Here is a 52,238-nt window from a genome sequence, read left to right as displayed (position 1 = left end):
AGGAAATAGGTGCAGATGTGTTCCTGTAAAACAATGGACCTTCAGATGAACTCAGCTGCAGCTCAGTTAAAATTATTTGAATTACATTCAAGAGTAAAACTTAACTGATCAATATGGACAATTTGTGCATGTTTTAGTCATACTAGGAACTGGTCCATCTCCATTTAAAAGCAGTAATAGCAGCTGCTGTTGGTATTGCAGCGGTATAAGGATAGATGAGCTTCACTGAAGAAGAGACATCAATGGGAATAGAGACAGAGGTTAGCTTTGTTTTGGAGTGAATTAATGCCAACTTTAATACAAACTTCATTGAGTATACCACCATGTGTGAGTTGATTTGAGAAAAAATATTTGAGATGCATCCACACGTCTCTACGAGAAAGTTTGTTCACTCGTCTAAACTGCTTTGCAGAATTACTTCCACTTTTTTTCTGGTTTAAATTTTGATAGCGAAGGATCAAGGCTGCTGTGACTGGACATGCACGAGAAAACCGACTACATAATGAACGTGCACTGATTAAAGAAGGTGTTAAAGGTTCAGTTTGTAAAATATGACAATCTAATTGTGGTCATGCAGTGGTTCTCAATCTTTTTCAGTCCCTTTGGAGGATGAAAAATCTCCAGGCCCACCTTAACCCCAACAACATTATTACAATGGTGCAATTATAACTTTAAATGAAAGAAACATCAATGTTGTAACAATACTTTTTGCTTTTTCCTTGAATGATTTTTTGTTCAAATTAAAAATAATTTGGATTTTTGAATGAATTGAATGAATGAATGAATGAATTGCTATTTATTGTCATTTGACAGCACAGAGTACATACAGCACAGAGTACATCAAACAAGATTGCGATCAATGATTAGGGACATTGGGCTGCCGCAACTGGTGCGCTGCCACAGAACCCTTTTCTTCAAAATTTGCAGTAAAGAACACAGAATAATGCAAAGCACAAATATAAGACATCATACAGATCTCACACGGTACACGTGGACACATGCTGGTACTTTTCATTCCCTTTCATTTGCTTGAACAATACAAATAAACTCAACAAGACTGCTCCCTGAGACAATATTTTTCCAAATAAAAATAGGAGATGTGACATTATGTTACAACTATGACAATAAAGTTGCTTTTTTTTTTTTTTTAGAACAAACAAATTTTGATTACAAAGATGAACATTTTAATAATATCAGTGGCTGCAGTGAGCCTGTTTACATTGCACATCTCAGAACATTAAAGTGCAAACTGTACAAACTGTGGAAAAACAGAAACATCAGACATTTGTCTTTTCCAGTCAAATCCTTGTCCATTCTTCAATCCTAATCTCTTTGTCTAGTCTAGTGACAGATCACCATGGCTGTAGATTTGTTTGTTGTACATCCCTAAAATGAGTCCAGCGTGCTCCAGAGCTAGAACATTATTTCTACCTGCTACATGTTCTAACCTGAAGAAAAAAATAAACACCCAGGAATGATCCCATGCCCCCCTGGCAAGCCTTCGTGCCTCCCCTACGGGGCCCGCCCCACAGTTTGGGAAACGCTGTGGTAATGGAACATAATATTCATACTTATGTTTTCATGAGTCCATAAGCACCTGAAAATCATAATTAATTGTATTTCTGTTACCCCAGAAAAAGTTGTTTATATTTACAGATGAGGCAGTTTACTTCTATGAAGTCGCTTTTTCTCTTCTGTTTTATGAAGGGTAAAAGGTTAAAGTCTAACTTGCTTGATTAACCCCATAAGTAAATTCACTTTCTGCATTTTACCCATCCTAATACACACAGTACCTAGCATTAGCATTAGTGTTAGCATTAGCACATAGCACACATTAACATCAGTGACATGTCATTGAAGATGCTTAGGGACCAACTCCAGAGCTTCATCAGCACCAAGGTCAAGGGCAATGATTGGAGAATTTGAACCAATGTGTACCGGTTTTTAATGCTGGTGACATCTAGTGTTGAGGTGCATTAATGTCACTTTCCATATCTGTGTGTGGACCGAAGTCATATTATCCTCCTAACTAAAAAGCCCACAAAGGACATAACAAAGGTAAAAGTAGTAGAAGCACACTTCCTGGTCATATAAAAAAGTCAGTAAATGTCAGATCCTTCCATTTGATAATTACTGCAGTGGTTAATATGTTTTAGCTGCAACAAGTTCTTGAACCCTCACTGATGCAGTGAGTAGCCTCTCATTTGTCAAACAGTCATCAGTTACAGATTGGATTGTGTTTTAAAGGAAAAAGGTCATGTAGTCTGATGAGTCCAGATCAACTGACCCTGTGCCAGAGTGATGTGCACATCAAGGTTAGGAGACAAATGAATGAAGTGTTTACCCATCATGCCTAGTGCCTACAGTACAAGCCTGTGTCTCAAATGCTTCAGTTCACGTTATGTGTCCAAAAAATTGTCAGCTGACTACTTGAATGGATGACCAGATTTGGACATCAGTGGATTTTTTTCTTCCCTGATGTCACAGACATATTCCAAGATGACAATGATGACAATTAATCAAGATAAAATTGTGAAGTGGTTCAGGGAGCATGAGACATTTATGACATTACATCACCCAGGCCTTAAACACATTTAGAATCTTTGGAATCTCCTGGAGAAGACTTTACACAGTATTCTGACATCATCAATACAAGATCTTTGCCAAAAATCAATGCAACTTTGGGCATAAATAAAGGTTTTTGACATTTATTGTGACATTGCATAATCTTTGAGTGGCATAAATGATACTATGGTAAATGTCTCCCCGAGTCAATCCTGAGCGTGGGCCAGCAAAATACTACATGTGTGGCCCAGCAATGTATGAAAGAAAAGGCACAATAGAATTAACAAAACTATAACAGAGTGGCTGATACTGCACTTGTTTAATCTTTTTTTTTTTTTTACTAATATGTGAACACAATCAAAACCTAAGCATCTTAAAATGTCTCCAGCATCCTTTCAAAGGTCTTTAGATCCCTTCACATGGAAACAAATTTTTACCATGAAAATTCTTGTCTTATGTAAGATGACTGACACTTTTCAATTATTATATCATACATATAACATAAAATGACCAACTGCATAACTCTTTGCTTGATAAGAGCCTGCTGTTCATTCTTTCCTTCAGCCCATTTACAGCTCAGTGCTGCTCTGTCTACTTCCTGATAAGACCGTGTTATATTACTGGAACTCATAAAAGCACTGCCCTCAAGTGGCGTATCTTGTGAACATTCTAAGTGTGGCTTTTACATTTCAGCTAACAAAAAATTGTTTTTCTATTTACCGAAGGTGAAATAGAAAAATGCACAAACCTCACTCAGATATTCTTCTATAATATCAAAATTTGAGTGTTTATGTTTATCAAGGCCAGGGTTTGACTGAGCAACAAGAAGCTGAAATAAGGTTCATGTTTTATAGTCTTCAGAGAGAGACATTTGTGTATAATCATGGTTCTCAAATTTAAAAAAAAAAGTGCAAGCAAAGAAAGTACTACCATTTACCACTAGATGTCTCTATAAGACAACACAAAATGTTAAGAAGTACTCCATACTCCTATGCATAAGGTATTAATTTCCACATGCAGCCTTTATGTTTTTTAAATGGCATATTTTTCTTTTGCATTTGTTTAACAATATATATGAGAACAAAAAATGCTATCAAACCTCAACATTGCCAAAGATTAACACTGAATGAACTGCAGGTGTGGCTGTAAAGCACATCATGTCGTCCTAACTGTTAATTAAGCATGCCCTGTCATATGCTAAAATAAAAGAGAAAATAAAGAATCTTTAGTGTGGCTAGACAGCAGCCATCTTATTTACAGTTTCAAGATTTGGTAACCAAAAAATAAGACTAAAAATCAACAAATAAAACTACATTTTAAAATAACCTAAACAAACAGATGTTATAGTTTTTTATGGTATTTTACTCTTCATGTCAAGTGCACTTATGCAGATTCAGATGTTGTATAAGCTTTAAGATAGGCTGCATGAGCATGGCTTTATATGCCATGTTATATGATATAGGCCAGACCATAATGTTATCTGACAGGTTGGAGCTTGTAAACGTAAAACACTATGAGGTTTGACAACAGCTCAGCCATGGCTTTATTTAAACCAGCTCAGCTACTACTGCCTTATCATATTTACATCTAAAGCATGTGTGTGGGGGGGGGAACCCTAACACATTAATTATAGGGTACTCTGCTGTATTTAAGAACCTTATGGAGAAATTAAGTGCTGTAATTAAATGGCTTTGCATAACAGAGGACTCACTGGGGACTGTGGTGAAGGACCTCATGGACGGTTCAGATCATCGTCTTCTTCTTCAGCTGGAATTCTCACCTCACTGAGCTGCGGGATTTGATGTTTCAGAAGATCCTGCTTCAGAATGTGCAACATCTTAGCCCTGTGAGGCAACCTTGTTGCGATATAGGGCTATACAAATAAAATTGAATTGAACTGAATTGAATTGAACTGAATTGAATTGAATTGAATTGAATTGAATTGAATTGAATTGAATTGAATTGAATAGTCCAGTGGTTCCCATACTTTTTCAGCTCATGATCCAGAGAAATGTTATATTTCCTCTGGACTCGAATTCAATAAATGATGGCTTGAGTTACATCTTTTACATGTACAGTGTTTTTTTTGTCTGTGTGTAGTTTATGTTGTTTTTCACTTTTTTATGTTGTTTTGTCGCATTTTTTCTGTTTTTGTTGTATTTTCTGTTATTTTTGTCTAATAATGTCATTTACCTCCAAGCCCTCCACTAAACATTTCTCAAAATTTAAATTCAAATATCATTCACTTTATTACTTTATTCATAGTTTTAACAGCTCTGTGACCCAGTTTGGCTCCTTATTTTGGTCAATACTAGATAAATTGAAGATTAAACCAAATATAGTATATTGTATAGATTACTGACTCATTGCTTGTTTTAACTTTGTGTCTTATTTTTCTTTTCTTGAGCTGAAGGATACATGAGTGTCCCCTTGGGATTAATAAAGTTACCCTGAATCATCTCCCAAAACAACTATAATGTGCCCTAAGTTGTGCAGTGTGAAATGTATTAATTTAAGTTCAACAAGCTGAAGTGGTTCATGCATTTAGAGAAACGTGCAATGCTGCACTGTTCTAAAGGAGAAATAAAATTTTCCACCAAAAAATTTATACGCCATCCAGCTGTACCTCCTCAACATTTGCGTCACTCTTCACCACCAACTATGTCTCTGCAAATTGCCTTTTGCAGCTTTATCTATCATTATTACGCTGACATCCATGTCCAAGGTTATAGTGCTCTGTCACAGCTGAGGCTGCAGAGAAAGCAGAAGCAAGGAGAGAACTGAGGTGAATGATAAACCTTTACAATAATAAACGTATTTAGATGATAAAGGATTGTGCCTGAGCCATAGCATGGTTGCATCAACATGAATGCCATGGCTCAGTTAATAGTAGATCAAAGAAATGCAGTTTTTCACTTAATGAGGTAGAGTAGCAAAGAGCATATAGTGGTATATTGAAAGACAGATTTTTTCCCAAGCTAGTTGCTAAATAGATGCTTTAAAATTAATAATATGCACAGATTGCGTTACACGTTGGTCGTAATTAGTAAGAAGGAATGTACACTGTTGCCCATAAAGTTGGAGTAATTTTTTTTTTTTTTTTACCTCTTTTCGTGATATTATCATGATATTGTGATTTATTCTTGATAGATAAAGTGTAACTGGGACTCAGTATGTATGCATTGCCCCTGGTTAAAGGTATGAAACAGATACCAATATGCTTCAGAGATGAATGGAGTCATATGTAATGTCATTATGATGCACAGAAGCAACTAATGCAATAAACCATTATTCAGATCTGTATTTGTTTTCCCTAGAAATACTGTTTTTGTCATGCATAAGGAGTTAATTTCAGGGCTCATTAATTCCTGATGGTGGTAAACATATTAAAACAAAGCATATACTATAACACACAGCACTGAAAACATTACTGTAGAATCATCACAGCCACCATAACAAGCAAACATATAAAATGATCAGGTCTTATAATATTAGAATACATTTTTTAAATATAGTTATTGGACCCTGATATTTGGACAGACACTGAAGAAGGGGTTAAAGCTCCAGGAGACCAAATCAAGAGAAAAAAAATTAAACCTGCTTTTCTGAGCTTCTATCTTGAGGCATGGAGTAGAGCAGTAGTCACGAGCAGGTCGCAACTGACAGAATCTGATCAGTGATTTGTAATTACAGCTGTCAGTCGGGTATTTAATTCCCCTACCACTCTAAACATGCCTCTGAGTACATTTTCTACAGACAAGTAAGAGGTAGAGACAGAAGCCTCTCAGACCTCTTGAATTGTAAAATGTTTAAAGGTAATTATGGATTTTTTACTGAGTGACATTCAAAAACTATTTCTAATTGTAAATGTATGACAACAAATTTAGGAAGAATGTATAAATGAATAAATGTAATAGGTTTGCAGCTGTTTATTTTGTCATTGTGACCCATTAGAAAGCAGAATAAGAAGGAAAAAACACCAGACCATTACAGTGACAAAGCTGTTACTTCTTCATCGTTCTACTGAAAGGTATAAGGCAGTGAGTTAGTGGAATTATCAGGCCGATACTGTTATAAATGGCTGCTCGAAATCTCTAAATGGGGACAATCAATATTCACTTGAATGAGAATCAATCACTGGAATGAGGCCAGTGCTCTGTGTGGATTAAAGCTTGGTCACATTGTAATTTCAGCCCTGATTTTAAACCCCATGAGTAGACTTCAGCCACAAAAGCTCTAGGCAGGTCAAGTTTTTTGTTGTCTTTTTCAGGTGTGTGTGAATGTGTGTGGCCCAGTTTCCTCCTATGTTCACCTGATACCCTAGTGCAGAGCTGGTTAGAGTCTGTTGATGTTTAAAACACAAACACACCTCAGAGACGAGCACATTTCAGAGCAGCAGGACCACAAACAAACACTGCTGATTGCTGGGAGAAATTGATCTCTTGTAGGAGTTCATTCCCCATCTGTAGTCTATAAAACTATGGGAAAATGCTAGAGCCGTCTTTGGCAAACAGAGCACTGATTAAGTTTTGTGTAGTCAACACAGACACAGTTGTTTCTTATGAGCTTTTCACATTATGATTCAAGAGGCCCCAGCTCAGGGGCCCATGGATGGGCCCAGTAAAACATACCTGCACGGCGGGACGGAAAATACTCGTGGACAGTGTTTGTCTCATGACTGGTGCAAAATACTTCACATTGTACTTTGCCCACATTTTAGTAAAAAAAAAAAAAAAAAAACAGTTAAAAGTCAGAACACAAAGCTAAATACATCCATCACTTATTAGTTTTGAGCGTAATTCATGTCACTCTTTAATCATTTAATCAACACCCCATTGAAGGAGGATTTACAATCAATACTAATAACACTAATACTAGTGCTAATACTTCATGTATTAGTAATGCCTTAAAACAATAGGTTGAAGAAAATATCAATGCAGGAACAGACTATCGAGAAATTTCATCATTGTGCCGACAATCATTGTTATTTTTTTATTAAAATCCACAGCATACTTGGACAAGATTTTATTTGGATTTTCAGTTTGTGTATAAAGCATTATGATTGAAAAAAAAGAAGATTTTATGCTGTGGAGAGATGGAGTAGTTGGTATATGGAGAAGGTAATATGAGTTACCAAATTATTAGTGTTTGTTCCTGTAGGCAGTGGTGCTGCTTGCCATTAGGCAAGGCAGGCAGCTGCTTGGGGCCCCTAAGCCAGCAGGGGCCCCCAAAGGACCAACAGACTTGACACAAACAGTCTAAAGAATAAGTTCACAACACAGCGGCAGTGAGAAGTTGCAGTAACAACTAGCTGTCTCAAATTCTCTGAAGGGGCCCCCTGAGTCCAAATTGCCCCTCCCCCACCTGTGTGTGTGTGTGTGTGTGTGTGTGTGTGTATATATACAGGGTGTCCCATAAGTCTCCATACATAGGAGACATAATACGTATGGTTCTAACATGTATTTCTTTATATTTCTTCTTTATAGTTCTTCAGCAGTGGAGGACACGCATTGAAATGTGTTCCCGACAAAATGGCAGTCATATAGAGCATATTATATAAATAAAAATGGTTTATGTCAAGAAACGTTTATTTTTCCTATGTATGGAGACTTATGGGACACCCTGTATATATATATATATATATATATATATATATATATATATATATATATATATATATATATATATATATATATATATATATATATATATATATATATATATAAATTTTATTTATTTGTTTATTTAATTATTTTTACTTGGGGCCCCAGGGGACCTTTTCTGTGCCACTGCCTGTAGGATTCTGTTGGGTTTCTGTAAATTGCCTTCAGAGTCTGGTTCCAAATGGCCCTACATGTAAAGTATCATGAAATAACTTTTGTTATGATTTAGCACTTTGTAAATAAAATTTGATTTGATTTGATTTACATGTGTCCTGATCTGTTGACCTAAACTGAGATTTCAATGTTCACTGATAATGCAAAAAAAAAAAAAAATGCAAAGTTACATTGAAAATAGCAAGGAAACTTCTCCATGCATGAAGAGCTGCAGAAACAAATGATGAACTTATGTACAACAGCGCAATGAACCAATATATAAATATAATATAATTCATACCATTTTATTTTTGGGGGTATTTTTTCTTTTCCCGTTGCAGATATTGTGTCATGACTGTTGTGTAGAGTCAGTATACTGGTATTATCTGTAATTCATTATTCTATAATTCCTGCATCGTCCTACAACAGTTGGCAACCTGATTAGAAAAACATATTAACATTGTAAACCATTTTGATCACACGCCTGTCAAAAGGTCATGGTAACCATCTTCAGGAAATGCATCATGAGTTAGTACAATGTAAGAAAAGGAAATTCCTGGCAAGCAGATTTTTGCCCATAGAAAAAACACAGACTGAATATTTAAATGTATTTATTGTTCAGTTAAAGCAGAATTTCCCAAACTGTGGGGCAGGCCCCCCAGGGGAGGCATGAAGGCTTACCAGGGAGGGCATGGGATCATTCCTGGGTGTTTTTCTTTCTTCAGGTTATAACATGTTGCAGGTAGAACTAATGTTTTAGTGTTGGAGCACCCTGGACTTATTTTAGGGACGTACAACAAACAAATATACCGCCATGGTGATCTGTGTCCAGCTTAGACAAAGAGTTTAGGTTTGGAGATGGACAACGATTTTACTAGAAAAGAAAAATGTTTAGCGTTTCTGTTTTTGCATAGTTTGCACTTTAATGTCCTGAGATGTGCGATGTAAACCAGCTCATTGCAGCCACTGATATTGTCTCTTTAGTGGTCTCTTTTCAAAAGTTCTTTTATAGCATAATTCTTCATCCTTCCCTTGTAAGCCACTTAGGAAAAAAGCATTTACCAAATCAATAAAATATCTTTGTTACCAAAATTTGTTTGCTGTTCTAAAAAAAGTAACTTTATTGTCATAGTTGTAAGATAATTGCACATTTCCTATTTTTATTTGGAAAAATGTGGTCTCAGGGAGCAGTCTTGTTGAATTTATCTGTGTTGTTCAAACAAAAATCTAAGTTATTTTTTAATTGGAACAAAAAAATTTTCAAGGAAAGCAAAAAGTATTGTTTCAATATTGATGTTTCTTTCAATAAAAGTTATATTTGCTTCACTGTTACAATATTGCTGGGGTTGAGGGGGAGATTTTTTTCGTCCTCCAAAGGTGGGCCCCTCAGAAAAAGACTGAGGACCACTGACTTAATGAACTGTAGAAAAAGAGTTCAATTGCAGGCCAGCAAAAATCATGTGCACCAGTTCAAGAGTTGTAACCACAACACCATCTCTGGGCAGAGTTCCATATTCAGTAACAGAAGAGCATTGTAACCACAAGTCAAGACAAAGACTGAGGGGTTTTCACCAACAGAGCTGCTGATGTCATAGGGTAGTAGACACGGGTGAAAGGAGTGCTTTAGGGTGATCATCTGGAACTGGCACAAGGGCCCTGAGGTAATGATTAGAGGTGAGGCTTCCCTGATCCCCAATGCCTCCTACCTCTGATTACATAGGGTTGCACTAGTATGAGAACTGAATCTTGAGGAAAAAAAAGTTCAGTAACTTCTTCTGTTTCTTCTTCAAGCTTCTTTGACATCTGCCGAGCTAGTTTCTTTTTCAGTTATGTTTATGTGGGGGAAGGTGATTAGTGAGGAAACAACTCATTATGGCTGTGGTTTTCAAAGTACAGGGTGCAGGAGTGGGTGCACAGGTTAAACATAGAGTGAAACGTCAGGAGAACACTGAAGACATTTTGCCGAGTACAGTGCAGGTATACTCATTTACTCCATTGCTTTGGAGTTACTGCACAATCTTACTGTTATGATAATCATGTCCTCCTGTGCATTCCAGGCTAGATGGGGAAAACATCCTTGAATCTGATTACATTTAGAATAAATTCTCTCCTGCTGACACTTACATCAAGATATCAGAGCAGCAATGAAATAAGAACTAACCATAAAAGGATGCTGTCTAGATAAGCAATATTAGACACATATTCTGTAAAAGAGCCAAACAAAATCTTACACTTAATAACTAAACATTTTTCTGTTTGGTAGGTAAAACATTGTAAGTCATATGTATGCTAGTATGTAATAGCCACAAGGTGGCACATTAGCACAGCTCCGCAGAAAATTGTGCATTGGGTGATGTGAGGGTCAAACTGTAATAGCTGCTGAGCTGGAATCCATATTTCAGTTCCTTTCTTTATTTCATGAATTACCCCATACTCAGGCAGCAAAGATCTATCTTTCAAGTGTTGTTGGCCAGCAACTAAGCATTTTGTTTTCCTAATTTTAAATTGTTTTGAAAGATAAAGCTGAAGATATACATAGATTTAGAGAACTCTCCTTACATGTATAGAATTTTGATTGTTCATAATGATATTTTCATTAGTATATCACATAATATTAAGAGTTGCTGTGTTACAATAATTTATCTTTTTTTTTCAACCTTCAAATAAGCTCTCATTTGCCTCAAGAGAGGGAATGGATCACCATCACAGTGTCCACCATGTTTCTAAAGTAGATCAGAATGGACTTCCCTTTATCTTTTTTGTCCTTTTTTATGAATTGTGGTATCCAGTGTTAAGACTCATCACTGCTATGTTTGCGTGTGGACCAAAGTTAACACTACATCTCTTTATCTGAACAGAAAAAAACAGACAAAACCAAAATTGACTCTTACAAAGAAGTTTAGTGTTTTTTTGCAGCCATTGTGGGACAGGATCAGGGTGAAGGCACAGCGCTGGAATCTGTAATCACTGCATGTCACTACATATCACACTCTAAACCTTAAATTTGGGACAGCAATGAAAGAGATACAATGAAACAGCATTTTTGGAAACTGCCAATGAAAGATGTCTGATATCATAAATGCATGACAGGTGTCCTGGGCATTTGTCCAAGGAGTCATGGGTTCAAGGAATCTCTGGCCAAGTTACAGTTTTTGCTTCATAGCTTAATCCACGCATGATTATCTAGTGATATATGAAACATTGATATCTATATATTTTTTTCTTATTTTCAAATGGAAAAACCAACACAGATGTAAAATGTCTTGTTATGGTGTTTTTCCACCATTTCCCTCCAAACAGCTTCAAAGTGGCTTGGCAGTGACGCAGCAAGTCTGTGAAATCTGCTGGGAAGATGAACACCATTTGACACACAGTTCAAAGCTGTGATTATGAATGAGGATAGCGCTGTCAAACATATCAGTCCAAAACATCCTATAGGTGTTCATAACTTGAGACCTGGTGACTGTGAAGGTCATAGCATGTGATTCACAACATTTTCACACTCATCAAACCATTCAGTGACCCTTTATGGCCCATGAATGGAGCTATTGATGCTTTGGAAGACATCCCTCCCATCAGATGTTTGCTTAAAGTTGTTACCTGTCTGTGTTTTTCCACTGTATTTCTTACTATTTCATGAATGTATAATAATAATAATAATAATAATAATAATAATAATAATAATAATAATAATAATAATAATAATAAAGAATATGCAAGAATATGCCAAAGAAAAGAGTGTAATTAATACAGATTTGTCTCTATTGGAAACCACTGTTGGTTTTTATTGGTGACCTGGGCACAAACTCAATGAATCATGAGTTCAGGAAGTGTCTAGTCAAATCAGATATTTGTTTTGCTCCATATTCAACCATAGTAAGAATATCTGATGATACTATTGTGAAAAATTATTATTATTATTATTATTTTTTACACCTCTTCTGCTTTTTCTCTATCATGCTGCACATTCTGTAGTTATGGCTATCCCAAACCAAACAGGAAGGGGAAACAAATAACAGTAATCACAGAGAAAACAACAGCAAATATTGTGTGCTAAGGCTAAATGCGAATGCTAATGCTAGTTGTTGTGTGCCTTAGGGTAAAATGCAGGCTTTATTATTTCCCTATAATAGAGTTCACCTCTAACCTTTAAAAATATGTTCTGCCTGTAACAGTGAAACATGCATCTAGTATATTAAGGTCGGTACATTTATACAGCTCAATCAGGTAAAGATGCAGTAAAGCCCCTAAAATATATGTCTTTTATCGCTAAAAATAACATGCCGAGATAGCAGCTGATGCTAGTGCTAATGGGAACGGTGTCAAAGGTCAGGAAAAAATAGTGTCAATAAATATTGAGCTAATTAGAGGAAGCGGTCAGAGGAAAATGTTGTTGTGCCAAAACCATAAAGAATAGAGCTAGTTAAAAGGAAATGTATTCCCCTTTTAATGTTACTCTTAAGCAGTTCGTCCTGTAGATATAGTGTTTATCTGTAAGAAAACATTTTAATAGTGAAGTCTAATGTAGGAAGATGCTAACGCTAATGCAGTAAAGACAAGAGAGGACAGAAGAGACAACAGCAAGGCCACAAATGTCTGCCTGCTGCTTAAAGTATCTACTAAAAGGTAAGATTATAATTTAATCCTTATTTTAAATTAGTTTAGGGTTATTTTAAAAACCTGTTGAATTTCGACATGTATAAGTAATGCCTCAATTAGTAGTTAGCTCACACCCATTAATTCTTAGAAAATATGAAGTCAGCAAAATGATCCAGTTGCAGAATGTAGATGTATTATGCAAACTGCATTGTAGATAAGGCCAAAGTAAAAATAAATAAATAAATAAAAAAAATAAAATAAACAATGCTAACACCCTTAAAAATACCCTCTTTTTAAAATGTACTAATTGTAGTATTAAATTACACAATCCCACTGTACTACTTCTAACCTCAAAAAATGTTAATTTGCTTCTCATTAAACAGCAGAGATGTTATTTTTAGCTATGTTACAGAATGTCATTATATCAAAAAGCCATTATGAAATGTTCTGTACTTCACTCAGCACTTTAAATTCCTGAAAAAAAATTAGACTACATACATAAACTCAGTCTTTCCTACTCTGATTCTAGTAATACATGATCCTAGTGCCTCCTTACTGTCATAGTAACTCATGTCAAAGAAAAATATTTTTACTGTCTAATCATTATTACAAAATTTAGCAATTCTTTGTTGAACGATAGTGGCATAAACACACTGTGGGGTCCCCCATTCCTTGACTCTGAGTCAAGTACCATCAAGTACCATTAAATACAGTCTGTACATGGCAACTTCATTATCATCAAGTCATTACTGGAATCAGTAGTCTTGCCTTAAGCCACGTTTCTCATGTTTTAATTATTTTGAGGTAATTTGATTAAACATGAAATGATTTGGGTATAGCACTGTCTATGTAGAAAATTACAAAAGCTTAAATTGTAAATTACGTTCTAAGATATGTTCATGTTTCATGTTAAATAGCCACAAAGCAAATGGCATGTGGAACAGGGGGACTGTGAGGCCATCTTGTCTTGACAATCTGGGTTGTGAAGGCTGTAATCTCTTACTGAAGCATGTAAACAATACACGGAACAATAGCCCATGTGTAAAATAATTGTAAATCACACAGCCTCCCCTTTTCAGAGTCAATTAAGAAATGAGCAGCATAAGCAGCATTGCACTTGAAGTGAACTGAACTGTGGTTTACTGATGAGCGTGATCTGAGTGAGGTTGGCATGGAGAAATGGAAATGTGGGTGGGACAGTTTGGGATTTTCATGTGTAAAAAATGAGTAATTGGGATGGAAACATGGAGAGTAACTGAAAATAGAGGCAATGAAGCTGCAGGCTCAGATGATGGTAAGAAATGTATATAACTGATTTATAGATGAGAGTCTAGATGATTTTATTTTAGAGAGAAGTAAAAGTATACAGTTACACAAAATGAAAGTACAATACCTTAAAATAGTCTTCAACTACTTTGTGTGTTTGTGTTTTCTTGTAAGAATGCATTTTTTTCCTGCTTTCTGCAGCAATTTTGATGTCCAGTAAATTTTTTACCAATGGTCTTGCACTTCTATTGTACCAAAATGTAAATATATAAAGAACACATGTCAGACACCTGAACCAACACCTTTGCATTAAGTTAAGTTTATAATGGAACTTGTTGTTGTGGCTCAGCTTCATGACAAACTAAAGCCTCTGGGTCTCCTACAATCTTTATTATCAAAGGTCTGCATTGTCCATCAGACAATGGTTTGTCTGAGCATTTGTGGTGGTTTATCGTTGTTTTTGCTTACTTGTCTGTACAGAGATATTTTATAAGACTAAGGTTGTGTGGGCAGTTTTTTTTAGAAGACATAGAGGAAAATACCTATTTGTAAAACTGCCTCTATTTGTGTGGACTGGGCAATTATGTTTTTATTTTAATCAAGAGGAGATAGTGGCAGAAGGTGTATATTTTCTTTTTTTTTTTTCTTGCCATGATTTTGGTTCCTGCAAAATTATACTGAGGGTATTGAGAATAGCATCAAATTTCAGCCAAAACTTTCAGAAATCTTCTGGGAAGCTGAAGATACAGAAGTATTTTAGCTTCAATCACTACAGTGGCCCAAAGCATGCATCTAGATCAACAAAGGAATGTCCTCAGCAAAAGAACATCACTGTTCTGGAATTGCCTGGCCATGCAGAGCCCAGACTCTGAATCCAATTGAAATTCTGCAGCACTAGAACATTTTTACAAGGATGAGTGAGAAAATATTGCCATGTCAAAATATTCCAAGATAAACTAGACTGTTAATCCACAAAGACTGAGTGCTGTTAGTATGTATGTAAGTATTTGTTCAGGTGTGTACACACTTAAACAGATTCCTGCTTTCACCTTATTTGTATAGGTTTTGCAATAACGGTAGAAAAAGTTCTGACGTGAATTGTCTCTTATAATTTTTTACATTACAAAGCCTACCATTTTATCAGGGGTGTGTAGACTTTTTAATCTGCTGCATGTCAGAATATATCATGAAAGGCAAATAAAGGATGGGAACTAAATTTAAGTTTTTAATTTTCTTTGTTGGAACTTATGATAAATTGCATTTTTTACATTGTTAGGTAAGGATACATCAAGGCTTACATGATCAAAAAGGCTTGGTTGAATCATGTTGGTGATAAACCATTCGAAGCATTTTTTGGCCAGTATAATAAAGTGTGGCAGGAGGGCAGATTGCCCAGAATTTAGAAGCCAGTAAGCCTATTAATTATAGGTGGATCACTCCTCTGAAATAGTATCTTTGTGATCTTTGTGAAGTAATGGAACTTATGACAACAAAAAGACTTAACAGATGCTCAAAATGATTTATGTCTTCAGGTGGGGTCAGAAAATGGAGGGTCACCATGGAAATAAAGATAAATAGAGATAAATTAGGAAATGGCAGCAGCTGTGCATTTGATGCGGTTATTTATTTTTATAAAAAAGAAGGTTGAAAATTTCAGGTATGATGTTTATCAGGACAGGTCTTTTGTGGAGAGACTATGGAGAATAGGACTGTTCCCATCTGTGGGCAGTAGTTGTAGTTAACTAAAGAGAAAGCTTTCCAGCAGTCCAGTCATCAGTTCCCAGTCTGTGTGCTGATTGTGGTACTGTATATTATGAATTAAACCTTCTTTTGTCTCTGTGTTTTTCTGTTTATCAGTTTAACAGTGCAGCTCTGCTCCAGATGGCACTGAGCTGGGACCTCAGACTTCAGTTATCGCAAAATGGCCCAGTGAAACACTCACATCAGAGGAACTGCAAGTTTTTGATAAAGGTAGTGTGCCAGAACATACCATTATAAATGGAGCATTATCATTTTACAGAGAAATCACAGTATTTTTTTTTTTTCAGCCGTACTATGAGCTAATGAAGAAAATATAAACATAATGTAAGTGCGAGTAGCTGATAGTTTAGTTTTTTTTGTTTAGAAACAATTAATGTCAATGTCAGATTTTGGTTACTTGTTCTCATGCTGAACTGTCTTGTTGCCAGAAAATATGACAATGAAATCTTTTAGAAATACTCCACAGCACAGATTTATGCTTTCAGTGTTAACCACACAAATGTGCTTTATTTTTGGTAATTTGAACTGATGTGTAAATGTTGGAGTGACTGTGTCTATAACCATGTTGTACACCTTTCATCCCATCAAGTCTCATCCATAAATAAGTCACATTTATACCCCTTTTTTCACCAGAGGAGTGTTGGCTTTATGATACTCAAAACACTCTTAACAGACATCACCAAAGGTCTGGTGCTGTAGGTCTGTTGTTTTCATTACACCCAGACCCTTAGGCCTGCACAAATGAATTTTTACCTTTTTAGGCTAGAGGTTTCTCTGCTGTTTTTATTAAAGAATTGAGACCCATAAGAGATCACGGACAAAGAATGAGGCCCAATGAAGAAGACAGGTGTATGTATTTTTACAAGGAGGAGGATTTCCAGCAGTCACTTTATAGTGCCTGTAGTCTCCTGGAATAACACAGAGGCTGATGAGTGGGCCTCAGGGCAGCTAAAGATACAAAGAAATTACTTCTGGTCAGCATTGCCAGAAAAAGACAAATATCATAATAAGTTGAAAAATATTTGTCTACACACAAAGGCATGCAGACCTATTAGACTTGCACATTGTTACACATAATTACTAGGTTGCAGTTATATGAGCTGATTCTGATTATTTCCATTCACTTCTGTTTAGGCAGTTGGATGAAGCCTACATATAGTGGCAAGAAAATTATGGGAACCATTAAAAATTTTCTAGGTTTTGGCACAAATTGCACAACAAAGACATGAAATATAATTATCTGTGTGGCATTAGGTTAAGCACATTCTGTAAGTCAATACTAGTGAATTAGATGCAGATCAGATCACATTTTTACACCAATTCATCCAGAAAATTGGCAAACTTAAAGGGTTCACAAACTTTTTCTTTCCACTGTAAATGTAATATCTCTATTTACCACTGCTTCCATGATGCCACCTTAGTGGAGAATTACTGCCACCAACTGTTTAAGTTGAGCAGCTTATTGTGTGCCTTTTGTGCTTATTACCTCCGCCAGGAGGTATTGTGATCACTTTGCTTTGTGTGCTTGCGTGTGTGTTTGTTTGTTTGTTTGTTAGCAAGATAACTCAAAAAGTTATGGATGGATTTTCATGAAATTTTCATGAAATGTTGATACTGGCACAAGGAAGAAATGATTAAATTTTGGTGGTGATCGGGGGGGGACGGGACACATCTGTCTTCGCCGAGGTCTGCGCTCTCCGAGTGCTTTTCTTGTTTTTTTTCTTTTCTTGTTTCTGCAGCCACCATAGGAGATTGGTTATTCACTTGACTCCAGTCTGCAGCTGTACCACTAGATGTCACTAAATTTCACGATATCTGAAACTTTGAGTTATTTATGTCACATCTGCAATTTTTGTTTACAGAGTCTGAAAGATAAACAATTAAACGATTATTTGGCTTATACTGTACACTACTAGTCCCACAAACGGAAAATAACAATCACAATTACCTGTATCACCATTGCTAACAAAAATGTCATGATGAAAATAGGCCTAAACTTTCAGTCATCCATGAGGCCATGAACACTAGTTGACCCTCAACAAATTACCATAAACTTCTGTTTAATGCATTGTACACTACAGAATGTATTTAGTGTAAAGTTGATGAAAAGAATGAAAAACATTTATTTTGTTCACAAGTCATTCAGATAACTTTTAAGGCATTTGAGGACATGTACTGGTATGTCTAAGCCTTTTCCCACTGGTTGTGTGCAATTTTGAGGTAAAAACCATCACTTGTTATTTGCTTATTATTAGCCAATCAAGTCATAACTATTTAGGGTTTGGCCTTAAGCAAGCCCAAAATGAAAAATAAATATTTTCTGAATTAAGATGATGTAATGTTTGGCATGTGTTTTATTTTTCTTTCATGGAACTAATAATGGCTGCATTAGACACTGAAGTCCAGTTTTTATTTTTCTAAAACTGCGGGCAGCACGTAGCAGGGAGTGTCAAAGAAAAGCTTGATCGCAGTGTGTAATGGATATCAGATGGGTCAAGAGGCGGTTTTGTGAGAACAGTGGCATAACTGACTCAAAGACAGATGGTTCACAGCCAGACGTCAGGGAGAAGTAGATGATATCAGTCAGGAAGTAAAGCAGATCAGCTGCTGTGGTCCGGGAGACGGAGAAGGGAATGGGTTCAAGAGGGCACCAGTTAAGTCTGCTCATGTGATTTTTTTTTAGGACTTCATTTAGGACGGGTTGAGGGAGACATTAAGCACATGTTAGAGCAGTCAGTAAAGGAGACAGTGAGCATCAGTGGAAAGATCTAAGGGGGGCCTGGAGGATGAGGATAGAGACAAGATCCTGTTGGCCAGAAGCAGAGGACTAGATTTGGAAATGTGAATGGCAGATTTGACAGCAGATAAAGAAAGAAATATGACAAGAATCAGATACTAAAACTTTTCCAAGAAAGTCAGACTTGTGTTTTTTTTCTTCCACCTGCTGGGATTTTGTATTTTATTTACCAGGCAATTTACAGCCAAAGAGCAGGCAGGAGCAGAAAGACAAGCTTAGATGAAAGCGGAGCAGGTCCAGAGAGGATAAGTAGGAAGGTAGAAAGGTGGAGGTCACTGAGGAAACACAGCAAGGAGTCAACTGGAGGGAATAAAAGAGAGGGGAGCTGAGGACAAGGGGAAGCAAAGGAATCACAGGATATGCAGTACCTAGTTGTGTGCTCAACAACATGAAGGGGGTCAGCAGAGAGGCTAGGGGCAAGGGCAAACATCTGTCCTCTTTGCTTTTTGTTTTTTCTGATTCACAAGGCCTAGAAATAGACAGAGGCCTTGGAACACGCCATGTATTATAGATATTTATTGTCTAGACCTGTCCTCATGGAGCCAAGTATTTCTATTTGTGCCCATGGTTGTTTGTGAACTATCCTTTTATATTTAGAAATATTCCCACTCGTTTTGCCTTATTAGATCCTGGATGTCTGTATACTGATGACAAATGTGAGGTTACGCTGGCAGCAGCTTGAATCTTCTATGGATGTAACTATTCTGACATTTCTAAAATCTCAAACATAGAAAGATCAGGACCTAACATAAAAAAAGCCTGTCTGAGGTTAAAGTCATGAAAATCTAGCAAACCCTACCTTTCTGCACTAGGACCACTGATATCATTTCAAAAGTATAATTATACACACATATCAAAAATGATGAAGTAAATAGTACTATCTTATTTCCACTTATAGTATCTGAGTAATGGACAAACATGAAATAGACTTGTTTATCACACTTTTGATTTATGAGAAATGTGCAGTATTACCTGTATAATCTACAGCACTTATGTTATGCAATAAATGCAATAGAAGTGTAAATTCATTAGGTGTATTTATGTATTATTCTTACTGTTTTTCTTATTGCTCTTAGTGATTTTTTTTGGTTTACATGAGTTATTTTACTATGAGCACCTTAGTAGTACTAAAGATCCAGTGTGTGGGATGTAATGGTGTCTAAAGCAAGAATATAATATAATATAATATTGATAGTTATGTTTTCAAAGAGAACAATCATGGTAAAAAACAATTACACTAATAAAACTTGTTCATAAATGCCTCATATGAGTGATGTGCCACAGTTTTATGAGGTGACAAGCAATAACTGTATCAGATGTGGCTCTCATGCACAAGCTCTTTGTACCACTGATGAATATGCAAATGTTCGTGCATGAGGGCTGTTGTGTTTTCGTTACTTTAGAATGAGTCTTTTATAACTGTGGTTTGTGCAGGTCGCCTCACGGAGTCCGTCCTGTTGCTCTGTCATCTTTCAGTAGGTCAGAATGGGCTTCTTCTCCTTTTTTTGTTTATAGTAGGTGACATATTGCATTAAGATGTATTACTGTCATCTAAATTATCTGAGTTTGGGCCAGAGTTAATATCTTCTTAAGCTTATGGCCAAACCAAACACAAACTTTAATCAGGGATTTTCCATTTTTTGTGGCCACCAAAGGAGCTTTGGGGGAGGGGAGGGGGGGTTGAGTGAGTTGCAATCTGCTTCTTCACCATTTGATGTCGCTAAATACCACACACTGAACCTCTAACTAGTGTTGTACCATTTAATGATAACATCATTTAAACATCAGCATCACCTTGTGACTGATCAGCCCTCGGTCCCAGGACATGACATCTCTGTTCACACTGCTGACCAGTTTGCCATTAGTGTCAAAGATTTCTCTTCATCTTGATTTGTTTGAATGAATGAATGAATAGTGAGCATTTGTAACAACTATCTTCCCCATTCTGTAACTCAGTCATTTTTTATTGTTTGTACTCAGTCCTACCACATGACAGTCACAAGGCATGATTTCAGCAGAACTCTCCTGTCTCAGCAGTGGATTTTATTTATGTTCATCTCTCAAACAAATTCCCACTGTTGCTTAAATCAATCCACAAAAGAATACCGGTGTGACTAGAAGACATTTTTCAGACAGTGATGTAAAGTGAGCTAAAATATAATAAAAAGATGAATTCATCAGCCACACAGTGCAGAAATGCTACATGTGTGGCTCCTGTTTTGTATAGGACATATTCACAAAACCAGTGCACGTCCACATTACAGTCATCTAACGCATGGAAAATACTAAATGCGCTGCACAGGTACTAGAATGGCTTTGGCTTCATGCTTATGGGGTCAAATAAGGGTTAATATGAAAAGTTTTGGTTTTATTGTATGTCATCCTTTGTGAACCTCTTAACGAAAACTGTAAAATGTGAGTGTATAGAACTTCACATACAAGTAAAACACATATACACTAATGTAATAAAATCTACAGGAGAAAACATAGTATGCACTTCATTGTTCAAGATATTGTCCTTCTTTCACCTGTGAAAGCTCGGCCAAAACTTATTCTTTATCTTATCGTTCACATACTAACTGTGATCTTAGCTCACTTTTCTCACAAATATAAATAGTGAGCAAATTTCTTAGGAGGATTTTTGCAGATTTTACAATCATACTGAACCTTGTTTGAGCCCATTCAGATTTGATTCAAGCCATTGCATCATTTCCTGTCAAACATGAATATTTCTCAGAAGATTCTGAGGACTCTTGTCTTTACTGAAAAACCAGATTTTTAGAGCATGTTAAGTGCTCTTCTAACACCTATTCAGTTTTTATACAGTGGTTAAAGTTTGCCAAAAGCACAGTCACTGCCAAAATTTAGTTAAGACTAAATCTAATTTGTATATTTAACTCTTTAATTGCTAAACTGTGTCTGCTCCAGCAAACATTTTTGGTCAGGAAAGGTTTAGACACTAATTAGAGTGGAATCTGGACGTACACTGTACCCGCTTCACACATAGGCCAAGTTCATTCAGGAATATTTTAATTGCATACTTTATGTTCAGATTATTCTTGCCCCAGTGGCTACATTGTATGGTGAGGACAAACACTTATTATGTCATGATCTTGGATACTGAAGATAGAGGCGATGATTTTGGACAGTATGTTCCATTCCAAGTGGCAAATATTTTGATGCAGCACGATTAGTGGTTTTAAGGGCTGCAACTTCTTTTTAAACCACAGAGCAGGTCATCAATTATGAACATCTCAAACAAATGTAAAGCACATTTGACACAACCACCACCCAAAAACACATTTACTACACCATAGAAATTTGCATAAATTGTTTTATTCATAGTTATTGTCCTTTTTATATTTCTTTTTAAATTGTTTTGTCTTTTGTTGAAGTGGACATCCTGTAAAGTCAAGCCTAAAGCCCTTAGCTGAGTTGTTTGCAAATCACTCTCTTCACTGAAAAGAAAGGGTAAGAGGAGGAGTGGAGTCAGGTTTTCCCTCCTTCTCTCTCTCTCCCTCTCTCTCTTTCTCTCGCTCTCTCTCTCTCTCTCTCTCACACTCTATCTGTATGTCACTTATAGTATGCCAACTCAACCTTTATTTTCATTTGTTTGAACAGAGTGTACCTTACAGTATATTTACACATCATACTGACTGACTTTAACAATTTTCCACTTAGATGATGCAAGGAAGATTGAAGGTTTGCTTTTTCATTTTCATGTTTTCTACAGTCTTGTTCTCCTTTGAGCCACATCATCTCATACTAACGTTGTTTTCCTTGTCAACAAGTCATTATCACCACAGTCATCATCATCATCATCATCATCATCATCATCATCATTGTCATCTTCATTATTCTCATCATAACATCATCATCACCATTATTATATTGATATAACTCTTTTCAATATATTCCTCTCTGACAACTGTACAATCGTACACAGTGTTTGACTTTTATATATATTTTTGGGAATATATTATTTAAACCTAAGAAAAGAGAAACATAATCCCAAATAAAATATATTAGTATCCCAAAGTAACAAAATCATGCATGTTTGAATGTATTTGTCCATAAAAACAGAAAAAATAACATAATGGATGGGATCTGTTTTTATTTACAATCTGATCTTGGCACTGTTTTTGTTGTCTCTTGATGGAAACTGGAATGATCATTAAGAATACTTTTGACTCTGCTGAGTATAACACTCTTATGGTACTAGAAGTCAGTGACCTGCTACAAAAGACAGGTTTTAGAGAAATTGTTTTTTAAGCACAAAAACAAAGAAAACCAGAGGGAAAAAGAATAAGATTAGACATTTGACTATGGGGGAAAAGAAATAGTATGTAGAAAAAAAAAAAATTCACTTCGGTTTTAGACTGTGGCAGTTTCCTCTTTCAGGCAGAAGCCCTGTGACATCATGTCTATTGACAATTATTTTTTTTCCCAGGCATACAGGCTCTCTCCACATCACATCAGGTGCACTCACTGTTTACCATTGTTACGGTGAAAATCCAAAAGAGAACATTGATTTTGTCAGAATTCTTCTTGTAATGCAGCATTAATTGACTCAGGCAAATAAAATAAAGGAGACAAAAGTAACTGGAAACCACCAGTAAAGACCTACTACTCAGTCTCTGGTTTGGCAGGCAGGTAGGGATAGCTGTCTAAAATTTCCAGTGTTGCCTTGTCAAACAAGTGCTTTACTGTTGATCCAGAGATCTTGTGTGTGAGCAAACAGAAATTTGTGTGTGTTTGTGTGTGCATGTGTTTGGGTGTCTCTGCATACTCATATTCAGTGCAAACATATTGGGGTAAATTCCCATCTTGACCATGGACCGTCTCCATTTGTTGGATCTACAGTATTGTCCATGCTGACCACATCTCTACCTCATTCCTTTGCAGTTCACTGTTGCACCTCCTCAAGGAGATAAACCATCAGGCAAACTGACATGCCTTATGTTTATCCAGCCTGTTGGCGGGCCAACTGCTGGCAAGCAGCCCGCATTACCCCCCACCCCCCCAACCCAATGTCAGGTCCTAGCACAACCCAATGTACTTGAGATTGTTCTGGATGATCACGTCCGTGACAGCGTCGAACACAAACTGGATGTTGCTGGTGTCAGTGGCACAGGTGAAGTGCGAATAGATCTCCTTGGTCTCCTTGTTGCGGTTGAGGTCCTCAAACTGCCGTTGCACATAGACAGCTGCCTCTTCATAGGTGTTTTGACCTTTGTAGTCAGGGAAGCACACTGTTAGAGGAATACGTTTGATCTTCTCAGCCAACAGGTCCTTCTTGTTGAGGAAGAGGATGAGCGATGTGTTAGTGAACCAGTTGTTGTTGCAGATGGAGTCAAACAGGCGCAAGCTCTCTGCCATACGGCTCTGTGTGGACGCGAAAAAGACAGAAAATTATATTCAAAAATCAAAACATGTGGACATGGTTTTACAGGTTGGAAAAAACTGTAGATACTTGGAAGCAACAACTAGAATAATTTATTACACATTCAGACCTCATTCACAGAAGCAGGATCATGTGATTTGACAAAACCCAGGAGAAAAAAATAGTCCATGTAAGGTCACAACAAGATTTCAGGATGAAAATGAAAACAGAATAGGTGGAGGTTGAAAGTCAACCAGCACACAGTACAGTTATCCAGCTGACTAGCCAAAGGTACTGCTCTGTGTTATGTCAACAGAGTCAGACAAATGAAGACCTGAGTTTGAACTCTTACAATCACCTCTGATTACTTCTCTTACAATCACTCATTCAGTCCAAGTTTGCAAAAACATTACTCACTAGGCTCAACAGTAATGTGCAACAGGAATTTAACTCATTCCAGAGGCCTCTCCTAACACTGTGGAGAATTATGTAACTGTATATGACATTTGTGAATCATGTGGATGTAGGGACAAAGACTGCCGACAGGCTATGTGTTTACACTGAAAACAAACGGCTCTAACCTTAAAGTTTGTCATGACACATTCACTCATCCAGTGAGACTTATCAATATAACTGCCCGGGCTGTAATGAATTTACTGTCGTACATCACCTCTCTCTTCATAGTAACTTGTTGCTGTATTGCCGTTAGGACTGAATTATATATCACATGTCTTTTTTCCTCAAGTCCTATAGGTTTATGGATGTTTAACTGATGCCATGAATGAAATACATCAGAGCTGCAACAATTCATTTATGAATGAATGAATTGATTAGTTGCTAACTCTTACAATAATTAACCAACATTTGAGTTATTCTTTTATTGGTTAGAGTTATTTGCTTGAAAAGAAAAGTGAAATTTTCCGGTTTGAACTGTTGTGAATACTTTCAGGTTTCTTCAGTTGCCCATAACAACTGATGGGGTGTAATTGGGCTTTGAACAAAACAAGACTTATGAGAGTGCTGATAAATGGACATGTTGGGTTTTGAATATTTTAATTTAAAATATATTGTCTAAACAGAGAGCAGTAAAACTGTGTGTCTGTGTGTATCTACGTGTCTGTGCCTGTGCACGTGTCTGTGCCTGTGCATGTATGTGTTTGCTTCTTCACCGTTAGTGCTCATGTGACGTTGAATGTATAAGAGAAAAGAAATAAAGAGGAAGTTGATCATGGCAGCTGCTGGCATGTGGCGACTGGCCAGTAGCTTGTGACTGGAAGGTTGTCAGATGCAAGGCTGCTGTTTAAAAGGTTACAGAAACAACATGATGCTCTGAGCAAATCACAAGATCTGCACAGCAGGAAGAAATATAGAGGGGGGAATAGCAAGGATTAGACAGTCATAGTGCAGGCTTCAAAGTAAACCCTGATTATTCAATGGTGTAAGTGTACTATTTTTGGATAATGATGAAAAGGCTAGAGTTATGAAAAACTAGCCATGGAAATAACCTTGAGATATAAAAAAAAAAAAATCTTGCAAGTCATTAAAATGCACAATATCATTTTTGATTATTTCTTGGAAATAGTTCACCAAGTGAAAAATAAAAATTATAAGAAAAAAAAAAAACACTTCAGTTTGTGATAAATGTAAAACAAACCAGTTAAACTGAACATTGTAATGCCTGAAAGCTAAATTATTGAATTAAAACAGGCAACAATGTACTGGAAATAAATTTAGATCTGAAGAATCTTGACAATAGAACCAATACTGTTCCTCCCTTCATTCTGTTCATGTTTTATTAAAAAAATTTACACATTTTTGAGGCTCTAAATGAGACATGTATGGGAGAGGAAAATAAAATGAGGTTTTGGTCAGTACAATTGCAGAATTGTTTACAGAACTGGTTAGACCAGAGTTCTGCATTGATGGGTTTAAACCACTTTTTCTTTAGCCCTCTTCCTTTTCACTTTTCGTCTCTCACATGTTGTTACCTAATCACATTGAAACATTAAACTCTGTATAACTATATATCTCTCAGGACTAAATATGTCCCTTAAACATTGTACGCTACACAAAGACTGACATGCTGTTTGACCTCTCTCCTCTTCTTACAGGGTGTCAAAACAAGAGTCGAGCCGCTAAGTGAGTAGGACAGGAGACAGCCAACTGAGCCCTGGGAGCCTCCAGTCTCTTCACCTGGCCAATAAGGTACTTACAGGACATTTTTTTTAAATGGGGAACAAAAGGAAGGCAGGAGGAAGAGAGAGGGAGAGTAGCAACCAGGAGCAGTAGGAGCAGAGCCTCTTCTTTTTCTTAAAACTTCCCTGTACACACATATACATCCCCACACTAACTGCTTTCCCCCTCACCTCCTCCATCAGAGTACTCCAGAGGCACAGGCCTTAATTAAGCTTAGTTATTAATGAGGAAGTTCAGCCCAGTGTCATTGCTTTGTTTCCCATAAATACAAATCACTTATGTGTGCAGCCACCCCTTTGTAATTCATTAAGGTTCATTTTAAATGTCACTGCCTTACAAGAAGGGCTGGTTTGCACTTATCTACTGAGATTATTTTTTTCATCTTTGTGTTTTTCTGCTGTACCTGAGAATTACTTAAATCAGGCTTTTTGCCTTCCTTTTCCAATCTTTTTAATAAGTAATGCTTATGATTCTGTGGGTTGGCAGTACTCGGTTTTCAATGGGAAAACATACACAGAAAGCTAAATTTCTGACTGAATTGGAGCATTTGTCTATGATTTGCAATGTTATCAAGACCCTTAAGTACAAGGTTAAATAAAATATATATTTAAATAGAATATATGCATATAGAATATGCATCCTTTGAGACATTTCCTGCAATTTATGTAAACATATTAGTGCTGTGAAATGATTAAAATTTGTTATCCGATTAATTACAGGGTTGTTGTGGATTAATTTTGATGAATGATCATGATTAAATATCATTCATTTTTTTATCTATATTAATCACGTTTCATTTTGCATGAGCAAACAGACTCAAGAAAGAAGAGAATATACTGTATATGCACTTAACATGTTTGTCGCAAGCTGGGTGACACGTTAGCTGATGTGCTAGCAGAATCCCCAACTAACGTGTGCTTCGTGTTAATGTGGTATTTTAAACTGGAAGTGCTTCAGTGAAAAGAAAACTAATTCCTGCAGAGTGTGCATAATATTTTATCTCGGTCAATTGTTCCACCTTGTTTGTTTTTTTTTGTCCTCATATTTACTATCCAGAGGGCCAACTTGCTGTTTAGTGTCTTTTATCTTTATGGGTTGGTTCTGCTGCCTGTCACTACTGGATCAACTGCCCATTTGCGGATGCACGACGGCAACTGCATAAAGATTTTTAATCAGATTAATCATGATGATAGATGATAGAATGCGCCAATTTTGACAGCCCTAGAACATATATAAACTAGTGAAGAAAATACTGACCAATGCATGATGTAATTCTTTGTGTCCTTGAAAAGTTTTGTTTAATTTCCTGAAAATCTCCTTTTCAAAACATATCTACAAAACAATTAAATGACACAATAATAGTGCTTTTGATAATCCATTAAGTACTTAAAATGGTGTTGCTGAGCAAGACAGAACAAATCCTGAATACATTTTAAAGACGCTGGTCAGTTTGTATAAGAGAAACATGAAAAGACCGTTAAGCAATCTTTTAAGGTTCTTTCATTGGACATACAATCAATTCCACATTTAGTATATTCCTAAACTTAAAAGAATAAATAAATCGTTATACAATGACCTGATGCTGCAGCCAGTGTCTGCCTTGATGTTTGGCATCATAAACCGTTAAGCTCACCCTTTTTTTTTTTTTTACATACTTTATTTTCACCTCACATACTCTAAGAAAGATATTCACTGCAGTTGTTCAACCTCAGCTATGGCATCTAAACCTGTACCACACATGCACATACACATGCATGCACAAAACATGCATGCATGCACATATACATTTCATATCTATTCTCTTGGTGCCACTGTTTGTTGTACAACCCTTCCTCTCCCCTCCACTCCCCATCTCATCCTCTCTTCCCTAGTCACAGCTCACTGTCAGCAGTGCAGGATTAGGAGCATCTGACTGGCCTGTTGCTAAGCAACAGTAGCCATGGTAACGATTCATTATGAAGACAGGGATGGGACAGGGAAAATGCATCAGGGAATGGGTTGATGGGTAAATGTTGTACTGTAATTATTATGGTGTATTTTCTGTCTTGTGTGAGCTGGTGCATTGAAACTGAACAGAGTGTTGTTCTGCTGCAGCGAAGTTTGTTTCCTGTCTTTGACATTGCATAGAGCATTGAAGGGTAAGATGACTGAGATGATGACTGGGCACGATAAACCATTGTTATTTAAAAGACACACAGCCGTCTAATGAGGACATTCAGTGTAACACAAACAGTTTAGTGAATGTACACCAGGCAGTTCAGTTTTATGTTGTCTGGAGTCTTTAATCAGTGATCACCATACATACATTTTCCACAATCCATAATGAGGCTTCAAAGATGTGTTGAATAAATGCTGAAAACTATGATTCCTTCATCTTCCTTAATTAATCCTTTTGAACATAGTACTCGGAACCTCTTTACATGCTCATGGAAAGTATGTTGCTATGGTTCTTGGACATGTAGTTCTGAAACTCGGCTGTGCCATGGCTTTTTGTGTTTTTGCATGTAGCTTCATATTGTGCTGACATGGAGAGAAAAAGGTTTTCTATGCTGACCTGCATTTTTACTGTGACAAAAAGTAAATATTAGTTTGGCCGGAAGGAAATCGGCAATTGCCAATGCTAGTAAAACTAATTAAATTAGCCTGAACTAATTAAAATTGTAGCTCTCAGAACAATGTGGGAATAAGAAGTGAGGTTTAACACATTGCCAATGCCACTGCGATACATACTATACTGGCCAGCTATATTGGCTGTATACCTGCTTTGTTGCAAATTAGTGTCATGTTACTGCATGGGAGGTTTAAGTCAATAATCTATAGGGCAATTGCTTTCATAGGTCATGCCTTCATGAGGCCTCCAGCCACAGCATATTATGTTTTTCCTGCATACGTCTCTTGTGTATTTTTGGCTAAAATATTTGTCTTATAATACCATAAAAATAATTTTCTAGCTGTATTTATTTTAACTGAGGTCCCTTTCAACAGTTTGCATTGCTGTGTGGATGTGTAGCTACTAGCAGTGCATCTCTGTCTGATGTTTTTTTTTTTTTTTTTTACATTTTTCATACAGTACCGTCATGTATTATTTTAACTTGTGTAGATACTTTCAAATATATTGACAATCTTATGTTTAGCAGTACAGTATTTTGTCTGTTATGGTGATATTTGAGACATGACAAATAACTAATTGTAAAGACATTGTACTAAGTGATGATTCTAAATCATTCTTCTGTTGTATCACATCCAAAAAACTGTTTTTCCTTTCTGCCTTTCTGAAATTGCAGATGTATTGAGCATGTAGAGACTAGGCTGTGTGTTAGGTTAACAGCTGTTCAGGAGTGTTGTGTCAGCTGACAGTGCACTGGAATGCACCGTGGAGCCTTCTGGAGATGTCATTATCCTCCGTCTACAGTGTAAACTGTGCCTCAACAGCAGCGTATGTGTTGACTGTCTGCCTAACAGTCCTCTGGATCTATTAGGGTGTGGCCTCATATTCTCAGTGCCATTTGTATGCTAGGACATCATCCATTTAATGAATGTGCATGAGGTTTTTGAGCCTACATTATGCCACAAATGACTGCAGGATCTCATCCAATAAGATAAGTGTTGCAGTGTTATTGTATAAGTATATGATGTGATTACATCATTTGATTAAGTTTAAAATTCACACTCTTATCTGTGTGTGCTATGTGAAGAAGCCCCAAATGCTCACTTTATTGTGTACATTGCTGTCATATATACCTTATGCTTTACTCATTCTTGAATATTGTCTCTACATATGACTTAGCAGTAAAATATGAACAGAGATGATAGAGAGACAGATAATTCACATAGACACTGGAATTCATCATAAAGGTGGGTTTTCTAACAATGTGCAATGAAGAGAAACAGGTAGTTGACCATGAAAAACACAACCAAGCCACTACAGTAGTTTGCCAGTGGCTGCCTTGATTCAACATCCATAACCTTGTGTATGTGCTTGTTTGTCCCCATTGCAGAAACTCAGTGTGATTAGCCATCAGCCGGCAGTAACAGGGCTACAATTAAATGTATCTTACAACCTTATATACACCCGTACAGAAACCAATTTTGTAAATGTTCCACTAGTGCCACTGATTTATGGTCAATTAAAATTTTGCACTATCATTTTGAGAAATCTAATATTTGTTGTTTCTCAGTGGTAGGTTACATCAGGCTTCAGTCATGCTCTAATAGTGTCTTGCCATGAATAGTTTCATGCCTTTAGAAAATGCACAAGCAATCATTTGATAATTTTTGTTAATCTTCAGAATTGAAAGAATAACACTGTACAAGTCTGTTTTTCAAAGACAGCCAACAGCAGAGACTGCATATCTTAAATACTCTGAAATAGGTGTGGACAATAAATTATTCATGGTATTTCTTGCAATACAGTTTTTTCTTCAATTCATTTAAATTTTGTGTGTATAGCTCAATACCACAAATCATTGCTAAAGAATTTATATTCTATTTTGTCCTTTGATTCCTGGTTCAAGTCAGGGAAAAAAAACCCTACATAATAGTAGAAACCCCAGCTCAGTAGCTCAGTAGTTATTTATTCCATTTCTTTGCTCTATTTATTATTATTGTGACTTCAAATTTTTAAATTTTTAATTTTATGTTCTTATCCTGGTTTTTATCCCAGATTGTTTCTATTTTATCTTTACTGGTTTTTATGGTGTTTTATTGCATCTTGTTTTTATTTATTGGATCTTATTTATTTATTTATTTTTTTTTTACTTACCCATGCTGCTGTACAGATGAATGGTGGAACACTGAGCACTTTTTGTCCTGTCTTTTTGTCCTGTCTGTAAGCGTGATCAAGTGCCTGTCTTGCATGTTTAATCTAAGTGTTGTTGTAATGCCAAGGCAGTCACCTAGACAGCAAAACAAATCTACCTACGGGTATAAATAAAGTAACCTTGACCTTGACCTTGAGTAGGTGTACAACAATGTTATAATATTGTATTAATACAAAATATAACTCATACACCAATATATTCAGAAAATCTACCATATATTATTACGGCACATAAATATTTAGAGCATTTAATCCTGTGATACATATAATTAAATACAGTTGTGATTTTGCTTTGGCCTTTAGGGTTTAATTTATTAACATGGTTAGCTAAACCACGTGTTTTCATTTTATTGAATGAGAGCTCACATTCACACAATTTTCTTTTGATTTGATTAAAAAAAAAAAAATCAAAATAAGAATTTATTCATGAAATCAAGAGTATATTTTTGCTGCTACGACTTCTGAGTCATTTTCATCTTGTGTCTTTTATGTACTTTTTGTCTTGGTACATCTTTTCTATCATTTTCTTTCCATATTTTTAGACCACTATACATATGTGGTCTTGACATTTACCACGGAAATGATATCAATAATGACTGCTATCACCATGTTTATCATGATAACACTTCTGGCCATATTGCCCAGGCCTACTCTATGATACATAAAATGTTTAAGGCCTATTAGATTAAGTGACATGCGTGGAGTATTAATGATGTTAAGGTTAGCTTAGCTAGCGCAAAAACCTGTGAATGTAGGTAGTCCTTCACAATTTTTTTCTTACTGTTTGCTTGTCAAATACATCCAACCCAGTCCAAGATATCAGCCATTAAAGAACAAAAAGGCTACCTCAACTCAATGACCCCAAACCAATGAATGTGATGCTGTACAGCTGTGCTTCTTTGATAATGTAGAGCTGTAATGTCATAACATACTCTGAGACAGGATTGCTCTGTTAATTTCATGGCTTCTTTCTAATCGGGAACTTTTGATCCCTTGCTTTCTTCTTTCTCCTCTATTGTGGAATTATAAAAGTTGTTTTTTTTCCCTAGCACCTGTGAACTCCCTTTGCAACACAGTGCTTTCACAATCTGCTAATTCTCACAGGTACAACCTCACACTTTATTCTGTGAACTCAATTAACACCATACTGCATTTTCTCCTCTTACTTTATTTTTAACCTATAAAACTAATTGATTTCATGTTCTAACCTGGCACAGTGTAAACTCAGCATACACTTTATCTGAGCAACTCGTGAATAATCAGGCCACTTCACTTCTCAGAGAAAAGACTTCTTTGTACTATCCTGAGATAGTTTTCTGTATACTAAAGACTTCAAACAAAAAAAATGATAGTGAAATCTCTTTAGGAAAAATGTTCAAAAAAACCCCTGCCCCCCTTAGTCTTGAGTGAAAAAGTAAATAGTACAGTATATACTGTTAACCTTACATTATCGTAAATGTATTTGCACAAACAATAACTACCCAACCATTCCAAAACACAGAGATAAGAATGTGGATATACTATGGATAGGAAATCCCTGAAATTCCAAAACCATGAGCAAAAGATAACACACACAAGCACAAACCTCTGTCTTGATTCAGGCTGATATGAAATAGCTTTGGTTATTACTACATTAAGGCACAATACTGTAAATAGATTTCATCCATTGCTGCTAAATCAGTCTGTTATTGCCCCCGGCCAAAGAACCTCAGATAAGGCCTGTAAAATTTGGATAAGACCCCTTCAAATTGTTTATTACAGACATAACAAAAATGAATAAACTGGAGAGGAATTATGGGATGTAATTTAGGGTGAGAATAAAATTAATACAGTGAATGGCTGGGGATACCCTGTGGGGATTCTGGAGAGACAGTATTTAATAATTACCCTGCCTTATGCAATACCATGTCAAAATACAGGCTCATTGTATAAAACTTAAAATAGAGTCTAAAGTATAGCTGGTCCATATTCTGAGATATTGTTGCTTAATGATTAGCAGTCAGTGCTTTCTAATGCATTTCCATCCTCAGACCCCCCCAACCTTCATCACAAAAGATACAATACATTTGGGTTGTGGTTTTCTTATACATTGAAATTTTGCACGTTTGCATCTAAGCCTGAGCCATTTTAGCACCATGTCTTTATTGACGTGAGAGTACACCACAAATAAGTTTTAACAGTTTCTGGTAAACCACTACCTGACTAAATTTGTTGTCAGCAGAAATTATGAATGAACTAAACAAAAGAAAAAGTCCCTGCATCTGTGTACCGAAAGCATTTGTGCTGTAATATAGACGGGAAAGTACAGGCAGGAAATGACACAGCAACATAGATTTGTTTTCATTTTGTATTCTCAGAAGAATACAGTAATTATATCTAGATTAGTATAACTGACAAACTGCAGGTGACTTTACTTCTAGTGTTGAGAAGAAAAGATGTGGTGACAACCAATGAGAAATAAAAATGCTATTTTCTTGTATATGCTGGGAATTCCATAGTTGATGCATTTTGACCATACAGATGAATCTGTTGGGAAGTGAGAAACTCACCCCTTCATAAGTAGAGAGAAAACGAAGAAAGAAAATCAGTAAGATCCATGCTCACTGTGTCGTGACCTGCCTTGTTCTTCCTCTGATGTTTGTTTTGTTGCTACAGTCATGCCTGTATTTGTACAGTGTATGTGCTTAGATTCAGTCGTATGAAACACATGGAACATGGGTGTGTGGACCTTTGAAAAACATTTGTCTTACCGTCTGGTTGTCCTCATAAAGTTTGAGGTCATAACCGCTTAACTCGACACAGAAAATGATTGCAGTCACGCCCTCAAAACAGTGGATCCACTTCTTTCGCTCTGAGCGCTGTCCACCCACATCTACCATCTTGAAAGTGAGCTCCTTGAAGGTGAACTTATTCTCCACAATGCCAGTGGTCATGTCACGGGATCGAAGGATGTCCTCTACAGTAGGGATGTACTCAGGTGCAGAGATACGGTCCAGGTCGTTCAGGTAGTAGGCAGTGTTGTCCTCTAAGTGGTACTCGTTGGATCGTTGAAAACACTCCTGGACCCCTGAATCTGCCCACAGACGTTTCATGACCCCTAGTAATTCTGGTGTGATCTCTCCCTTGCTCTCAGCTGGCCCTGTGAGAGCAAAGAGCTGAACAGCATCATAGGCGCGATCAGGATTGTGAAAGTCGATTTTGAGAGTGGTGAGGGCGCGGATAATGCGTGTGAGAGAGTCGATGGCATTGTACAGGATGAGGGGCTTGTACTCCTTGCAGGCCTCCAGATTAAAGCCTCCGCTGTGAATGATCTTCATCTGTTTGACGATGGTGCTCTTGCCGGAGTTGCTGGTGCCCAACAACAGAAGTTTAATTTCACGCCGCTGCCGCTGACTCTCTGAGCGCAAATGGCGGTCAATTCGCCGTGAGCGCCGAGCAGCCTCCTTCTCCTCCGAGCTCTGACGGCATCCCATGGTCCTCCACCACGTGCTAAACACAAACGAACTCGTGCTTCTGCTTGATGGGGAACCAAATTATAATAAATTGGTTTCCAAGTGGGGTATGGCAGAGTTGTAGGGGGGTGTTCACTACAGTGTGGAGCTTTCTATAGAGGTGCCAGACAAAAAAATCACAGCAGACCAATTTAACTCTAGAAAAGGGAGCCACCACACAGAGGAGTGACTCAGGAGTATTTCATTCTTTTTGTTCAGGGGCAGTCTGTGAGTCCTGTGTGGGCAGAACCCAGACTTGTGGGATGCCCACACGGCGCCTGGCACTGAGGTTGGACTGCCTGCTGAAGCCAAGGGAGCTGGGGTTCATAGCAGGGACTCCCCCTGAGGAAAAGCTGCGGAGGGGGGCTGAGGAGTGTATAATGTTTGTCAGTGGAGAAAGTGTTTGGACTTTGTGTGTGTGAACAGCAAAACCACTTCACTCTCCTCCCACATGGCTCTTGCACTGCTTCTCCCTTGTTTAGCTACTGCAACAATCAACTTCAGCTCAATATTTGGCCTGTTTCACTTGATCTTCTTGATAAAATCTTTTCTACTTCTTCTGTGATGCGATATCTCCCACACAGCTGAAGGCCTCGGAGTCTGCCAAAGTATGAGAGAGAAGACAGGCATGAATAGCAGGTCCAACACAGATTAGAGTGGTTTCATCACTTTCTGTCCTATAATTAACAGCTACATTAAAGGAATCATTTAGCTCGTTTTGCTTTCACGAGATACCACTTCCACGTCTGGGCATAAGTATGAAGCTGGGAGACAGTTATCATATTATTGACAATAGAAGCAGTTCTGTTGGAAGTTTGTGGCTTTACAGTTTTTAATGTGTTTGCTTGCTGTCACTATTTATTGTTACCTTCGTGCATTGCCATCCATGAGTTTTATTACTAGTCTGAGGCTTCTTTACCAATGAGCCTTTACACATACAGTATAACCACACTGTGTACCTTGTACAGTTCTGTTTGTGTACAGATTAAACAAATGATGTGTAATATATTAATAAGTGAGCCTCACAGGTGCCACTGAGTTCCTTCTTATTACCAGTGTTAAGTTAACCCATGTTTTTTTATGCAAGTTAGACATGAAAGAATTGTCAATTTCTTATAACCTAATTTTGAAAGACTGTTAACAAAAGAAAATAAAAAATATCAAATGAAATAATTTACCTTTCTTCAGCAATGCAAGCAACACACTTACTCTCCTTCTTCTATACAACCATTGCCCTGCCTCACTTATTCTGTGTACACTGCATTTTTAATTTTCTGCTCCTAACATTCACACACCCCTGCTTTCCCCATCTGCAGTCCTGCGTTACCATAGACTCTGTGCCAAAGTCGATCTCAGTCGACCACGCCTACCCATTTAACACCACTGCGCACACACAGACACTCTTTACGCACACAATCAAGGTCAAATATACACACAGAAACAAGCTCGGGAAAGTAAACTCCACAATTTGACGAGGGAACTGGCCCAGTACAATGAATGTTTCCTTGTGACCAAAGGTGTCTTTCTCTGTTCAAAGTACAACTCGGTGCCTCTGGCTGTGTAGCCTGCAGTTTTCTCATCAGGTTAAATGTAGTGTTAGTAGCATAGTGAAAAATATCACTACAACAGCTGCTTCTCAAGCATTCATATAGCTTTAAAGATCCCTCTTTTAGCCCCAACATCTGTGTTGTTATCCTGCAGGTTCTACAGTAAGATCATGGAAACGATAAAAAAAATATTTATGAGTATGTCTGGTTTTGCTTTGCTGCTGTCTTGATAAGTTAACACTTTAAGAGGTAGCCTTTTCATTTTATAATAAAATACCCTCTTGTAGTTTATGATAAATTTAAAGCAAAAACAAATTTGGAGCAGTGAATGCCTGTGGGATTCTGTGATAAATAGATGCACATTGAAACAGGCTGCATGCTATTGGCTAAGTAACAAATGTGAAATCATACTGTGGCCTAGTTTTGTTGGCAAAAGTATACTCTGCAGACCTGTCAGATAGAAGGAGCGCATAGAGAGAGCGTTTCTCAGAGCCTGGTGATTGAGGTCTACTCCTCAAAAGACTGAGTGGACAAACAGAGCAGAACAAAGCCATAACAAAGCATCACAACACAAACAGAGTGGCGAGCATTGTTTCCAGGCTTCAGGCACCTGACTACCCTCTCAAAATGGCATAGCCAGCCAAACCGGTTAATGCACATCACTGATTTTGAGAGCCTGTGAAACACATTAAAGCTGTGTGTGAAATGTTTGCAATTTCAGAAATATGTAGCACTGCTAGTTCGGCACTTTTTGAAGTTGCAACACTTTAGATAATTGGTAAGGAACCAGTGTGCCAGCAGCGCAAAATCACTGTATATTATTATCACATTAAATTCTTATTAAGAGCATTCTCCATGCTGTTGCATGGTATAGAGGAAAGTGTGGTCTGCTGCTTACCTACATCCTAGTAACTAGAGTGCAGCACAGCAGTATGAAATTAACAAAGTTCCTAATAAATAATAACCATGAAAATATGTAACTTCAAACCCTTAGAAACCTTCCAATAGTAAAGAACTCCTGACAATTACATGCATCATCTCCTTTACTAAATAAGGATTCATTTTTGTACTTACTTGCTCTGGTAACTCATATCCTCTACACACCTCTTACGCATCCAACCTCCACTGTTGCAAATACAGCCATGCGATCACACTCAGAGCTCTAGTAAGAACAAGGGGTGTGTCTCTTTAAGAGTAAGTGAGTGGGGCCAGAGTCATGGGGGCATTTGAGAGGGAGGCCAGCATCTTGTTGTATCATGCAGGACTGAGGCAACACGATAGCCAGGATGAGGAGACCTGTCACTCTACTGCTTTTCCTTCACAACTATGACTGCACATGACCTACAAGCTCTCCCCCATTGCTCTCCCCCATCGCTCTCCTTCCACGGCTCTCCCTGGTGCTTACGTCCCATTATTAATTTACCATGCTGCAAATAATTACAATCACAGTGTCTATCACAGACAAGTTGAAGTAGTCAAAGGATGTTTCTGTTACATAACGTTCTGTCTTCTAGTGTGACTGTTGAAGCAACATAAATGCTGTTACCTTCTATGTAGATTGAGTATAAATAACGGTTTTGAGTTTGTCACACCATAGAGAGATTTTTTAACTATCCAGCCAAACTAAAATCATTTTAAAAGAAAAAATCAACAAATGTATAGATTTCAGAATTAGGAAATGCGGAGGCATGTCCAATGAAGGCTCAGCAACCACTCAGTCATAGTAAAGATGCAACATCTCTAAAGTGTCTAAGACGGCTATGACCTGAAAAATCACTGCTCTGTTTAGCAGCTTTGTTGGACTTGTTCAGCTATATACATTGTAGGTGTCAGAGCCAGAATCCACTTCAGAGCAGTGGTCGCTAGTGAGCATGGTTGTCTTCTCCCAGTGGTCTGTAGTGGTAGTGCAGTGTAAGAATCTCCTCTGGCCCAAAAAATAAAACTGATAACTGGTCACATACTATTGAAAAAAGGTTATTGAGCATTATATTTGTCAGTTTTTAGAATATGGGAGTTTTTGTATGTCCACATGGGAACAGGGCCGCATATAACATCAAATCTGGAAGCCAGAAATGTTTTGGCCTATCCACCAGTGAACACCTTAACTGATGGAAGTGATTGCCATTTTGGAATCTGGCATCCAGTTCTAGTAAGACAGCTGTACAAGCACGGTAGTGACTCACAATCAAGTCAACCACTGATGCTAATACGCTCTACTTTAGAACAGTATAGTATTTGGGGAGGGGTCATGTTGAATTTAGCTCAAGTGAGTCATCAAGCCTAGCCAAAAACCCTGAACTTTTTATGAAAAACAGTTCCACACAACTCAACCATTCAGTAGTATGTAATCACAGTCTTTTCACATGTTTTCAGCAATGATCTTTTAATAAATATGATGTGATTACAAAAAAATGTCTAAATTACTTTTTGACAAATCGCGTTAGACTGAGTTATAGTAATTTTTTATGAGACAAATGTAAGTGGTTAGGCACAAAACTTAATGTTAACAGACATCTACAATATTATCTACAGATATTGAGAAGATACAAAAATATAATGTAGAAATCTTCTAATGACAAAACAAAGCATTGTTTGAGTGAATCAGTTCTGCATTTACATACCACAGAGTTTGAGAGAGCCATAATATCTTTAGTTAAATAACTATTGTTTGGATCCAGGTAGTATTCAGAGTCATTTAAAAAAAAAATACACAAAAGAGGGAATAACAGATGATTTGGTGATCATCACATCGTCAGGTGAATGTTGATATCTAACTTCATTTTCTAGGTCACTGCATTCAGTCATTGTTAAGTATATATAGAACAGCACTCCCTATAGTGGCTATATAAAGTTGCACAAGCGTGTTAAATCTATTATGCATCAGTGTGCTACTAAAGAGTGATTTAAATCAAAACGCATATATAATGTCAGCAGAATAATAGAGCAAGTTCAGGTGATAGAGTAGTGAAGTGGTGCAATGATGTAGAGTGCAGAGGTAGCCATCTGTCTCACAGAGATACTGTTAAGACAAAGAACAATTAAAGGAAACGTATATGTTTTATGAATGGAAAGGAAAAGTGTAAAGGAAAGGTGAAAGGCGCAGGTGTTCTTTTAGTTACCTTGTTATGGTTTATGAATGAGGCATGCAGGTGTGTGTGTCACTGCTGCAAGGCTTGCATTTCAAGAAGTATCGAATGGTGGATTGGATTAGGTGTTTCAGACAGAATAAACCTGCTGGGAACAGGAAGACAAATAACAGCAACCAAGTATATTTCCATTCATGGACCACTTAACCAGTACCCATATACAGGCTAACTAACTAAAGCCAGAAACATAGCAGGTTAACGACTGCTATAGTATCCTGGAGACAAACAGGTTGACCTATAGTGGATTTTCAAAAGCTGATGTAATTACAGACTGAATGGCAATTGTAGACACAGTACACATTAGTGTTTTAGCATCAGTTAGCAAAGAATTCTATAATTACCTCATGATATATTGTAATTCAGGTGGTCAGAAAGGACACTAGATGTCTCCCACTTCTATTTTCGCACTCTCGAAAATGTACCCCATCATGAAAGGTTTTGATTTGAAGATTTTAAGGAGTCAGTTTTGTGGTACACGTGTTTATTTGCCAAGTTTTCACTGCTATATTCTATGGATCATCCCAAAAGCAACAGGGCAGCTCCTGGAACCATGATATTTTGGCTTCATTTTTCTGTAGCGGTATGAAAGCACATCATCAGACTTTGTATTATGTGTCTTGATTTAGATGGAAGAAGGAAAGACCTGCTGGTCTGTATGTTCAAATTCTGGTGTTTTTCCTGTGATTTCTGCTTCCTGCTGCTTTAATTGGCTGATATCACATTACCTTGACTTTGTGTGAGGAGCTGCAACCTCAACAATAAGGATTGCCCAAAGCAAATGAAATGCCACGTCATGCTAGTAAACCTAGAAACGTGCTTGTCTGATTTGCTTGCAGGAGGAAAGATTAAATTACAATGATTTTTTACAGAGTTGATGATGGAAGTACATAAGGAGTGGGACGTCTCCCTCCTGTTTCATCTTTGTTGAGAATTACACATCCATGGCACCGACTGGACTTTCACAAAGAAGATCCTACAGATGTTTATGAGGTGAAGCTCAAATGAGTTGTTGTACTATTAACTTTGGTGTTTTTTGTCGTTTGATAACACTAATAAATAAATTACTTTGTTTGGGGACAAGTAAAAATGGGAAAGTAAATTTCTGACCCACTTGTCCAACTTGGCAAGTGGAAAAAAAAAAACATTAATGTTTAACACTCAGCTGTAACCAATATGTCCGGTTAGGTGAGCTTTGCTCTGTAAAGGATAATTTCTGAAACAGTATCTGCAACAACAAGATAGTTAATTTAGAGTCTGATAGCAGTTTCTGTCTGTATCCAGTTACCTTATTAAAACATCTGCCCATATTACCTATTACAATGCACATTAAGTCAAAGGAAATCTATACACCTTTGGAAAAAATATATGTTGCCATTACACATTTTATAATAAGTCTCCTTTACAGTTTAACGTGGGAAAACACATAAACTTGTCCATTAATTTGGAGTTTCTGCCACCCATATGTAGAATATGACTTGTGCTGCCTTTACCATGTAAACATTCACATTTAATAGTGATGTCTGAGAAAACCGTGTAGTCCAAAAAATGTGACTGTGTGATGACTGTGTAGAGCAATTCTGATCTATATGGCCGGTGGCTTATTAGGCCTACTGAACAAATTGTCTTACCATCATTATTAATTGTTACTACAGTGGATTGCATTGTGCCATAAACCTATTATATAAATAAATGCAGCTAGCGCAAGGCAATCTCTGTAATACTGATGGACATTTTCATTATATAAAAACATATTTCACTAGTTAGGCACCCTGAAGCAAATTAATGTACAGTGAATGCACACAGAGGAAAACATCTCACATGCCTTATGATCAGCTGCACTGTGTTTTCTTATCTAAAGGCAGCTGTTTTTGTGGCTTGAAGGAAGGTTTCTTCTGGACTCTGACTGGCTTTCTCATGGCTGCCTGACAAAAAGAGGTTAGTGAAGACTAAAGACTGTCTGGTCAGTGTCCGTATTCAATGACAGAGCCTTAGTGGAATCTGACAAAATGATTTTTCCAATAAAATGCTAAACCCTCGGGAGTTAAATGGTAACTAATCCCCAAATCTGTTCTAAGTCCTGCTAATATGTCAAGATTAAGCAATAAATGGAAAACAGTGATCAAACCTTTGCCTTTGTCAGATATTGATGAGCTCTGTGGCTGTCAAGACTAACAATATAAAAAACAAACTGTGGCTTGAAAGACAATGGTGTGTATAGAAAACAACAGGAAAGAAAAAGCAGCTTTGTGAATGTCCAGGGACAGACTGTCTATCCAAACAAAGAAGGTCTCTAAGTGAGACAATAGGCTGTGCAAGAGACATTATTAATTTATGAGATGCCACAGAGGCTGCGAACAAGCAATGCATTAGTAAGAAAATCTGAGGTGATCAATAGGCATGCTCTCCTCACGTACTGTTGTCATTTACAGCTTATGTAGTCACCACAAGGTCACAGAGAAGATTGCATTTTTATAAGTTTTACAGAACTCTAAAAGCAGGTTTGAGCAACAGTTGATTTTGTTGGTTTGGGACACGGAAAGCTTTAATCCCTGATGACGGCATATATAACAGAAAATCTGGTAAACGGATGTCGAGGTCTAATAATCCTCTTTCGGATAGACATGATTGTTGGCATTGCTCCACACAGGGCAATGATTTGAAATGTGCTGGGGTAGATCAGGCTAAAGAGAAACATCACAAATACTGATTTACATGACAATGAAATAAAATACTGAAAATGCAGTTGAGTAGATCAGTGTGTAGTGACAAATCAGAGAGATATTCAAAAGTTTGTAGAGCTTCCAACCTGCTCCAAAGAATCCACTCAGATTTTAACCACAACACATCTGCTCTAAGTTTAATGGCATTTCCATGGACGTTAGCATTTTCTCTGAGAATTTCAATGACACTGTTGACATTTGACACAAGCACTATCAGAATGTCATCTGAAGCTGCAAAAACTATAAACAACAGATGACATGCTTTATGAAAATACTGGTTTTAAAGTCATATTAGTGTGCCTCATTAAAAATAGAATGACACCTGTGACAGGTTATGGTTGAACGTAAATACTCATTGGCTGTTCAGTAACAAAACAGTAAAGTATAGAGACTGTTTTCCTGTGGTTTTAAATATCAGAAGCAGAAGGGTTCTGGCAGCTTTTGACTTTTAGTAAGACACTGTGACCTTATAGGCTTGTGACTAGCTAGCAGTTTTGAAACTTTAAAACGCCCCAGAAAATTTGCTATTGGTTTGTGACTGATATACTGCTATAATTATAGTTAGATTGTAGTGCAACCATGATTAGATTCATTTAAAATCTATTTATCTTTAATTTTTGCTTTTATTTCTAAAGAAAGTCTTTAATGGATTGAAGACATGCGGCTTTAATCTAAGGAGTAAATGTGGACCACAACATCTTAATGGGCTACACATGACACAGATGAAGTCTTGTAATGACCAGGGAGGCTCAAACACACTTGCTTACTGTAGCTACTTTGGACTTCAGATACCAAGAAAATATTTTAACAGGATCCCACAGAAAAATGCATGGTTTTCATTTGCTTATATGCTTGAAAAATGAGCATGGCCTGAACAGTCTCATTTTTGATGCTGTATTTGGTGTTGAATTGAATTGCATCCCATGTTTGTCATATTTTTACCATTTACACACCATGCATGACATAACCTAACTTTTGCAGCCTTTCAGTGTCTGCAGGTCTGATCCAGATCAGGTTAGATGACCAGATAAACCATTTCTTATCACTCAAAAGGCTTAATGGGAACTTTTGTGTCACTACCATGTTGGTAAAAAAACTAGCTTCATTGATCTGAAAAAAGTATATTACATTTAAATAATCTTTGCGGAAAAATGAAATATTTTAAAGACAAGACCTCAGACAGAATATTCAGGAGAGATAAATCTAGTTATGTAACACAATTAAAAACATGTATGAATATTATTATCTGTCTTTCTTGTTTGTGGCCCAGATACATTTTGCACAGGCCTGCTGCCTCAAGTGTAAACTGAGTATTAGATCAGATCTGCTACCTGAAAGCACATAAGACATGTTACCAGTCTGGCAAATTTTCCATGAATTTGTACATCTGCCAGCTAACATATAGCAAGACTTCCTGATAAGGTACAGTGTGTCTCACCATGTCACAGATACTGATCTTTATCTGTTGAAAATTCTTTTGGCAAACTTAAATGATTGTGTGTAAACACATTAAAAAGAAAGGTTAAAAGGTTAAAAAAAGGCTCTCCATCAGCTTGATAATGCTTGTTACTACACAATTTTTATGAAGTTACTTCATGCTTAAAATAAGAATCTTCTTTCTAATGGGGTAGATGTTTTGTCCCAATTTGCAATTAAAAGATCATTGACTAGAATCAACAGTTTTTCATCACTGATTGATTTCTTTATTGATATTGAAATAAAATACATGCATAATCAAAAATTAAATGTGTTGAATTAATGTGCTTCTTACTTGCCAAAGAATAAAAGGCAGCTTTTAATTATAGGTGAGTAATCTGTATAGTACTAGAGTAAATGCTTTTTATGTGGCTCTCATAGAGTAAATATGCCATAACTATAACACTGTGGAATCTAGGACAAAAAGCAGACAGTCAATTTCATGCTTCTAGCAGCCCAGCGATAGATCAATGTCACCCCAATGCCAGTTGCAACACAGATTCAGCAGATAACATCATATCATGTGATGTCTCTGAAATATACACTGTGTTGTTTCTATTAACAAGTCACAAATTCTATGGTAAAGCTGCTTTACTGCATGTCCGAGTTGAAGCAAATAAATGAAGTATTCCAAATCAGATGGTCGGCTTTTATGTGATGAGTCAGAGCTTTGTGGTCAGCCCATTCTACGTCAGAATCATATGAGATGTAGGTTGCAGACAGAGCGATCTTCATTCATCGCTTGTGCCTATTTATGCTAGACCATTTGATCCTTAAAGAACTGAATAAACATGCTTGGCCTTTTTTTATTTTAGAAAATTGTATCTATTCCTGATGAGCCATCTAAACATTGAAAAACTACAGTGGCAGCTATTCCAAATTAGGATTAAAATACAGTGAGTTGTTTCTGGTGTTTCTTTATAATGGTGTCTAATAGCAAAATCTTATTTTAGGTGGATACACTGAATCTATTTTTGTCCCAGGTGAAGCAATAGTTCTTTCAGCTATTTTAATCTATGTTGTGTGTACGGTAAATGAGCATCTGAGGCTTATTTGTTGAACTTAGCGATAACAAAGCCCGTTTGACTTTTGCCTAAGTATGTTGAAGATGTCTAGACTTTTATCTCTTCATTTACCTAAAGCCTGGTGTTTTATTCAGTAGTCGAGAAGGTAAACATGGCTCAGAACATCATTTCCAGTATGACTAATAAACAGTTTGAAGATAATTCCATCTTTAAGAAGTCTACTGACTGCCTTAGAAAGAACAAATATCTCTACATGTGTCATTCAAACATCATATTTTCGAGTCTGGGCATAATTTTTAGTTCTCACAATTGTTTGTTCAACATTTCGTGTTATCACTTCCTGATTGCTGTCCCAGTGGGGACTTCAGAGAAAGATGCTTGTATACTGTACACATGAGGACACTACTCATTCATTATTGAAAACAATGGTGGGCAGTGTTCTTGTTTCTACTCCCCCAAAACAGTGGGCTGTTTAGAGGGTGGAGATAGGCTGGGGGTGAGGTCTCTGTATGCTAGATGCTTTTTCGTGATAATGCTCTGTTTAACGTTCCTGATCTCAATGGCTGTGTTCCCCCTTCTTCAATCCAGCGGGTCACACTGAGTCACAAGGCCAGCCAGTGATGACAATGGCATGTTTGTGCACAGGCTGAGCTATGGGTAGGCTGTCTGATGTGAAAGGATAAGATGGCACAAGGTGGACAGTGAAGTGTGTGCACTGGTGTACATGCAGCTGTGAGTGCATGTGTCAGTCTTTTGGCCAGAAATAAAAGTGTTTTTTTTTTTTTTCTTTTCATTGTTTTGTAAAGAGTTTTGTACAGTGTCACAGTGATCAAAACAGTTTAGTGTAGCACTAAAAGCATCCCAATCTACACTCAAACGCTCACCAGAACATAATATTCCTTTGGGTCATGCCAGATAATACAGATTGCCGATTGCTCTTTGTAACAGAAGGAAATTGTGGGTAACGGACGTGTTCAGGCTTATACAACCCACAGCCATTATCTGCAGTGAGTGATTTGATAAGTAGAACAGGAAAATGAAAAATATTTCACACTGCTGCAAATGCAAGAATATCACACATATAGGGCCATAGACTACTAAGACATACACCGAACTATATAAATGAATCATATATAAACTATATGTTACAATTTCACACTATTTACAGCAAATGATAAATTAAAAAGATCTGTCTCCCACTTACAGGTAATCTTCCTGAATTGTCAAGCCTGAGAAAATTGCCAGAACATTTTACTGTACTGTGTTTACCAGATGAATGTGTCTGGAGAAGAGGGACATATGAGCACAGATAATTAAAAAATATGAGATGTGAGAAAATGTCACCTGTTCAAGCAGAGGAAGGCACCAATACAGCGTGTTAAACATGAAACACGTAACTGGAAATCAACACAGACTTCTCTTCAGCAGCACAATACTTGCTATTTTACTCTAATATTCAATGCAAAAGCTTTATGTTCAAAGCAAAAAGGAGGCCTGCAAGTCAAAACAGAAATCGGAGAAGTAATTGACATTCAACACCCTGCAAGTGTATAATGTTAGCATACTGGAGCCAAAAATACATTTCATATGTTTGGGATCAATGTTGGATTTACAAATCTAGCTCCCATCTTGACTGGAACTGATTTTTCAGATTTAGGCAATAAAAGTCATGTGTTATGGACTGTGGTTTGGTTTTAATATTACTAAACAAATTGGTTTTAATCTCCTTTTTTTTCTCAGGCATTTTAAGATTTTTCGAAGGGTCCAATGTCCCTAGCCTTAACCAAGTTCTTTCCCTCCTAAGATAGTTTAATACATTAAAATATTAAAATACATTTTATACACATTTACATTACATTTACATTACATCACATTATAGGATGGGTTGGTCTTGTCAGCTGATATGAATGATAAATGTCAGTGTTTTTTTGTACTGAGTGATAGTTGAAGACACTTATTTGTGGTTTTGATCTACTCTTCATAGTCAGAATATGATAAGCATTTAAGAACAATCTAGCAATAAAATGTTCAACCATAATAAGATATCTTTCAGTATTAACATGTGCTATTAAAGCAAACAAAAAAACATATTTCATAGAATTTTAACTCAATACTCAACATGTAGTCAGTGTAAACAAAGCAATTTCAAAAAAAGAATATATGTCATCACAAGTACAATTGCAGGGATTAAAAACTTAATGAGATAATTATTGTTATTATTCTCGTAGGCATACAGCAATCTAAAAACTATGGTATGAAATGTGTTTTTGGCTGACAAACACTGTGATTATCGTAGGGATGGGCATTTTAATTACTTTTCAAAGATGAATAATCAAAACCAATTTAGTCAATTAGTCTTGAGGTCATTGGTAACATATGTGCTCCACCAAAACCAAAATGATAATAATAAAAAATACTGACCATCTAAAGAGTGGGTTAACCACAAATATATCATTACATTTGTTAATATACTTCAGACATTTTTTTTTCCAGACTACGTTCAACATATGCAGAATGCAGACAGAAACAGAGCCATAAAGGTCGATTCTGTGTCTCTTTGTAGTAAAAAAAATCTCCTCCCACCCCCACCCAAAATAAAAAGTCAGCCCTTGAAAAAATGTATGTGCTGTCCTTTTCGTTTTCACTAATCAACTAATCAATTATTCATATACATTTCTAGATCATATGCATCTTTGGTTTGCGAAAAGTACAATAGCAACACTTTTGTTTTTTTTCTGGTGATAGCTGGCATGCACCACCAGCAACACTTCACTGAGAAGTGTTGGAAAATCATTCCTGCTAATCCTTGTTATAGCAAACAAATTGTTCTGCTATCAGCTTTGACGTTGTTGTATTCCAAAAACCTGCAGAAATACATGCTGCAACTCAGCACGGTGTGCATTGAGGCATACGTACACAGACCCTGTCCATTTCTTTCAACACAGACCAACTCCCCTCATCAGCGGGTAGTAGGCTGCTATAGCACTCCCTCATCATCCCCCTCCCGTTCCACCACCTCCTTGTTGTCATATGACCGCTGTTATGTGTGTGCAATGGAACACAAAGTTGCTCTGTTAGTCCCCTCTGCTCTGCCCCCTCAGATTTGAGTGCTGCAAGGAAGGCCCTCTCACTAGCCGGCCTCAGGAAAACAGACAGGCCCCTGTGTCTGACTACCAGCAAAGATTAGAAAGGAGAGCAAAGAGAAAGAGAGGAGTGAATTGAGCTGATGTTGTTTTATGTAACATCAAAAAGATAACCTAAGCCTCACTCATTCACAGAGCCCCGCCCTGTGATTTTGGTTTGATTCCCCTGACAGCCTTCCTCGCTTATGCTTTACCGTTAAGTAATTTATTAGTACCTTCAATGTCTTTAGTCCCTGTCCACAAGTAATGGCTGCCAAACAATGTCTTACAGCTGTTTGTTAGAGATGACACTCTGCCCCAGTACCTGGCAAGGATTAAAGACCCAAAACAAACACAAGTGCTGAGCCAGCTGAATCCAAGCAAAGCCCTGTATGAACATACAGAATGACAAAGCAACTGTCTTTTAAGGACACACATTTACAGAACAGACTATTGTATTACTTTAGTGCGTTTAAAATTCAAATTTAATGCTAATTTTCAGAGCTGATAAAATCAAATGTACACCAGTTACGTGGTAATTCTGTGACTCTTTCTCTAGCAGCTAAGTGAAATTTTAGATTCGTAATTGTATTAAGTAGACTGCCCAGGGAACTATACTTATCTCCTTCACTCTCAACTGTAAAAAACTTGTGTTTAATTGTCCAGGTAGGTGGTCTACTCACCCGCGAGGCTAAAGATGTCTAAAATTGCACTGGACCAGGACATTGGCCTCCTCAGTGCAAAACCTGGTACCTTAACAGCGTCTGTCACTTTAAAACCAAGTCTGTCCCTCCTGTCCCCTGCCATTATGTCACCCGGCGGTGTGGATGTAGCAAGTAACAGAAGACATGGAAGGAGGTCAACTCAGCATAGGTTTTGTCACAGTATTGCTCTTGTTTTTATATGCATACAGGTCACATGAATGGCAGCATACCATGACCGACCATTTAAAAAATAGAGAATAAATCTGTGGCTGTTGATGCAGTGCAGGTTTACAAGTTTTATGCTTCATTTGATGTGGAGTTTACTGGTTTTTGCTTTCCACTTAGAAAAACCCACTCATTTCACATTATGTACAAACATTGTGTGAAAGACTTTTGTCCAATTTCGATACGTTTTGTGTGAGGAACATGATGGAGAAGCCAATTAACCTGTATACTTCACACTAGACCTCCTCCATCATTTTAGAGCCAAACCCATCTGCAGCCTTTAACATGTTGCTGAGAGGAAGGGAACATTTTGCAGCTTAAATGAAAAGATGATTCAGATGTCAGCTCAGATTGCAAGGCTCATTAGAGCTTTTGTCCAAGTGAATGAGTCCTTGGTTTGTCTTACCAGTGAAACCACCCAGTGAGTGAGAATGTAGTAGTAGATTTTGAGAGAAGAACACGAACACAACTTGACAAAACGATCAAAGACTCTAAGACGCTAAGATGTGCAACTAATTCTGATTTGGTAGATATTGCCTGCAGTCCATTTCCTGCTGATAACTGACAGCAACATGACACTCTTGTGATCGTGAAGAAGTAAGAGTCTAGTTACCACTTGTTTTGCAGCTCAGACAATTTAAAGCTTTAATGAAACCAATATTAGATTGACTCTAATAACATCAGTTCACTCTGCATTTACAGTCATTTACTGACATGTGGAAAATGGCTCCTCCCATTCAAGGAATGTACTTTTTTGTAATTTGGATACAACACAATCAGCTTATACCGTTAAAGACTCATCACAAACTATAAGCGTCAAACTATGACAGGAGTTGAGATCTCCATCTGCTTTTTTCTTCTTTCCAACAAATTGGGCACTGGTTGTTGGGAGATTGGTAACTATCATTGTAATATCCCTGAACCAGTTTGCATCACTACTCATGCAATTTATCCACCATTTTTGCTTTAGCTCACAGATGTCTGAAGGCCTCAGTGTGAGCCACTGCCGATGGATCTATCACACACACACACACACACACACACACACACACACACACACACACACACATTCTTTCTGTGTCACATGCTCTGAAATGCGCTGGCTTTCTACCACCATAAAAAATTATCAGTCTTTCCCCCTCTCTGTCATCCAATCTGTTCCAAATCTTCTCTTTCCTTCTTTCTCTCTCCTGCTCTCTGCTGCATCAACCTCCGCCCCTCTGCCCCATCTGCCTCCCTACTGTTAAACCCCCCAGCCCCTCGACCCCTCCCTGCACTACTTCTCTCTCATTTTCTCTCCCTCTCTCTCTCTCACTCTCTTGAGCCTGAAACACAAACACACATACAGTACACACTAATACACATGCCCTCTTGATGCTACACAACTGGTCCCAAAACCCCATTGAAAAAAAGAAAAAAAACACACTAATGCTCTGTCAAACATATGAAGGATTGTTGAGACAGAAAATGTCACAAATCATCCTGTTCTGGCTGCTGAGTAATGAACGTGCTCCACTCTCTCCCTCTTCCCCCCTTATCGTTTTTTAAGATTTAGAAACAGACACAGCCTGCCAGACACAAATAGACCAAATAAATCCTGGTCTGATTGTTATTTCAGTGTCGATATAAATTTCCTCACAGAACAGCAGACAACAATCTCCTCTGTTAAATCCTAAAATGTTCCCTTTCTCCTGATGGACCACAAATTTGTCTGCTTATCCCAGTGCCTGCAGTGCCGAGCTCTGTGGGATTTGTACATCTCCCACTGCACATTCACATTCAATGTCTCGTAAAGCCAGCCGTAAGTACTGAACACCTGATCGTGTGTGATGGTGCTTTTACTCTCTCATTTCCATTTCATAGCTTACGGCCTGGATACACCACAGAGCCACAGACGCAAATGCTCACATACCTTTGATGCATCCTCCACTTGTCCTACATAGTGTAATTATTTGAATTAAGCACCACATTCAAGATAAAAGCCATCTGTAAGAAGCAAGGATGCACTAGGGAGATGATGAGTCAAATTGCAAGCACAAGATAGCACCGTCCATTGGCACAGAGCTAGCAGGGTGGAGGAGGGGACTGGACAGGCAGCCTGCCTTGGTGCCATCTCTGAACATCACTTTCCCCATTTTATCAGGAAAACACTCTCTCCCTCCACAGAATGGCTGTAATGAAATAGCATCCCGTTCCTTCTCTGTGTCCAAAGCAGGCCAGCCTTGGGGTGATTACCGAAAAAAAAAAAGCGCTGTGTGTACGTGTGTCTGAGAGTAGTCAGGCTTACCGTGTTCACAAGCCAGCATCCATTTACAAAGGATACTGCAGACAAGCCCTTGCAGAGAGAGAAGGCTCTGTGCAATCCACCTTTAGTCCTGCTGCTTCATCTTCATATCTTCTTCATATTCACAGGGTCACACACACAAACATGTACATCTCTGTCTTTTCAGTGCCCTCTTTCTCTGTCTTATTAACGTCTGTGTTCTATATCCTCTCTTATTTGCTTCAAGGCAGTTGAGACACTGCAGCGATGGGGGTGGAGGGCGTGTATATATGTGTGCGTGTGTTTGAGTGTGTCAGAGACAGAGAGGCAGAGAGAGGGAGTGCAGAACAGAAATGGAGGGAGGAGTCAGCAGGGATAGAGAGAGAAGGGGGAAATGGTCAGGATTAAATCATGAGAGTAACAGGGAGAGGGGGAAAAACAGGCTCTGATGGAGCAGCTACAGCCACACCATCCACTCTATATTTATTTTATGCTGTAATAATAAAATATACACTTGCCATTAAGAAGCCCTACTAACCACAATAGAAGTGATACAGTGAGCAGATGTGTTTCTTGAGGTATTATACACTTGTTAGGCCAGCAGCAAGATTGGTTGTAATTTCATTGATGACTGAAAAAACATACAAGATAGGGAGAGAGAGAAGAGGAGGGGACTGGAGAGGAGAGAAAGGGAGGGGAGGGAAGGGCAGAAATGACGACAGAAGAATGGGAGGGGGATTGGACGATGGTGTAATGTGCTGTTTCCGTGCCAACTGTTTCTGTGACAGTGGGGCTACTTCCTTTATTGCTATTGGCTATAACCAAGAATTGATAGAGGCTTGGGCAAATGAGGCAGCATGCCACTGGGTGTAATTGGGTGGTTCCTTTCATGTGCTTCTTCCACTTCTGGTTAAATTCTGAGAACAACAACAGTAACAAAAGAATCTGTTTTATCAACAGCCGCTACAGAGAACACATACTTGAGCACACAGGAACATATAGGAATAATCACAGAGACGGAGCATGATGTGAGTTATCGCTTTGTCATTATGGGTGCCACCAGCATGTAAAGAGATGCCTCCCTTTCTCCTGACACACACAAATACACACACACACACACTGTCCAACAGCAAAAAAATCCCCAGATCAGATTTCGCAGGGTGTGTAAGGTGTGTAATGAAATGTGATTGTCTGGACATAAACCCTGGTGTCATAAACTGTGAGATAATTAATCAGCTGTAAGCCAGTTGAAGTGCACATCTGGTGCGGTATGGGCTAACTTTTCCTCTCCCCTCCCTGATCTTTCATCCAGTCCTT

At 37.5% G+C, this 52,238-nt stretch overlaps 1 protein-coding gene across 1 annotated transcript; it reads right to left on the bottom strand.

Moving 5' to 3' along the window:
- Positions 1-21,330: 21,330 nt before the first annotated feature.
- gnaz (guanine nucleotide binding protein (G protein), alpha z polypeptide) lies at positions 21,331-51,246 on the bottom strand. Its single transcript, XM_030149112.1, has 3 exons — positions 50,946-51,246; positions 33,953-35,293; positions 21,331-24,189 (listed from the first exon to the last, which is right to left on the bottom strand). The coding sequence occupies exons 2-3, from the start codon at positions 34,673-34,675 to the stop codon at positions 23,845-23,847; spliced, it is 1,068 nt and encodes a 355-aa protein (XP_030004972.1). The 5' UTR covers positions 34,676-35,293; positions 50,946-51,246; the 3' UTR covers positions 21,331-23,844.
- Between the last annotated feature and the right edge of the window lie 992 nt (positions 51,247-52,238).

This window comes from Sphaeramia orbicularis, chromosome 12 (genome assembly GCF_902148855.1).
Source record: "Sphaeramia orbicularis chromosome 12, fSphaOr1.1, whole genome shotgun sequence".
In the NCBI taxonomy this organism is placed as follows: Eukaryota; Metazoa; Chordata; class Actinopteri; order Kurtiformes; family Apogonidae; genus Sphaeramia; species Sphaeramia orbicularis.
This window is presented reverse-complemented; position numbering and strand designations above follow the sequence as displayed.

Excerpts from the sequence above, each read along its gene's own strand:
- gnaz (XM_030149112.1), bottom strand. The coding sequence starts at position 34,675 with ATGGGATGCCGTCAGAGCTCGGAGGAGAAGGAGGCTGCTCGGCGCTCA. Across the intron at positions 24,190-33,952 it reads TTTATGAGGACAACCAGACG|AGCCGTATGGCAGAGAGCTT; the intron begins GTAAGACAAATG and ends GCGTCCACACAG.